We start from the raw sequence: 72,089 nt of genomic DNA, 5'->3' as shown, positions 1-72,089 counted from the left end.
CTAGAGCCCACTGTTTCTAAATTATATTGGACCCACCTATTGTCATGGTGTGTTCTGATGACCACATATCCTATTCGTAGTTTCTCAGTATTGGGATAATTGTCATTCATACATTAAAGTATTATTGTTTATCCACAGTTATAAGCTATTGCATTCCCGTTATCTGTATTTTATTTGCAAGGTTCGGGTTAAACAGGGTACAGCATTTTTCAATGTCTAAGCAGAGTTTATGGTGTGCAATATAAATAACTAGGTGTCTTAATGTAAACAAAGTCGAGTCAAACTGAGTTCTTGCCAATTAATTTACCATTACTAGAGTCTTTAGTGCATAGATATATTTGCTGCCATACAGAAACCCAACATACCAGATGGTTCATTCGAGGTGCATTAAGCCGGAGGAGCGCGGCTGAGTGAGAGGGCAGCTCCCTTTTATGCTGTAATCCAGTGAAGTCATTATATAAACTGGAACCCTAAGGTCTATTGGTACATAAAACATAGAACACTATGGGCTCGTACACAAGTATTACTCTCTACATTCTGTGTGTTTGTATTTCATGAGGTGGAGTGAACTTAGGAATCTCCATGATTATTTGAAGTTCCATTTGCCAGCCTAGCTCAATTCTGTAGAGGCAGTTTGTTCTATTCTGTCATTATCATTGTTTTGCTGCTACAAGAGTCAGTATTTCCTTAGAAGTACATCTGTGTATACAGAGTACTTTGGTCCAAGATAACAGAACCTATTATATCCAGCAAGAGCATTCTAGTTTTGATATTACACCTTTGTTACTGCAATCTATTACATAAGATATTCATTAATCGCAATGTTTAATTTATTAACTATTTGAAATGTTTAATGTATTTAAGTCTTCGCAATAGTTGACTGCTTAACTTACTGAATATATAAATTATTGCATTGTTTCCCAAATTAACTTTTCTGGCACAAAGTATATTCTACTATAAAACATTCTCAGCCACTAATAACTACATATTTAAATAAACCTGCTAAGTGGCTGTTGCATCAGATCTGTGATCATAGCTGTGATTTCTTGTGTTAGACCCAGGAAGATCCCTGCCCATCTCATCCTGACCTCTACCCCCAGATGTCAAGGTGACGACTCATATATCGGTGCTGGAAGAAATGTTACACCTTGTCTATATACACCTCTCTATCTACCTACCACCAAGATGAGGGTGTTACACATACATTGATAACAGTGCAGGAACATAACATGATGGAAAGGTGTGACTATGCTGATTCTTAGGGGGGTATTCAATTGTTAGCGAGTTTGTAAGTTCGAGCGCGTTAAGTCTTTTTTTTTTTTTTTTTTCGAGCGCGGAAACTTCTCCCGTAATTCAAATCTTTTTTATTTTTTTTACCGAAACGGTCTTATCGCGCTCCAAACGTTTGTCAATGTTAAAGTATAGGCTGGATGCGAAACCTCAGCGGAAAAAGCTATTCAATTGTTTTTTAACGCTGTGGGTGAAACAGGCAAATCTGCTGTTTCATCTCGCACCTCCTTAGTCTGCTCAAAAGAAAAAAAAATAATTTTAAGTTAAGAAAAATAGAAATTAAACTGAAAAGATAGGTGTAAAAGTTCATTAAAATAACATGAAAACTGAACAGTACTATTTTTTAAAAAAAACAACAGAATAAATTTTTCAAAGTCCCCACTTTGAAAAAATCCATTAGAGGTGCAGTCCTATATTTAAACTTTATTATTTTTTTTTTATCTTTTTTTTTTTTGGGGGGGGGGGGGAGGGGGGTGGTTGTGCCTCAGTCAGCTCTCATAATTGTGAAAAGTAGCATGTTATTTATTTATTTTTTAAAACCAAAAGCGTTTGCTTAGTCTTAACCCTAGTGCTGGCAGGCTATTGCTGTGTTAAAATCTTTGAAAATTTTTGCGTAGGGTTCCCCCTATTTTAATTGAACCAGCGCTAGGCAAACCAGCCGGGGTGATAGGCACTATAGCAGGGGTGGGGGGGGGGGGGGGAGGGGGAACGCAGTTTGGGTCCCACGGCCATAATGACTAAACACCCACAGACTGTTCAGCGCTGGCCTGGATTCCCTAAGGAGTGTGGTCCGCTGAAAAATGTAAGCGGGCCACCCCCCTAGGGACACCCAGCCCAGTGCCGATAGCACTAGGGCTCTTCCTACTACCCCTGGGCTGTGGGTAATAGGGTAATAAATGGGGATTTTGTATGAAAAAAACCCCAAAAAAAACACAATTTTGATTTGTGGAACTACATGTCCCAGCCAGCCATGTTGGCCTAAATAGTGTGGGCATGCTGCTACTTGTCTAACTACAGGCACCAGCGTACCCATCGCACCCAGGGCATGTTGGCACTTGTAGAACCACAAGTGCCAACATGCTCTTACACCCACGGCTGGCTGTGATCTGTAGTTCCACAAAGCAAAATGTTAAATAAAAGCACAACACCCTCATTCCAATTACTCACCATGGACGAAATCTTCAGTTTTCTGATGCTTTACTTACACACACTCATTTACGCAAAGTCCCACAAATATTTGTACCTTCCAAATGTCCATGCTTGGCCAGTGTTCAAGAAATGGAAAAAAAATTTCCTGCTTGCAAAATCTTTAAATCTGCTGTCCAGGGAGGGGCCTTGTTGCTTGCAGTGCTGGGGCCCTTCTTGATTGCAGTGTAGGGGCCCAATCTCCTTTGCAGTGCTGGGGCCCTACTTGATTGCAGTGTGGGGGCCCATTCTCTTGTGCAGTGCTGGGGCCCTTCTTGATTGCAGTGTAGGGGCCCAATCTCATTTGCAGTGCTGGGGCCCTTCTTGATTGCATTAATTTCCATTAATTTTTTATACTAAAATGCCTGCCTTAACCACTCCTCATTTCAAACTCGCTAGGACCAATAGTAGAGCGCGAGGGGGTGGATGCAATGTTAACAATTGAATTGAGGGAGGTTTTTTTAAAAAAGAGCGCTCGAACAGGAAAAAATGAGCGCGGGATTTTCTTTTTTTTTCGAGCGCGGGATGTTCACCTGTCTCGCTAACAATTGAATATGCCCCTTAGAGCTTACAATATGAAAGGAAGCAATGGGTGGAATAATAGAAGAATAGACAAATAATGGTATAGATCACCGATGGGCAACCTGATACACCTCAAGGTCCTCTAACCTTCAGAAGAGCCGCACATTAATCTTAATCTCAATAATAAATTACAACAATCCATTTACTTAGGAAACAACCACATACCCTAAAATGACTTTCAGCCCCCCTAAATTCCCTAAAACATCAGTCAGCCTCAGCTGGGGCCATTGGTGAAGCTCCGAGGGAATAAAGCAGAGAATAAGAGCAGTTGGGCATAAAGCAGAGAAAATGACCAACAAGTAATAAATCAGGAAGTAGCTGGGGTCGCATGGGAAGGCTCAGTGGTCCGCCTGTTGCCCATCTCTGGTACAGATTGTCAATCACATGAGCTGTGAGTAGACCCACCACACCGCTGATTTCTGACCAAGTACTTAGATCCCAGAAGTCCTGCAAGTGTAGATATCTGGGGGAAAAAGAAGTAATAATAAGGTACTAGACGAATGATGGATTAGCAGTGAACCGACTGCTGGACAAGAAGACAGAATAGATCGGGAATATGATGAGAGTCCCTATCCATGTGAAATTTCAGGGACCTGTTTAAACTTTGAATATATTATATATATATAATGGTATGGAAAAATCTTTAATTGGGAAATGGGAGGTGATAATAAGGGAGATGTGGGTACGGTTGTAAAAGTGCAGTATTATTGTAATATTAGAGGTATATATACCATTACTGTAACCGCTGTGTTTACTGATTTTGTTGGTTATTTTTCTCACAATAGAACCAATGCCAGTGAAATCACTAATGTACAATCCACCTTCCATGGTCTCTGTTCCTCTGTCCTGGAGTAGACCTGCTGAGTATCAGAGTACTTACACCTACAGAGTCCAGACTAATGTCACATCATCAGCTACAATGATAAATAATACAATAGTGATAAATGAATCCGCTACAATAATGGATCTGACACCGGGAGAGACATATACATACATGGTATATACAAGAGCTGCTGATAATATCACTGAATCAGACCCTGTATCAGTAACTACCTGCACAGGTAAGTACCATACTTAGCATGAAGAGAAAGGCAGGAAAGCAGCAGAACATTGATAGAACATTAACAAAACAAACAGTTCTCCTTCTCTTATGATGTTATGTTTTGCTCCTTCTGATGAGAGTACCTGGTCAGACATACAAAGTGCTGCGCCTCATTCTGTGCCCAAGTGTAAAAGTGAATCAGGATAAGACATTTTATATAATGTGTGTCCATGGAGCCATTTTGGATTGTGCAAAACAACCTGATTTTCCCACTTCTTGTGAAATGGTGACGATCAGGCACACACATTACTTTCAGTCTGGAACTTTTGTACCATCTAGGCTCAATTTTTAGGGGAAAGCACATTTATATATATATATCTATAAGGATGTACTACAATATGATTTTTTTTTTATAAAAATCAATGTATTGTACCTCTGCATTTTTAGGGGTCATAAATGACAGTATTATGCAACTATTGTATGAATTGGGCCATATATGTATTATAGTCATAACTTAAATAAAAGGATAAGGATAAAGTGAAACTAAAAGAACTTTCTGCCATTTTATGGTAAGTGCTGCTTAATTCTAATGTCTTCAGTCAAGTGATAGTGATTTATAGTAATGCTTCAATCCCGCAGAATGTTTATGTCATGAAATAAAACTGTAAGTTGTGATCTAATTACTGGAAGAGGGTACATGACATATTGGGCCTGATTCATTAAAGAAAGTAAAGCAAAAAAAATGACTAACTTTTCAGCTTGGCAAAACCATGTTGCATTGGAGGGGGGAGGTAAATTTAAAATGTGGGGACAGATTTATAAGTGGGGTAGGGCATGTTCTAGATCAACTTCAAATGTCCATGTAACAATAAAGCTATCAAATATTTGTGTCCTACATGAAAAAACAGCCAGGGCTAGATTTATTAAGCTGCGGGTTTGAAAAAGTGGGGATGTTGCCTATAGCAACCAATCAGATTCTAGGTTTCATTTATTTAGTACATTCTACAAAATGATAGCTAGAATCTGATTGGTTGCTATAGGCAACATCCCCACTTTTTCAAACCCGCAGCTTAGTAAATCTAGCCCCCAGTCTTTTTCTTATGTGCAAAATAATAAACTAATTTGCACCCCTCGAATTGTAACATGGTTTTTTCCAAGAGAAAAATTACCCATTTTTTTGCCTTACTTTCCTTAATGAATCAGACCCATTGTAGACATAGGCTACTGAAGAATAAAATGGTGGTGAATGCAGAGGTGCTACATATATAAATACTAAACACAATGCTATGGAATTCCTGTGTGAATATCTAATATTCTGATTGTATTCCCTGTTAGTTCCCGGGCTAGTTGGCTCCATCACACTGAACAATTATAAGTTTACTGATTTTCTTGGAGTCACATGGACGAAACCAGCAGGAAAAGTGGATTATTATACAGTCAGTCTAACAGGAGACATAAATATCACAAAACAAACTAATTCTACACAAGTGAATATCACAGGATTACTACCTGGCAGAGAATATACAGTCACTGTACAGACACTTAGTGGTAACTGCAGCCAGACATCCGCTCCAGTGACAGAGGCAACATGTGAGTATGATCAGGGTCATATGACTGCAGAGGGGGGAGAACGTTGTTAAAATTTATTTATTTATTTATGTATTGTAGTTTAAAGCAGCAATCCCATGAAGAAATTAGCTTTTTCAACATAAAACTGGCCAGATATAAGAAGACTTGTTTTTTTCAGTCTGCTTTTAATGGTTTAGCATTCTGCACATTATCATATGATTACCATGGCAACCACTGTCACATGACACATGAGGCTGTTAGCAGATACATTTCTAGACAGCAGTTGAGAATGAGTTATATAGAGTGCTATTTTTCCTCTTCATGGTGCTTTTCTATTCATAGTAATTCCTTCAGATTGAGTTTCCCATTTCTAGACTTTTCCTGAGAGGCAAACAATGTTCAAGGATGACTGCAGCTCACAATACAAACAGGGAACAACACAAACTCTCAGGCTAAACTTCACTTGTTCCTGGAGGAATGGACACTAGAAGGCAAGGGCAATGGGTGGCAAGTGATATGTGCAAGGTTAACAACTTGACTTCTTCTATATCTGACCTAATACTTCTCTATTAGATGGTAAAATGATGCCAACATTTCTAAGTGTCTGATGGAAAGAAAATGCAACATGATTTTTATTCGAATATTTTTACTATTGTTTCAAAAAAGTCTTACTTGATTTCAAATGACCTTTAGTGATTAGATTTGATATCTGAGCTGGGCAAAGTCAGAAAGCACTTCTGCATTTGTACAGGAAATCATGTGACATCACTGTAGTAATTTCACAACTCCATTTTTTTTCCAATTAAATACACTTATTAGGATGTTATGAATGTCTACTATACATAAAATACATTTTCACAAATGCTCCCGATTTGCATACATACATAGCTGTCATCACTAGTAATTGGCACTTACACCAGACCTGTAGTTGAAGCAAGAGATACGGCTGCAAAAGAAGTACCTGGGAGATGCCCAGAGCTTGAATCAGATGCTGCTATGTTTGCTCACGATTGGCACACCCTTAGTGTACATTGAGTGCGGGCAAGCCCCCCTTTCCCCACCCTGTTCCCTCCCTGAAATCATAGGCTGTAGTAAGTGTCTTTTGTGTTCAAAGATAAATTTACATTGATTTGGATAAATATTTGTGCTATTATGCTTTACATTCCTCTCACCAAGTTTACAGCATTTTCTTGAAAGCAGTTGTGATTCTTTTGTCTGTTTTCTCTACTTATTTTTTTATCATTGTGTTTAACAGATCCGTCTCCACCAGGCTCTCTGATCTTTAATACATTTGGAACAAACAGCATCAAATTATCATGGGGAGAGCCAGACAAAATGACCAATGTGATAAAGTCATATAATATAACTTATGGGAATTCATCTTCAAGCACTTGGACTGTATCAAGTAACACAACAAATATCACCCTTCAGAGCCTGACATCTGGGACTGACTACACCATTACTGTGGTAACAGTCGGAGTCCGGGGGTATCTGAGTTTACCCGTGAGTGGATCTGTCTACACAAGTAAGCATTTTTATCAGCTGTAATAGATCTTTTTCTTATGCTTATGTCTTGAGTGCAAACATGACATAAGTATTTTTACTTTCAGATTTAAGCTCTTTAAGAATATCACCCGGTACTTATAAAGTGCTAACATGTATCTCAGCTCTGTTCGATTAGAAAATTGGAGAAATAGTACATTTACTTTCCGGTAGCGATGGGACATCCAAGCTGAAATGGCGTGTAGACATTTAGTGACAAGGGGGCATATTTAAGAAAGCACGGTAGTGCACTTACCGTGGAAATCAGATCCCGATGTGTCCTCGGTAAATTTATTAAAGGTGCATCGCAGCAGATATCATGGATATCTGCTGCTTTGCACTCCTCTTCGTTTTTGCGAGCAGTCACCATTCAACAGTATGGTGACTGCTCTGGCCGCAATCTAACAAGTCCTGAAAAAACATTTTTTTCAGAAACTTGTCTTGATAATGTACGCCAGTATAATTATAATTGAAAGTTGTCATTGTATTGCTGCTACAGAAGTCAGTATTTCCTTAGAAGTACATCTGTGTATACAAAGTACTTTGGTCAAAGATAACAGAACCTATTCTATATAGCGAGAGCATTCTAGTTTTGATATTACACCTTTGTTACTGTACTCTATTGCATAAGATATTCATTAATTGCAGTGTTTAATTTATTTACTATTTGAAATGTTTAATGTATTTAAGTATTTGCAATAGTTGACTGCTTATCTTATTGAATATATCATTTAAATTTCTATTGCATTATTTACCAAAATAACTTTTCTGGCACAAAGTATATTCTACTATAAAACATTCTCAGCCACTAATAACCAGATATTTAAATAAACCTGCTAAGTGGCTGTTGCATCAGATCTGTGGTCGTGCTGTGATTTCTTGTGTTAGACCCAGGAAGATCCCTGCCCATCTCATCCTGACCTCTACCCCCAGATGTCAAGGTGACGACTCATATATCGGTGCTGGAAGAAATGTTACACCTTGTCTACATACACCTCTCTATCTACCTACCACCAAGATGGGGGTGTTACACATACATTGATAACAGTGCAGGAACATAACATGATGGAGAGGTGTGACGGTGCTGATTCTTAGAGCTTACAATATGAAAGGAAGCAATGGGTGGGATAATAGAAGAATAGACATATGATGGTATAGATCACTGATGGGCAACCTGATACACCTCAAGGTCCTCTAACCTTCAAAAGGGCCGCACATTAATCTAAATCTCAGTAATAAGTTACAACAATCCATTTAGTTAGGAAGACACCACATACCCTAAAATTCCTCCTAATTTCCCTAAAACATCAGTCAGCCTCAGCTGGGGCCATTGGTGATGCTCTGTGTGGAATAAAGCAGAGACTGAGAGCTGTTGGGCATAAAGCAGAGAAAAGGACCAACGAGTAATAAAGCAGGAAGTAGCTGGGGCCGCAGGGAAGGCTGGGAGGTCCGCCTGTGCCCATCACTGGTACAGATTGCTAATCACATGAGTTGTGAGTAGACCCACCACACCGCTGATTTATGACCAAGTATTTGATCCAAGTGTAGATATCTGAGAAAGAGAAGTAATGGTGAGGTACTGGACGAATGATGGATTCGTAGTGAATTAGCTGCAGGACAAGAAGACAGAATAGATACAAAATATGGTAAGCGTCCCTGTCCAGGTGGAACTTTAGGGACCTCCTAAAACTTTGAATCATAGGGGTCAATCTACTACAACAAGGTAGATAGTTCCAGAATATATATATATATACGCACATATATATATACACACATACGGTATGGAAAAATCTTCGTTTGGGAAATGTGGGAGGTGATAATAAGGGGGACGTGGGTACTGTTGTAACAGTGCTGCATTATTGTAATATTAGAGGTATATGTACCCTTACTGTAACCTTTGTGTTTACTGATTTTGTTTATTATTTTTCTCATAATAGAACCAATGCCAGTGAAATTACTAATGAACAATCCACCTTCAATGGTCTCTGTTACTCTGTCCTGGAGTAGACCTGATGAGTATCAGAGTACTTACACCTACAGAGTCCAGACTAATGTCACATCACCAGCTACAATGATAAATAATACATTAGTGATAAATGAATCAGCTACAATAATGAGTCTGACAGCGGGAGAGACATATACATTCCTGGTATATACAAGAGCTGCTGATAATATCACTGAGTCAGACCCTGTATCAGTAACTACCTGCACAGGTAAGTACCATACTGAGCATGAAGAAAAAGGCAGGAAAGCAGCAGAACATTGATAGAACATTAACAAAACAAACAGTTCTCCTTCTCTTGTGACGTCTGATGAGAGTAGCTGGTCAGACATGCAGGGTGATGCGCCTCATTCTGTGCCCAAGTGTACAAGTGAATCAGGATAAGACATTTTATATAATGTGTGTCCATGGAGCCATTTTGGATTGTGCAAAACAACCTAATTTTCCCACTTCTTGTGAAATGGTGACGATCAGGCACAGACATTACTTTCAGTGGGAAACTTTTGTACCATCTAGGCTCAATTTTTAGGGGAAAGCACATTTATATGTATATCTATAAGGATGTACTACAATATGTGGCTGGTAAATTGCTGATTTTTTTACAAGTGAGAATGTATTGTACCTCTGCATTTTTAGGGGTCATGAATGACAGTATAATGCAACTATTGTATGAATTGGGCCATATATGTATTATAGTCATAACTTAATCTTTAGATTCCTATTAAATTCAAAGTGTCATATATTAGAGGATAAGGATAAAGTACAACTAAAAGAACTTTCTGCCATTTTATGGTAAGTGCTGGATCATCTTAAATCTAATATCTTCAGCCAAGTGATAGTGATTTATATTCAGGGGTATTTGCCCCCCTGGCCGGTCCCATACTGGGCTACTTTGGGCTGGGTCACTGGGCCACCTCCATTTTTTTCCCTTTAAAATTTTCCTAGTAGGCTGCTGAGTCGAGTATTGCCCTCCGGACTAAATTGTGCCAGCCCTCCACTGTTTATAATAATTCTACAATACCACAGAATATTTATGTAATGAAATAAATCTGTAACTAGTGATCTGATTGCTGGAAGAGGGTAAATGACATATTGTAGACATAGGTTACTGCTGAATAAAATGGTGGTGAATGCAGAGGTGCTACATATATAAATACTAAACACATTGCTATGGAATTCCTGTGTGAATATCTAATATTCTGATTGTATTCCCTGTTAGTTCCCGGACTAGCTGGCTCCATCACACTGAACAATTATAAGTTGTCTGATTTACTTGGAGTCACATGGACGGCACCAGCAGGAAAAGTGGGTTATTATACAGTCAGTCTAACAGGAGATATAACTAACACAACACAAACTAGTTCTACACAAGTGAATATCACAGGATTACTACCTGGCAGAGAATATACAGTCACTGTACAGACACTTAGTGGTAACTGCAGCCAGACATCCGCTCCAGTGACAGAGGCAACATGTGAGTATGATCAGGGTCATGTGACTGCAGGGGGTGGAGCATTAATATAACCTTGACAATTGCTCAGTACTCCTGCTGTAAGTGTTCAACTCTTCTATGATGTAAATAGTCTCTTCCCCACTCTGGTGGGGGGTAATTTGTAATGTTTACCTGGATTTCTGAGAGGGGCAGATATCAAATTTTGACTCCTTCATTAACTGTCCCATTTATTTCTTTATAAATATACAACTGTGTGGGGTAAATATAAAGTCTTCCTCTTGAACCATTTTATTATGTGCAATACCTTCTCTTTCCCATCCTTGTACCACACACCATGAGGTCTTCCTTGTTCTGACCACGGCTCCTCATCCATTCACCTGCTCTCACATCATTCTCCACTTACTGTCCCCTCCTCTACTCTGTAACACTTCTCCTTCCTGTATCACCTCTCCTCCAGGCCCAGGGATCTGTGCATCAGCCCAACCTTTTGTAGATATAGGATCAGGTTGTCTGGCCTGTCTAATCCAAAAGAAAAACTAGTTAGAGAGGTGACCCAGCTACCTCTCTCTGGTGTTACTCGAGATAGGTTATCATTACACAGACATGACTGTTCTAGATACCACAGTGTTATATTTATACAGTCTACACTGCCCACTGTGACATCCTATTAGTACAATATTCATAACTTTATGTGTTCTTTCAGCATAACAGACACTAGGTATTGCTATAATTTCTGTGTTACATTTATGGGCCGTTTCGGGATTTATTGTGGTCTTGCAACAATTATTTAATATTTTAAAGCAACAATCCCATGAGGAAATTAGCTTATTTAACATAAATCTCTTTGGCCGGATATAAGAAGAATGTTGCCATTTACCATTTTTCCTTTTTGTTTTTTCAGTCTGCCTTTAATGAAGAGTGTTTGAATGTTTAGAATTCTGCACAGTGTTATGTGATTACCATGGCAACCACTGTCACATGACACATAAGGTTGTTGGCAGATACATTTCTAGATGGCAGTTGAGAAAGATTTATATAGAGTGTTACTTTTCCTCTTCATGGTGCTTTTCTATTCATAGTAGTTCCTTCAAATTAAGTTTTCTAGACTTTTGCTGAATGCCCAACAATATTAGAATTACTGCAGCTCACATTACACACAGGGAGCAACAAAGCTCACAGTATCAGGCCAAACTTCCCTGGTACCTGGAGGAAAAAATGGACACTGGAAGGCAGGAACAATAGGTGGCAAGTGATGCGTGCAAGGTCAACAATTTGACCTCATCTATATTTGTCCTTATACTTCTCTATTGAAAGGTAAAATCATGACAATATTTCAAAGAGTGTATAAAAAAACGCCCACAAATTATTTTTATTAGTATATTTTTAATATTCTACAAAAGTATGTTTTAAAAGAGTAGTCTTGATACCAGAGCATGGCAGAGTGAGAAATTGCATCTGCATTTGAATGGGAATTCCTGTGACGTAACTGTAGTGACTTCACAAGTCCATAGCACTTTACAATTGGGAACATGCACAGTAATAAAATGAGACTAGATAATATAGACCGACTGACAGAGAGGTAAGAGGACCCTTTTCTCAAGCTTACAATCTATGGGACCATGAGAGTTTGATACATGAGGTAAAGTGCTACATATTGCATATTGGTCAAGCTAGATAGCAAAGGTAAAAAGTGCTTAGTGGGCTATATGATCCAGTCATACAACACTGCTGGTCAAAGGGTTGTCTTGTGTTAACTGTGTAAAAGGTTGTAATAGGGTAACCTAGGGAGGGTAAGAGGGTGGTTGAGAAATTTTATAAACTTGCCTGAAATGATGGGTTTTCAGAGAACATTTGAAGGTTTGGACACTAGAAGAGAGTCTTATTGTGCGAGGGAGGATATTCCACAAAGTGGGTGCAGCCCGAGAAAAGTCCTGTAACCGGGGATGGTAGCAGGTAGTGAGAGTGGTTAAGAGATGCAGATCTTGTGCAAAACGGAGGTGTCTAGTTGGGAAATATTTTGAGACAAGTGAGGAGATGTATGTTGGTGCAATTTTGTTGATGGTTTTGTATGTTAGAAGTATTTTATGTTGGATTCGGTGAAAAACAGGCAACCAATGTAGAGACTGATAGAGTTGATCAGCAGAGGAAGAACGATTTGCGAGGAAAATCAATCCAGCCCCTGTGTGCAAAATAGGTCGTAGGAGTGAGAGTCTGAATCAGGAAGACCAGTAAGGAGGGGATTCCAGTAGTCACTTTAGATGTACGTAACATGCTTTAGATATAGAGTGGATGTGGGAGACAATGGATAGTTATGAGCCAAGGGTCACACGTAGGCAACGAGCTTGTGGTGTGGGATTTATTGTTATGGTGTCAACAGAAATAGAAATGTCAGGTATGTAACTTCTGTTGGTGGGTGGGAATATTAACTATTTTTGAAATATTGAGTTTGAGTTGGCGAGAGGACATCCAAGATGAAATGGCAGAAAAACAGTCAGTAGCGTTGGTCAACACAGATGGTAAGAGTTCAGGAGAGGATAGATAAATTTGGGTATCATCCGCATAGAGATGATACTGAAATCCAAATGACCTTATTAGTTTTCCAAGAGAATTGGTGTAGATAGAGAAAAGTAGAGGACCAAGGACTAAGCCCTGTGGTACTCCAACTGGTAAAGGAAGCGGAACAGAGGTGGATCCAGAAAAACTAACACTGATAGAGCCATTAGATAGGTAGGATGAGAACCAGGATAGGACAGTGTCTTGAAGACCTAAGGACTGTAGCTTTTGTATGAGAAGAGAGTCGTCAACAGTGTCAAATGCAGCAGGGAAATGCAGAAGAATTAGAAGGGAGTAATGGCCTTTAGATTTAGCAGTAATCAAATCGTTGGTCAACACAGTCTCTGTGGAGTGTTTAGAACAAAAACGTGACTGAAGAGAATCCAATAGGTTGTTTGCGGAAAGAAAGCATGTGAGGCAAGCGTGGGTAGTTTTCTCAAGAAACTTGGAGGTGCATGGCAGCTGAAGTATGGGATGGTAATTTGAGAGAGTGTATTGGTAAGACTTAAGGGGGGAGAAGATTCAATTGCTGGCGAACATCGCCGCGGTGTCCAGCTGCGCACATTGCCAGACATTATGGTAGGAATCTCTGTTCATTTTTCTAGTCACCTCTGGGGTGCAAGAAAAAATGAGCGGAGATTCCTGCCATAACATCAGCGCGATGTGTCTCCATGGACATTCTGGAGACATATTGCGCAGAATTGAATCTCCCAGAACTGCATATTTTGCGCAGAAAGACAGGCTTGTGTCCAACGCTACATGAGCCCCTATATTTGTAAAATATACAAATAACAAAATCTTTTTTTTTTTTTTAATTTAAATTAGACAACCACCAGGAAACAGAACATACAGACATAGTGACATGGATTTGGATAAATGTTTGAGCTTTTATGTTTTGCACCAAAGTTTACAGCATTTCTTGAAAGCAGTTATGATGCTTTTGTCTGCTCCCTCTACTTATTTTTGTATCATTGTGTTCAACAGATCCTTCACCACCAGGCTCTCTGATCTTTAATACAATCGGGACAAACAGCATCACATTATCTTGGGGAGAGCCAGTCAATATGACCGGTGTGATAAAGTCATATAATATAACTTATGGGAATTCATCTTGGACTGTATCAAGTAACGCAACAAATGTCACCCTTCAGAGTCTGACATCTGGGACTAATTACAGCATTAATGTGGTCACAGTCGGAGTCCGGGGGTATCAGAGTTTACCTGTGAGCGGATCAGTCTACACAAGTAAATATTTACCATTTTTGTCAGCTGTAATAGATCATTTTCTTATTCTTATGCTGGAGTTCAAATATGAGTATTTGTATTTTTGGATATGTAATTTCATAAGTTTATCACTAATGAGACAGACGTAGTTAAGAAGATACAGTTTATTTATGCTAAAAAACACACACGTGATGGAAAATAGAGGAGCCCTGTGTCAGCAGTCGGGGCGGCCGCGGGCACCGCCGCAACTCTTACCTTCCTCTTGCAGGCGTCCCGGCCATCGCTATGGCGACCGGGACGTCACTTCCAGAAACCACCCGACCGTTGCCAAGGCAACGGTCGGACGCCAGCAGTAGTAGCGCTACGTCCCGGCAGCTGGGGACAGCCGGGCGCATGCGCAGGAACACTCACAAGCCTGTGGGCTAATTAGTTGTGGCTATCAGAACCTGCTCATGTGATATCAGAGCTAAGCTCTGATTGGCTGTTACTGGTATTTAAGGCAGTGAGGTCTGCAGCCTCACTGCTTGTTATTGGGCCTGTGACCCTTCTCTTCTGACCTTGACCTTTTGCCTGGAATTCGGATTTTGCTTCTCTGCCTGTGAGTTTGACCCTTCGCTTGCCCTTGGATATTGCATCTGTGCCTGTGACCTTTTGACCTAGGATTCTTCTTATACTACTGTCCACCAATCACTCCACTTCTGGGAACTCATTAAGTCAGTATACGTTACCCGACCCTCGGTCGGCCCGCAGCCCAGTCTGTCCCCACCACTAGGGGCTCCAGCGAACACCTGGCCTTCAGAGTAGTTCCCGAGTTTCACTGTGCTGACTTGGGAGTTCCTAACACCCTGAGGCTGGAGAGTGGAGCACAGCAAATACAATAGTGAATAGTGTGTAATCCAAGATTTGTTCAGAGCAACAATATCACAGGAGTAGTAGAATAATCATAGGTAAGAATTTTTATCAGCTGTAATAGATAATTTTCTTATGGTAAGAGTGCAAATATGACATAAGTATTATTATTTTTGGATTTAAGTAATTTAAAAATATTTTCACCCAGTATTTATAAAGTGCTAACATGTATCTCAGCTCTGTTCAATTAGAAAATTATCTTACCTATGACATATTCTGTTTCTGGAATTACATTCACTGAATAGTGTACTGTGGTAAAATTGATGTATTATTGTAATTTTTTTTATATACACTTACTTTAACCTCTGTGTTTAGTGACCTTATTTGTTATTTTTGTCATAATTGAACCAATGCCAGTGATATCACTAATGAACAATACATCTACTATGGTCTCTGTTCCTCTGTCCTGGAGTAGACCTGATGAGTATCAGAGTTCTTACACCTACAGAATCCAGACTAATGTCACATCATCAGCTACAATGATAAATGATACAATAGTGATAAATGAATCAGCTACAATAATGAGTCTGACAGCGGGAGAGACATATACATTCATGGTATATACAAGAGCTGCTGATAATGTCACTGAATCAGACCTTGTATCACTAACTACCTGCACAGGTAAGTACAATTGTTGTGAGAAGTAGGTGATCAGGCCCAGCCATTACTTTCACTGGGACGCCTTTTACACAATTTAGGCTTGCTTTTTGCTGAAAATCCATTTATATCTGAAAGGATGTACTTTATAAGCAGTATTGGACAGCAGACAAATAGGGTAATTTTTATAAGAGAATGTGATGTCCACAAGTTCTAGTCGGAGGTTGATCTGCAGTCCACCCTTGCTTTGTCTTTAGTGAGGCTGACCCCGGTACAGAGAGAGAAAGACCAGATCTCAACTAAACTGGACTCTTAAAAAGAATGTTTTTTTTCTCCGATATCCAACATAAATTTACCTCTCTCTGCCCCATCTTCTTTGAATTTTTCCTGGTCCGTCATTTTCTTATGTCCCTCCCCACAGCAGATACCCTACGAGTTCTCACTTTTTTGAACGGCTATGCCTGTACTCCCCACTCTCCAAGGGCATGATCTCTTCCATCTACAAATGGTTATTTGATATTTCCTTTGACTCCCAGGGCCATCAAAATCGGGACTGGGAGAGGGATCTGGGCCCTCCTCCAGACGCGTACTGTTGGGAGGAGGTCAAGGAGGGGATTGCCACTAGCTCCATCGCAATGCAAATCAAAGAAACAGCTTACATATTATTTACAGATGGTATTACACCCCTGTTAGACTCTACAAAAAGTTCCCCACTTCTATTCCGAGCTGCTGGCGGAACTGTGGCCAGAGTCGTACACTCTTCCATATGTGGTGGACGTATAGTCCTCTTCTGGGACATGATCCTGTCGGTCTTTAATTCCATTTCAGAAGGGCCGTTATCCAAGGACCCTTGGACCTTCCTCGGACCTTGGACATGCCTGAAGAGAGTTCCCCCTCTAATAAATTGATATCTCACATCCTCATGGCTGATAAATCGTTTTTATCTAATCACTGGACAAATCCGTCTCGGGATCCTCCAGTCGGGACGTTCTACATTTCATTCCTAGGGAACGAAATGTGCTATGTCTATTTATTGACTTGTGCTGATTTATATATGCTTTGTATTATTATTATTATTATTATTATTTATTTATAAGGCGCCACAAGGTTTCCGCAGCGCCGAACACAGTACAAACAATGGACAGTACAGGGAATAACAGTACAGAACAATAAACGAGTAATACCGAGACTTCAGATGCTCCAGGTAAATCAAGAATATTGAGGTTGGAGCAGAAGAGAAGGTAGAGAGACAGGAGGGAGAAGGGCCCTGCTCATTAGAGCTTACATCCTAAAGGGAGGGCAACAGACAATCGGCACAGAGGGAGTCAGAGGAGGGGAGCAAGCGCACCCTTTTCAAAGGAGGATCCAGAAGATGAGAGCGAGCATGGAAAGAGGGTTAAGTGGAGGACTGGTAAGCCTTGAGGAAGAGATGAGTTTGAGTGCCCGTTTGAAGGAGCACAAGTTAGGGGATAGACGGATGGAGCTAGGGAGGTCATTCCAGTGCAAGGGGGCAGCTCGGGAGAAGTCTTGAATTCTGGAGTGGGATGAGGTTATTAGAGTGGAGGAGAGGCGACGGTCATTGGCCGAGCGCAGGGAACGGGCGGGAGTGTGGATGGAGAGGAGAATGGAGATATAAGGGGCAGTAGACTGGGAGAGGGCCTTGTAGGTGAGGGTAAGAAGTTTGAAAAGAATTCGATAGGGGAAGGGGAGCCAGTGAAGGGCAAGGCAGAGAGGGGAGGCAGAAGAGGAGCGGCGAGAAAGGAAGATAAGCCTTGCCGCCGCATTGAGTATAGAACGAAGGGGGGCTAAGCGAGAGCGGGGGAGGCCGGTGAGGAGAAGATTGCAATAGTCCAGCCGGGAAATGATGAGCGCGTGGATAATAGTTTTGGTTGCTTCATTAGATAGGAAGGGCCGGATGCGGGCAATGTTACGAAGTTGAAAGCGACAGGATTGCGCAAGAGATTGAATGAGTTCTGTTTTTTAAATGTTAATTTTGAGAAAGCGAGAGGACATCCAAGAGGAGATGGCAGAGAGGCAGTCAGATACACGAGAGAGGAGGGGGGGAAAGATCAGGAGAAGAGATGTAAAGTTGAATATCATCGGCGTATAGGTGATACTGAAGGCCGAATGAGATGATGAGAGCACCAAGAGAGGAAGTATAGAGTGAGAAGAGTAGAGGGCCAAGAACAGAGCCCTGAGAGACTCCTACAGGGAGGGCAGAGGGGGGGGAGGATGAACTGGACATAGATACAGAGAAAGAGCGGTTGGCGAGATAGGAGGTGAACCATGTAAGGACAGAGCCAGAGAGACCGAGAGAGTGAAGTGTCTGCAAGAGGAGGGGGTGGTCCACGGTGTCAAAAGCTGCGGATAGGTCCAGGAGGATGAGCAGGGAGAAGTGACCCCTGGATTTAGCAGAGAGGAGATCATTTGTACCTGTGAAGATACCGGGTTTATCTGGCCCAATGTTACCCACTTCACACTGGCTGGCCACCCACGGGTGCCTTCCTATGCCAGGGAAGTCTACCCAGTACCTTCTAGGATTCGTATGGTCACTCAGGCAAAATGCAGTTATAAAAATACAACAGTATATTTATTGTCATACAAACAACACTAGAATATTATGTACATGTATTATGGTAAATAAATGCCAGGCAGATTTACCACATTATCTGTCCCTTACCCCAATAACTTAAGGAGATATAGTCACCTGCTGTCCAGACTTCACAACCCATGGATCCCTCTCAGCTGCATATATAGACTCTAGTTAGAAAACGACAATTCAAAACTAGATGCACCTTCATAAATGAAATTCCAGGATGAACACCCTTCCCCCCTTGGAGTGGTTCCTTAAATCTCGGGTCTAATTTCCACAATGTTTTCCCCTCCCTGGGCAAACCCCTGGGTCTATTCTTCTTAACCATTGGTCAGTGTTGGAATAGGGGGGTTGGAGAGGGGAGTGAAGATGAGCTGTCCTTCCAGAGAACCTCCCCTGTTAAATAGCCTGTCTGTACTAGTCTGGTGTGAACAATGGACACTAATTAGTTTTCCTACTCCAGCACATGGCAACCTGATCCCTACCCATAATCCCCCTGGCTTCACTTTAAAGACAATGAATAACCTTACAGCAAGTCATCAATATACAATACACAATATACTTATTTACACTGAACTACAAGTTGTAGTCTGGTGAGCTGGGGAACAAAAGCATGGGCTATAAAAAGTACTATAATCCACATTATGTGAGAAATGAGACACTGAATGCTCACAGGGTTATCACACTCATCTTGTCACAGTACCAACCAACCAATATCTGTTATGCAGTTGTCATTTTCATTCACTGCGTACCTAACTCCACCCCCTACCCTCTATGTCTTCCCCCTATGTATACAGAAAAGTTGAAAGGGAACAACTTGAATGTTTGTATGCTAATGCTCAATGTTTTTCTCTTCCTGTGTCCCCTTTCAGTTAGTGGCTAGTTTATCTACCTGCTCAATTTAATAAACATCTAAAATTAATCTTATCCTATTGTTATCTTTAATAACAGGTTTAATTCTAAGCAAATGCAAAATATTTACTAATATTTATACATATTCATCTGTTAGTCTTATAAAATAATGGCCTTTTCCTGGAGTCTTTATACAGCACAAATTTAGAAGTTTAAGTGTAAGCATTTGTTTGTTACTGTATGTCTGTAATGGATCCCTATCTGGACCTTGGTATCTCTCAGTTAGTCACTTTTGAAAGAGTGATTGTTATTGTTTTGGTATTTAAACTAGATGTGCTCATACCTCAGTACCCTTTTATGCACCACTTGGCCAGAACCAAGTTTTGTTAACTAAAATCATACTTGCCAACTTTTCACTCTTCATCTCTGGGAGATCCTGGAGGGGAGGTGAAATGTGAGGATGGAAGGGGATGGGGCACTGCAAATTGTGCTATCTTGGCCCCGCCCCTGTGATGCAATTAGATGAAATAGTAATTTTGCAGTCGGGAGAAGGGCCAAAATGATGCGATTCACAGAGAATCGCGTCATGGAGGCTCCCATCGTGCCTAATTCACTAGGAAGCGGGTTGGATGCAGGAGAATGGCCTGCTCTCCCGGCAGTCCGGTAGACCTACTCAGAATTCGGCAGTCTTCCAGACATTCCGGGAGAAGTGGCAAGTATGGCTAAAGTTCGACCAATAATATTAAATGATAAAACCATCCAAACACACAAAGTGCCACATGTAATAATACACAGTCCCAATGTCCTTTCACTTTCATAATTAATTAAAATCATATTGGAAGCTAAACTGAGCAGTATTTTAACAGAGAAAGAGAATAGGGTAAAACAGACAAAGAGGTGAGAAGGCCCTGCTCACAAGCTTACAATCTATTGGACCAAAAAATATTAAATAAAAGAACCATCCAAACACACAAAGTGCCACATGTAATAAACATAGTCCTGGTGTCCTTTCACTCTCATGATTAATTGAAGTCATATTGGAAGCTAAACTGAGCAGTATTTTAACAGAGAAAGAGAATAGTTTAAATTAAAGAAGTGGGTGGTGAAGAAGTGGAAGTAGTTAGACCTTTACGTGATATTTAGTATCCACAAAGCTGCAAATGTAGGTGCAGGTTGATTTTATGGGGGGTGGGTGTGTACCTTCAAATGCACATATCAGACAACTGAACAAATTTGCATAAGAAATTAAGCTGGACCCTCAATTTTTGTGTTTTGTAAAAGTCATGTACAAGTTAATTCAGTGTCCATGTGGCATTCTTTCCATTTAATTTTGAGACATTATAGGGCAGTGATGGCTAACCTGTGACACTCCAGGTATTGTAAAACTACAAGCCCCATCATGCTTTTCAAGTAGATAACTAGCTGATAGCTGACAAAGCATGCTGGGGCTTGTAGTTTCACAACACCTGGAGTGTCACAGGTTAGCCATCACTGTTATAGGGGGAAGCATTACTGGGGTGCAGTTGAAAAAGGGGGAACAAGGAAACTGTCACGTTTGTAGACTGAACTTACAAGCATCGAAAGTACACTCTTCTAAGTGTGTTTCTTAAAGTTTATATAGTGTCATTAGAGTTAAAGAGGAGGGGAACATTCTACCTGGAAACACTGCTACAATAGAACAAACACTAAGTCTCCTGTTAGTTCCAGTTATCTCCATCTCCTGAACCTGCATTGTGCGCTGGGTAACACACATCATCTTCTCTCTCAGCACCCATCCATACGCACATTATTCATCCCTCCTCCTACTTCCTCCACCTCCCCTCTCTCCAACATCTCGGCTCAACCCTTTTCTCCTCTGTGGGAACTGGAGATGAGGAGGTCAACTTTCCGGGTCTGTACAATTGGTATTGTTTGTGTTATAAATAGAGATGAGCAGTTTCAACTGAGAGAAATCCGACAGATCAGAGATCTGGGGTTTCAAGTAGATACAAAACACGACTCGATTCTTCGCGCCAAAATCTGTTTTGAAAACAAGGCAAAACATAATTTCCAAGAAAATATGAAACCAAAATGCTTGTTAAACAGGAAGTCCGTCATTGCACTTCCAGTTAATGCTTTCCGAGCTGAAAAGCATAGCGCTGGACTGTACATTTGATAGTGGAAGGTGCGTTATTGCAACTTCTTTGTGCATGTCTTAGGTACTCTTGGGGAATACACACCTGTCAGGCAGGTGTCCCAGTGCCTCACCTAGGAATTGCTGTGTTTGGTTGTTATAGATAAAACCTGTTTGTGTACTTCCGGTTTTGGCACTTCCGGTTTTATTTGTATCTTTTAGTAAACTGCCATGTATTTGCTGCTACTCTGTGACTCATTTTAGCCAGACAGCTCTGTGCAGACTTGGGCCAAAATTAGTGAAACTTTTGTCAGTTATGAAGAGATCATTAGAAAATAGACTGTAAATGAATGGTAATGCTATAAATAGTAATATAGGAAAAGCAGCTCAAAATCGTATAATTTTACCTATTTTTCACAATTTTTAATTAAATCTAGATCCAAAACCAAAACTTTCAGAATTTTTGGGCAAACCTGTAACAAAACAAACACGAATACGTTTTAGAACCAAAACACGGGGGTCAGCGCACATCTCTAGTTATAAATACATTATGAGTATGGTCTATTTAACAATTCAGAGACACTGTCAGCCCTGATCCATCTGGCGAGCGAGGCCACAGCCATTAGGCAACAATGGTTGCAGAAGGCGGGAACTTTACCCGATTGTGGTGTCCAATGGAGTGTCTCTGAAAAATCAATGTTAGGGTTATTTGGGCAAGCGGATTTTCGGTAAGAAATTGGAGATGGTAGTATCTGATAGCTGACCGCATTACCTAATATAGGTGGGAGCTAGCAGCATTAAGAGCCAGGTTCTGCCAGGTATTGATGTTAAGCTGAAGGGAAACCGGGCTGGTGAAGGCTCTACTGATATACTTTACAGCCGGGTCTCACTTGCGGTTCTGGCTATGCTAGGTATTAGGCTGCATGGCTGCACCTAGGCGTGAAAACCCTGAAATCAGGGCCTCTAACGGTTGAAGAGGTTGAGATACAGCGATATCAGGGGGATACCCAAACATTATACAATGGAGAAAGTGGAGGTACTGGACAATGTGGATCTGCAACCTTCTCACTCAACAGCAAAGCCACGCCAACTCAGAATCCTATTGCATACAAAATATATATTCAAATATAAGGATACACTGTAACTACAACTTTAAATTTATTTTTTGTACTGTCATTTTATGGAAAGTGCAACATAATTTTTTAATCAAGCGACTTTAAGTAATGTTACCCACAGAATGTTTGTCATGAAACAAATCTGTAACTAGGTACCTATATTAGACATACAGTGGATTACTGTTAAAATGGTGGTAAGTGCACAGATGTTACATATATAAATACTAAACACAATGATGTGGAATTTTTATATATATCAGTACCTAATTTTACGATTGTATTTTCTTTTAGTTCCCGGACTACCTGGCTCCATCACACTGAACAATTATAAGTTGTCTGATTTTCTTGGAGTCACATGGACGGCACCAGCAGGAATAGTGGATTATTATACAGTCTTTATAAAAGGAGACATAAATATCACAACACAAACGAATTCTACACAAGTGAATATCACAGGATTACTACCTGGCAGAGAATATACAGTCACTGTACAGACACTTAGCAGTAACTGCAGCCAGACATCCGCTCCAGTGACAGAGGCAACATGTGAGTATGATCGGAGTCATGTGACTTTATTGTCATGTGATCATATGTAGATTCTGCAGTTCTTCCTCATATAATGGGGAAAATTCAATTCTGCGTAAAGTGCTGCAGGACGTCACCATGATGTCTGGCAAACTAACGGTCACTGAGGTAGGGGAACCTCTTCTCACTTTTGCTTGCACCTCTATGAGGTTCAAGCAAATCTAAGCAGAAATTTTCACGGGACGTTCCAACTGGATTTAGCTGCACTTTGCGCATAATTGAAATGTCTCTTTACAACACATGATTCTCATCATGCTGCTTTTTCATTGTTTCACTTTTGCATTATTTTAACATAAAGGGCTCATTTAGAAGTGGATGCAATTGCTCCCCGGACGTACATAGGAAAAGATGCATGCAAGAAAAAGCGCATTTACTTGCATATGTTCATTCGTACACATCTCATGATGCATTCATAAAACAGTAGCATTAGCGCAAGACCTTCATCAGGGGTCAAGTTTGTTTGCTTACATTCCATGGTAACATAGATATAGTATACAGACGTGGCTTGACAGTGTTAGTAATAACTGCTATGTGTGTGTGTTTTTTTGTGCGCATACGCAGAACAAAAATCTAAATGAGACATATACTGTATGAGTGCTCAGTTTTCCTCATATTTCTATGTTTTACATAGACCCAACCCCACCAGGAAACCTAGCCTTTACTACAGTTGGAACAAACAGCATCACATTATCTTGGGGAGAGCCAGTCAATATGACCGGTGTGATAAAGTCATATAATATAACTTATAGGAATTCATCCTCAAGCACTTGGACTGTATTAAGTGACACAGCAAATGTCACCCTTCAGAGCCTGACATCGGGGACTAATTACACCATTTCTGTGGTCACAGTCGGAGTCCAGGGGTATCAGAGTTTACCTGTGAGCGCATCTGTGTATACTAGTAAGTGTTTCTCATTTATATTAGCTACAACAGATCTGATTATTAAGATGCTCCCTATTTTTGCATTGAAATTCCCAGAGTAGTTATTGTTGTAAAAAGTGCTGCAGTATTGTAATATTAAATGTATATACACCATTACTGTAACTTCTGTGTTTACTGATCTTGTTTGTTATCTTTCAAATTTTAGAGCCAACACCAGTGATATCTCTGAGGACCAGTAATGTGGGGTCATATTTTGTTTCCCTAATGTGGAATAAACCGGATGAGTATCAGAGTTCCTACACCTACAGAGTCCAGACTAATATCACATCATCAGCTACAATGATAAATGATACAATAGTGACAAATGAATCAACTACAATAATGAGTCTGACACCGGAAGAGACATATACATTCCTGGTATATACAAGAGCTGCTGATGGTGTCACTGAATCAGACCCTGTATCACTAACTACCTGCACATGTGAGTATATAAAGTGTTTGGAAATTAAAAGCTTTTTGACAGTAATGTATATTTGCATATACTTTCACAAAAAAAATGTGATACCCAGGGGTGTAGATTAAGGTCACTATGCTCCATTAGGGTAACCTAACCACCATCCCTAATAACATACCCCATTGTAATATACAGGCTAATTGACTGTGATGTTGTGGAAAGGGACACCAGGTCAGGGAGCCAATCAGAGCTCCCCGCCCAGCCATCCAGACACGGATGACTCAGGGGCGCGCTGACGTTATTAGGCGTTGACCCGCCGACGTCTGTTTAAGACGCCCGCGGCGGCACCCGGGAAGTGAGTCGACGGCGGAGGTCGGAGGAGAAGGACCTCACGGATGCGCAGCAAGCAAAGACAGAAGACCAGCCGTGTCAGGGATGCAAGCTTCTCTGTCCACGGAAGACCCGGCAGTGCACAGGAGAGGAATAGTCCCGGCGCCCATCCCTAGAAGCCCAGAAGAGGGCCTACGCGAACGTGGCCAAGAGCATCCCTGGAACAGGTAAAATCCCTGTGGGTACCACCTCTCCCGGGTCCGCATCAGCACTCTATCCCTCTCTCTTGATGGCACCTTCTCCTGGGCACAAGGCCCAAGCTCCACTTCAGGCACTAGGCCTGTGCCGCTGCTAGGGGGGCCATTGTAGTCATTAACCTAGTTAGGTACGGGGCCCAGCCTCAAAAGCAGGTTGCAAGGCCCTTAGCCAGTTAGCTTGGGTTTTAGGCCCACGGAGTAGGTAAGGGAGTTCTGCCCCAAAAGCATGGCACAAGGCCCTTAGGTAGGCCCAGGCTCTAGGCCCAGTCAAGTAGGGAGCACAGCTCCACATCAGGGCACAAGGCCTTTAGTTAGGGTTTGGGGCATTAGGCCCACGCTCAGATACGGGGCTCGGCCCCCAGCCAGGTAGGCCCCTAGCTAGGGCAGGGCCTAGACATCTTCCCCTTTTAGGACACACGGTAGGTGCCAGGTCAGAGTAGGACGCATTGTGCATTGTATTGTTGGTATTGATCACTGTATTGTGGGACACATATTGCATTGTCGATGTTGGGTACGGATGGGTGCTGAGAGAGAAGATGATGTGTGTTACCCAGCGCACAATGCAGGTTCAGGAGATGGAGATAACTGGAACTAACAGGAGACTTAGTGTTTGTTCTATTGTAGCAGTGTTTCCAGGTAGAATGTTCCCCTCCTGTTTAACTCTAATGACACTATATAAACTTTAAGAAACACACTTGGAAGAGTGTACTTTCGATGCTTGTAAGTTCAGTCTACAAACGTGACAGTTTCCTTGTTCCCCCTTTTTCAACTGCACCCCAGTAATGCTTCCCCCTATAACAGTGATGGCTAACCTGTGACACTCCAGGTGTTGTGAAACTACAAGCCCCAGCATGCTTTGTCAGCTATCAGCTAGTTATCTACTTGAAAAGCATGATGGGGCTTGTAGTTTTACAACACCTGGAGTGTCACAGGTTAGCCATCACTGCCCTATAATGTCTCAAAATTAAATGGAAAGAATGCCACATGGACACTGAATTAACCTGTACATGACTTTTACAAAACACAAAAATTGAGGGTCCAGCTTAATTTCTTATGCAAATTTGTTCAGTTGTCTGATATGTGCATTTGAAGGTACACACCCACCCCCCATAAAATCAACCTGCACCTACATTTGCAGCTTTGTGGATACTAAATATCACGTGTAATAAACAGTGCCACATGTAATAAACATAGTCCTGGTGTCCTTTCACTCTCATGATTAATTGAAGTCATATTGGAAGCTAAACTGAGCAGTATTTTAACAAAAAATCAGAATAGATTAAATTAAAGAAGTGGGTGGTGATGAAGTGGAAGTAGTTAGACTTTTGTGTGATATTTAGTATCCACAAAACTGCAAATGTATGTGCAATGTGCAGATTGTTTTTACGTGGGTGGGTGTGCACCTTAAAATGCACATGTCTGATGATTGGACGAACTAGCTCAAGAAATTAAGTTGAGCGGATCCTCATTTTTTTGCGGTTTGTAAAAGTTGTCCACAGGTTAATTAGTCAGAGTCCATGTGGCTTTCTTACCCTTTCATTTTGAGACATTTTAGGGGAAGCTTTGCCGGGGTGCAGTTCTCTTGTTGTATAAATTATTAAAGTACACACTAATATTATAGGGTTAAATAAGGAGCAACAATGAAACATTGATTATATGACAGATAACATACAAGTATGAAAAGTACACTCTTCTAAGTGTGTTTCTTACAAGTATGTATTAAAATTTATATAGTTTCATTAGAGTTATACAGGAGGTGAATATTCTATTTGGAAACACTGCTACAATAGGACAAACTCTAACAGTCTCCTGTTAGTTCTAGTTACTTCCATTTCCTGAACCTGCTTCTTCTCTCCAAGTGCCTGTCCTTAAACACATTATTCATCTTTCCTTCTAGTTTCTCCACCTCCCCTTTCTCCAACATCTCAGCTCAACCCTTTCCACCTCTCTGGGGCCCCAAGATGAAGTGGTCCATTTTCAGTGTCAGAACCAATTGATGTTGTTTATGTTATATATACATTATGAGTATGGTCTATCTAACAATTTCAGAGACACTCTCAGCACTGATCCATCAGGTGAGCGAGGCCATGGCCATTAGACATACAGATGGTTACAGAAGGCAGGAACTTTACCTGATTGTGGTGTCCAGTGGAGTGGCTCTGCAAATGGACTTTGGGTAAGATGGTGGAGATGGTAGAATCTGATAGCCACCCGTGCCACCTGCCAGAGAATCCAATAGAGATGGAAGCTAGCAGCGTTGATCACCAGGTGCTGCCAGGTATCGATGTTATGCTAAAGAGCAGTCAGGCTGGTGAAGGCTCTACTGGTACACTTTACAGCCGGGTCTCACTTTCGGTGCTGGCAATGCTAGGTATTAGGCTGCATGACCGCACCAGACATGAAAACCCTGAAACTTGTTATTTCACAGAAATCAGGGCCTCTAACAGTTGAAGGGATTGAGATACAGTGATATCAATGTGATTAACGCGGATACCCAACATTATACAATGGAGAAAGTAGAGGTACAGAACGATGTGGATCTGCAACCTTCTCATGTAACAGCAAAGCCACGCCTGCTCAGAATCTTATTAAGTAAAGTGCGAGGAAACGGGGTGCTACTGGACTGAGAACTTTGTATTCATCACCCGTTTCTCACTGTTTAATTTACTTTTTAATCCTGGGCCCAGTCTAAGTATATACACCAGAGCATCGGTGTATTATTGTTTCATGTTATTAGGTACATTTTGCCCATACTATTACCTGCAATATTGTATGTAGTATAAATATAAAGATTGCCATACTGTGTGAAAATAACAGGACAGCAGCAGTCATTTTGCTATTGTTAGCTAATGTAATTACCCTTTGTCTCAAATGTCCATTCTTATGAGGAACAGGTTAGATTTGGTTTGCAATCAGAACAATGTCTGAGTTAACTAGCTGGCAGCCCATGTAAATTAGCTAGGTCAACACGTACTCTAAGAGGGAATGAGGTTAGAACTTCTTAATGATCTGCAATGTGCCTCCACAGTAATATATTCTTTGAAATAGCATTGGGAAATGTATCAATATGTATCAACATAAATGTTATTGTATCAAAATGTACCACAGATTCAGATGGCGTAACACTGCTGATACAGTGTGTCAAAAGTCTTATTGTTTCATGTAAGCGTGAAGGGTCATTCCCTGATGTAATATTGTAACTCCATGTTTAGTGTATTCAGCCAAAATAGCTAATTGAGTTAAGCCATTCTATTGTATAATCAAGGTAACAAGGACAGTATGTCTAGCTGCTAAAGTGTCCCTGCTGTAAGGGGGAGGTTTGAGACATTTGACCCTACTTCCTGTGTATACAGGAAAGAATATAGGTAGAGGAGAATGTCAAGGGAGCTATTCTAGCTTGGAGGATCCTGATGTACATCAGCGAAAAGGACTCTGGGCCAGGTATCGTGGTGCCGCTGGAGGAAACCCTACCAGGACAGGGTCAGCGTGAGCCAGTAACCCAGGCTGGGCGACACCATAACTGTCTAGCTAATCAGTAGTGGTAATATTGCGGGAGAATAAGACTCTGAAAGAGACAGAGATTATTACTTTGGAGTGCTGACCGCAAGAGACTGCTGGAGGATACATGCTACCATTTACCCTGTATCTTGTGAACGTCTTGTGGTGTTGTGCTGTCGTAATAAAGTCTTATTTTGGATATATTCTGGTCTACCCGAGAGAGTTGAATCCCACAGAGGGTAACTACCATCCTAGCTAAGGGTGTTATCCTCACATACACAATAGCATATAATATCGTATATTAAAATATAACGATACAAGTAGAACTTTGTGTCATTTTATGGAAAGTGCAACATAATTTCTTCACTTATCCAAGCAATTGTTAGTAATGCTACAAACTCCTAGAATGTTTGTCATGAAATAAATCTGTAACTAGCGACATATACTGGACATAGGTTACTCTTAAATAAAATGGTGGTAAGTGCAGAGGTGTTACATATGTACATACTAAACACAATGTTGTGGTATTTCTGTGTAAATATCTAATATACTGATTGTATTTTCTTTTAGTTACCGGACTAGCTGCCTCCATCACAGTGAATAATTATAATTTGTCTGATATTCTTGGATTCACATGGACGGCACCAGCAGGAAAAGTGGATTATTATACAGTCAGTCTAACAGGAGACATAAATACCATAGCACAAACTAGTTCTACACAAGTGAATATCACAGGATTACTACCAGGCAGAGAATATACAGTCACTGTACAGACACTTAGTGGTACCTGCAGCCAGACATCCGCTCCAGTGAGAGAGGCAACATGTGAGTATGATCAGGGTCATGTGACGTTATAGTCATGTGATCATTTGTAGATTCTGCAGTTATATCTCTTTATAACACATGGATTCCACCTCTCCGGTTTTTCTTGAGTCTGGACAAGGGGCATAACCACTTCACATTTGGGGTGTGGCCATGTAACAATGAATGTGTGACCACACCCCTGGGGGGGGTGCCTAATGCCTCTCTGTAAACACCCTTCATTGCCGTGCACACCAGTGATAGAGCAGCAGTGAACTGACGATGCTTCCCTCCTTCCCAACCAGGCAGGAAAGATCACTCAAATCAGGACAATCCTGCCTAAATCAAGATTGTTGGGAGGCATTGGATTCTCATTTAGCTCCTTTTATTTAGTTCACTTTTGAATTATTTGCATATATGCTGTAAAAGTGCTCAGTTGTGTGTATTTCTATGTTTTTACACAGATCCATCCCAACCAGGCAACATAACCTTTAATACAGTTGGAACAAACAACATCACAGTATCTTGGGGAGAGCCAGTCAATATGACCAGTGTGACAAAGTCATATAATATAATTTATGGGAATTCATCTTCAAGCACTTGGACTGTATCCAGTAACACAACAAATGTCACCCTTCAGAGCCTGACATCGGGGACTAATTACACCATTACTGTGGTCACAGTCGGAGTCCGGGGGTATCAGAGTTTACCTGTGAGTGGATCTGTCTACACAAGTAGGTTTCCATCCTCTGAGAGCTGTAATAGATGATTATATTATGATTGTATTTCCTCATCTGTAAATACAGTAAGATGTGTTGCAGCCACACGACAAAGTACAAATACTCTACATTCACTTGTTAGTATTTTTTTATTATTAACTGCACTGTTACAATAAATTGCTGTACAATAAATGCTCTCCTACACTATATACCTGTGTTTCTACCATTTTAGAGCCAATTTCAGTGAAGTTACTGTATACCAGTAATGTGACTTCATATTCTGTGTCCCTGAGTTGGAGTAATCCTGATGAGTATCAGAGTACTTACACCTACAGAGTCCAGACAGTAATCTCATCGTCTGCAGTGGTGATAAATAATACAACAGTGACAAATGTATCAGCTACAATAATGGATCTGACAGCGGGAGAGACATATACATTCATGGTATATACAAGAGCTGCTGATTATGTCACTGAATCAGACCCTGTATCAGTAACTACCTGCACAGGTGAGTACAGACAGACTGGAACATGTAAACATTTCAGTGACACCTGTGTATTTATAGGTACAGTGGTTGAAGTGAGCCAATATACAATGGTATGCCATAACAACCCTTCTCCTACTGCTTTGATAGTTTTCAATCAAATTCTATTCACTTACATAAATTTCCAATTTGACCACTGTATAACTATATATTGATACTGATCTATGTGTTAAAATAGTGATTTATTAGATCATTGTCTAGAACATTCACAGTAATACTATATCTGGATTGGGTGTCTGACTGAATAAGCAAGACAGTATGTGATGTAAACGTTCTGTGTCTGAAGATATGTGATTTTTATTCTCTATTAGTTCCTGGACAAGCTGCTTCCATCTCACTGAATAATTACAAGTCGATTAATTTTCTTGGAGTCACATGGACGGCACCAGCAGGAAAAGTGGGTTATTATACAGTCAATCTAACTGGAGACATAAATAACACAACACAAACTAATTCTACACAAGTGAATATCACAGGATTACTACCTGGCAGAAATTACACAGTCACTGTACAGACACTTAGTGGTACCTGCAGCCAGACATCCGCTCCAGTGACAGAGGCAACATGTGAGTATGATCGGGGTCATGTGATGATCAGCCATTTTTTTGCTGAGTTAATTCACAGATTTTCTTTTCCAAATAATATGTATTTCACTCCACCATCTGCTTTTCAAAATTCTTTACTCATCACGTCAAGGGAATTAATATTATTTATTTATTTAAAATGTGGATTATCATAGTTTAATGTTTTAATTTTGTGTTTAACAGATCCTTCACCGCCAAGGTCTCTCATCTTTAATACATTTGAGACAAACCGCATTACTCTATCCTGGGGAGAGCCAGTCAATATGACCGATGTGATAAAGTCATATAATATAACTTATGGGAATTCATCTTCAAGCACTTGGACTGTATCAAGTAACACAACAAGTGTCACCATTCAGAGCCTGACATCGGGGACTAATTACACCATTACTGTGGTAACAGTCGGAGTCCGGGGGTATCAGAGTTTACCTGTGAGCAGATCTGTCTACACAAGTAGGTTTTATTGTCCCTCATGTATCATTTAGCTAAAATTTTGCCCTAGAGATATTTATTTAGTGATTTAAAATTAAGCACGGTTGCTCGGTGGTTAGCACTTCTGCCTCACAGCCCTGGAGTCATGAGTTCAATTCCCAACCATGGCCTTATCTGTGTGGCGTTTGTATGTTCTCCCTGTGCGCCTGTTTCCTCCGACACTCCAAAAACATAGTAGTAGATTAATTGGCTGCTATCAAAATTAACCCTAGTCTCTCTGTCTGTCTGTCTCTCTGTCTGTCTGTCTGTCTGTCTGTTTGTCTGTGTATGTATGTTAGGGAATTTAGACTGTAAGCTCCAATGGGGCAGACACTGATGTGAATGAGTTCTCTGTACAGCGCTGCGGAATTAGTGACGCTATATAAATAAATGGTGATGAAGAACCAATGTAATTAATGGCTTGGGATTATTTTTTCAATAAGTTAGAATTCACAAAAGTATCAGAGTGTTTTCCTGAGTGTTTACCTGAGGCATCAGCATTGTAGTCATTATTTTCATTGATCTCTATAAACATGAAATAAACATGCTCTCAGTACACATTGAAACTTCTTTTACACATTGGCTGCACTTGAGCATACTGTTGGGTGTGACCATGTGAATTGCTAAAGGGGCCCCAACACTCAAATTGGTTCTGGTATTCTAAAGGACCGACCCTTTTGTTGGAGATCAAATTATGTTAAATTCCATATACTTGACTGCAGCAAAATGGCTTCTGTAAAGGGAAGATAAGTGTCAAAAAATAATTTTCATCTATTAAAACAGCATATAACTCTGTAGACCAATTAAATGGAGTAAGTGGCTCAATTTAGAGGTAGACCATCTACACGGTGGTCTAGACGGTTCAGTTTTGCAACTTGGCAAAGCCATTGTCACTGCAATAGGGTTTCTGGGATCCGTCTCTCTACCCTTGGGACTAGCTGTGGCTGGAGTGTAGAAGAAACTGGGAGGCCGGATGAATGTCTTGCTCATTGAGTTTGATCTGATCCCGTATACTGGATGGTTAGGAGGAGGAATCCTGGACTGGACTCCGTACTGGAATAAATGACTGGAATCTGGACCTGATGGACTGGAACCTGGACATGGGAACAGGGGGGACCTGAACCCATGACCAGAGACTCAGTACCTCCAAGAACTCAGAGACTTAGACAAATATAGTACCACAACTGGGACTGGGAAGATTTAGAACTCAGGCAGAGACTACACAGGGGGTTGCAACCTCCTGAATAGAATAAGCCTGGAGCTGGCCTGGGACAACTCAAAAATCAGAACACTGTGCCGAATTGGGGAGGGGGGGCAGAGATGCCAGCCGTTAGACACGTGGTATAGTTGGTGGCTAGTCCCTTCTCCGGGACCACCCACTTTCCCCTAGTAGCTGAGATCCCTCCCTCTTCCTTTGTGTGACCACAGAAGTCACATGGAACACGCACCACATGACAGGTGCCATCCCATGTGTGCCAAGAAGCGCGGTAGGAAGGTAAGTGTGTGTGTGTGTAGGGGGGCCTCTAAATGTAATGTAATGTTTGTGTAAGGGAGCCTCTGAATGTAATGTTTGTGTAGGGGGGCCTCTAAATGTAATGTGTGTGTGTAGGGGGGGCTCTAAATATAATGTAATGTGTGTGTGTAGGGGGGCCTCTAAATGTAATGTAATGTGTGTTTGTAGGGGGGCCTCTAAATGTAATGTGTGTGTGTGTGTGATGGCAGGAGGCATATGGCTATGTAATGTGTGTGTGTGTGTGTGATGGCAGGGAGGCATATGGTTAATTTAATGCTGGGGTGGTTTGGGGCTATTCATTGAATGTAGGTATGAGTTTGTAAAGGAGGGCTATTTATTAAATGTGAATATGAATTATTTAATGCTTGGATGGTTTTGGGAAATGGGTATATTTATTAAACGTAAATGCTGGGGCTTGAAGGGACGTAAATAGGTTTATTTATTAAATGTGAATACTATTATTTTAATGTTGGGGCTGGAGGAAAGCCTTAATTATTAAATGCAGGTGCTATTGATTTAATGCTGGGGTTGGTTGGAGTTTTCTAAATTTCATTTACCCATTTTTTTTCCAAATAGAGCATCCAACATTCAAGGATCCAGACAAGCAGCAACTGATCTAAAGAAACCAGCAGCCTCAGGTGGTGAAAGTGACAAGAACAGGTATGAGAGAGCAGGACAGTTTGCCAACTGTCCTGAATGTGTTGGGGCAATCCCGAATTTCGGTGACTGCCTTGCTTACTCAGGATTTGATCTGACAACATTGACAGTTGGGAGGTATGTCCCGGTTCACACTGTACTGCTCGTGAAGGCAGAGCTGCATGCAACTAACCGTAGTGCACACAGCTTTGCTTATGTATTTGTCTAAAATGTACAATATGATAACCCCCCTGTTTTTAGTGCCCAAGGTATCCCAAAGAGCCTTATTCCAGCTCTGGTGATACTTTAGTGGTTCTTGCATTGATTCCATTGCCTGCCTTCTACCTTGCACTGGTCCTATTCTAAGATCACTTTGTTGAGCATATGGCCAGCCCCCATTGCACTGACAATATCATTAATCATTAAACCCTTGGAATAGCTCTCTCTTTCACTTATACAATTGTCTGCCAACCCTCCCTCCACTGTTATTAATTCAAACCACCAACAATCACTGGGCACTTTTAGGGCTAATACACAGTTGTTACATAAGAAGATGTAGATGCTTGAAGCATTTCACATTTGTGGTGATCGCACTGGATAGCCATTTATTAGAAGGATTATTTTTAATGCATTTTTTGAAAACACAAAGTACACATTTTATGTATTAAAAGAGAGAGATTTGACAGGTAGATTGCAGCTCATGATGTCAGGGAAAGATGCAAAAGTGAGGTGAGGTGCTCATATGCTGCTCTGGCAGACTGATCAGATACGATTGTGCCAACATGTTTTATAATAGTTAAACTTATTAAACAAAGTAAAATATGTTTCTATGAAGGGAATATTGGAAGGATGTGTTAGTAGTGAACTAAACAAGTTTGAGCACAGAGGCATAAATCATTCTCAGATCATGCAAAAGGATTCATGTATTTGTATAACACAGGACTGGCAGCCTTTTTCCTGCATTGCCTTGGTAATGACCCAATGTTTATTAAGTCATCTAGGTTTTCCTAAATGTTACTACAACCATATTCCAGTAGTTCTAAATCCCGCCTACTTTTGTTTTGGCCCCACCTACAGTTAATTTGGTCCCGCCCACATGAGGCCACTTCAAGTATTTTTTTAAGGGCCACTTTAAGTTCTCAATCTGCCCCTGCTCTTTAGACTCATAAAATATCAACAACTCTGTAATATAACCTCTCTGTCAATCTCTGACTCACTTCTCCTCTTCACCAACACTTCCTTCTATCCCTCCACTACTACCCTACCCAAAACCACATCTTATAGGTAGATGTTAATTGAGGGAATGTGAAAGCTATCCGTGTCCCTTGGCTTTATATGTGTAAACAACTATCTATTCATCAACCAGTTTGTAAGTTTTACATTTGTAATGTATGATGTCTATTCGTTGAGTAGTTTTATTGTTTTTTTGTACTTGTCTATCTGTTGTATTTATCAATACATTTTTAAAAATATATATAATGAGAACCCATTACCACCACCTCAATGGTGGTGGAGGAAAATTATATATTTTAGTGTTGGGAAAAGGGCTGTACATCCTTCAGAAATGAGGGAACCTCCCCCCTTCCCCCCAAGTGTATCTCTCTTCATTATTTAATTTATATAATCTTGTTTTACAACACAAAATCTCAATTTTGTTTGTGGGTACAAAGCCGGCCCTGTCATTGTCTTAACTGCACTCATCAAGGAATATTACCGATCCACCCATCTCCTGTTACCAGACTAAGGAAAGTATTGCCGCAGGTCCAGCTATCTTGGAACTCAAATCCAAATGTTTAATTGCAAAACAACATGGTTATGTGCAAAAATAGACACATGTCATCACAGAAGAGTATGTGCATTGTGGCTTTGCAATTTTGTAATTAAGTGATGATGAGTTAAAGGGGCGTTGTTGTCATTTCTCTTGTAGTTCAGTTGCCATTTAAAATATAAAGCACACAATGTACTTTCAAATTTAAAATGCCTTCTTCTCAACCTGATAATGTTTGAATCATTCCACAGGTCTTCCAGATCAGCTTAACAATGCGCAGGTCAATCTGTCCCCGTCAGGTGATACCATGGATGTTACATTTGCGGCTTTTGATAAATCAAATGGACCTATAGTGGCGTATGCTGTCATAATGACAACAGAGATGAATGGTAAAAGCATCCTCTTAATTTTATAATTGCAATTATCACTTTGTAGCCTTTGAATGGGCAAAGTTAGGGTTGTGGCAGAGAATATAAAGGTTTAATATTGGGTCAGCCAATGAAATGGCTTCCTCCACTTTTTGTATAAACTAATGACACATTGCTCACATGTATGCAACTCTCCTCAGTGAGAAGTTCTATGAAACTCATATTTTTCATGAAGAACAGTAAAACCCATGTGCACACAGCAATTTCTTTGTTTTCACCCCATTGTGCTTAGACAGGATAACATAGGAGAGATGGACACTCATATAGATATCACTGACCTCTTTACAGAGGCGGATGATGAAGCAGGGATGGGTAAGTAGTACTACTTTTAATGTTCTACTTTCCCCATCCCTGCTCCAACAACTGTTTCTCTGCCATGTGCACTGTCACTCCGTCTCCATACAGTGATCAGTGACCTGCTTGTCAGATAATCCAGAAATGGTAGATGGATATAAATAGCCACAGAACCCGTTTCTCCATCTCAGGCCTTCTCCTCCTGACTGGCAACAATATCTCCGACCCCTGTGATCCTGCACAGCCAGGACACTTATAACTTAGCCTCACTTCTATTGTGTAAGTTTATCTGCTCTAGCAGCCTTAATTTGGATACTTAGGAGTAAATGTATGAACTTCCGATTTTTTCAACTTGACGCTATTCGGCGAGTTTGAAGTGAAAATTTAAAGCCGCAATGGCTTTAAAGGCAAAACAATGCCTTTAAAGCCATTGCTGATTTAAATTTTCACTGCAAACTTGCCGAATAGCGGCGAGTCGAAAAAAATGGAAGTACATACATTTACCCTTTAGTCCGTATATCACTTGAGCCAGCTCAGCTGACCAGTGTCTATAGGCTCTTAAAACCCAGCCACGACCCAGCGCAATTGCTCGCGGCAAGACACAGCTAAAAAACTTGCCACAGGATTCCCTGGGGCAGCTTCCCCTTCTAAGTTTTTCAAGACAGAGAGGACCAACAGGACCTACAAACTGACTATCCTCCACACCACCGAACCCTGATGCATCACATCAAGTATAATCTCACCCTGTTAATATCTTCTTGGTATCAGCAAGGTCTGAAGTATTTAAAAATAAAATTAAAACATGTAATCTTAGTACCAGGGCTCATAGCATCAGCTGGTTACCGCTAACGTGGGTCAACAAACAAAGTGGGTTCCCCCTGCAAAAGTCACAACCAGCACCCGGCTATAACAGACTGGGCTGGTCACACTGAAGAATAGAAACTGACAGCCTAAAACATGTGTTATTAATAAATATGAATGTTGCTTTTTCCATATAAAATATTATGAAATACAAACACCCCCCACCCCATATCCGTCATTTGCCGCTTTATAAATCCAATGGAATTCTTCTTTACTGCCGTGAGCAACTAGAAATCACAAATAAGAAATCTGAATAAACGCCCACTGCTTGACATAATATAGCTGCAAGTCTAATGAATAAAGTACTATCAGCTGGAGGGTTCAGTATGCACAAAGCCAATCAGAAGCCGCTAGATAGTGCAGCTGTAGTCATCATTCTTGTCATATAAAACTGCAATTATGTGTTTGATTTAATTCATAGTATTAGCTTGGTGTGGCTCAGATGAACTCTGTGTCCAGCCGTGGGTTAAAACCTGAAAGGGGGCTACTAAATTAATGTATCTCTTTGTGTCTGGAACCCTCTAACCATAAATACCTCATGGGTAAAACAGAAGAGTTTAGATACAATCAAAGTTACAGATGAGTGCCCAATACCAATTTATAGCACAGTTCATAAAAGCTAAAGCCCATGAAGTCTCTCTAAGTTTACATCAATTATCATCCGTAATATGCAACAAATAAACACTTTACATTCTTGGTGATTCTATGATCTCTCAGGGCCTCTCAAAGGGGTAATAGAACAACTGGGATTTTGAATAAAGCGAAATAAAGACACAGAAATATGTAATATTTTCTCAAATGTCACACTTACAGGAGACATGTCTGGTATGTAAATAAAGGGAAATTTATGGCTTGTTATGTGGAGGTAATATCATCTTTGTTGGACATTCTGGTAAGAAGTTAGGCCAGAGTAAATAATCCCTGACTTGAAAGGTGTTTGAAAAGAGGTCGTAACAAACTAATTTGCATTTTCACAGACTATCTAGATCTGGCATCACAGTGGAAGGGGAGCCGTGGGGACCTGCAACATGTTTAAAATGTCCTGTAAATCTAACAGATTTGTTCACTTTTGAGAGTGAATTTCCCCAAAAATGTTCCATTATTCATGCCCTCCCAGCAGACAAAAAACAGATCATTCATGAGTTTACTATTTCTGTTGTTTATTCCTTTTTGTTTTACAAGAAAATATTGTATTATATCTTTGTATGCAATTGTTAATTGTTTTTATCTGAAGCATTGTGGATTTATTTTCCATATTAAGTTACACTTAATAAATTCATGTCTCTGTGTTCTTCGAATTCACGTGTCAGACTTAGCTTGGTTTTAGCACTACATAGTTGCACCAGAGAACGTCATTTGGTTCATGATAACTCTGATGAAAGTAAATTGTGGAAGATTAGTTTGAAAGAAAAACCGAAGGCTTCCTGAGTAAGATTGTCAGCTCTTCACACAAAAATCCTTTGTGGTGGCATAATTGGTAAGGCAAAGTTAGTTTGTGGGATAGGCAGGGAAATGTTTTAAACATTTTTAAACAGACCAGGTGGTTGATTATGATGAATCCTTTGTCATAAACAACCACGCAAGCTTAGATGAGTGCTGAATCGTAACAATCATTACTTATCTTTACACCAGCCCTCGGTAGCTGCAAAAGACACAGTTCTAAAGTACAATATCTGGGGATGCTCCAGGTATCATTAGGTCATATCTGCAGTAGGCAGGTTCTAGTTACATGTGTACATCTCTACTGCACTCAACTTATATTTCTGTACCACTTCTCCAGCCATAAAGGGCTGCAAGTCTAAGACTCGCTCAAATAGATACATACACATGCATGGTACAGAAATGTGTATATTTACACCACAGAAATGGATGCACATCAAACTCTAAATGTTGCCCTCTATTAACAGATATATATTGGGACATTTTCCATTTAAGATTATAATATAATTACATTATTGAATGTTTTTACAGGCAACAAACCACTTGGAGGGATTTTATCTAAAACCTATAATGATTTTAAGAATAAGACAACCAACACTTATGTCACTTGTATCATTGAGCCCAAGCTGACACTCAGGTCTGTTCGATCACAAGAATTAAATGTACAAGTGGGTGATGGAAGTAAAACACATTCCTATGTCAACGGACCCCTGGACCCACAGTTACAGTACAGGTAATCTCCCCCAGTAAGGGGATTCCACTTTCTTGCCCAGTGTGGGATCAGGTACCGGTGGATGCAGCACATAAATACTATATACGCCAAGCTTAAGCACCATGTGGCTCACCAGCTGTTGTTAAACTACAACTCCCACCATGCTCTGCCATCTCTGATCTAAACCCACTCATATCGGGACTGGCTGGTACAGGGTATTCGAAAAGTCACTGTGCACTTTTCATAAAGCAGTGAAAACAGTGGAGAATTGAAGCAGTGGAGAAGTTGCCCATGGCAACCAATCAGCATTGAGGTAACATTTCTAATTTCCATATTATAAAATTATACGGAGCAGCTAATTGGTTGCCATCGGCAGCTTCTCCACTGCTTCACTTCTCCACTGTTTTCATTGCTTTATGAAAAGACCCCATATTTTGTTTCAGATTTTGATCCCATTATGGTTTTAACAACTGAAGAACATGTATGGCTAATCGAACACATATTCCGAAAAGGGGATAGATACACAGATGTGGTGCGACAGCGATTTGCTGAAGAATTCCCAGACACACCTGGTCCACATCGCAATGCAGTTCCTAACATTATCGATAAGTTTCACCTAACAAGATCTGTAGTTGATGCCAAACGCTGTGGAAGGCCAGCAAAGCTATCGGAGGAGAAACTGTTGGATATTTCTGGCAGTACGCTGCAGAGTCCATCAAAATCATTATGAAAGTTAGCTCAGCAGCATGATATTGGTTTTGGAACTGCTCATAAGGCCGTGAGAAAGAAGTTAAGGCTCTTCCCATACAAAATAATGGCTGTACAAGAGCTGAAAGCAACTGACCGTGAGAAAAGAATACACTATTGCAGATGGTTTAACCAATTTATCACAGTGAATACAGATAATGTGTTGGATGTGACCTTTTTCGCAGACGAAGTGTGGTTCCATCTCTCGGGTTATGATGATTCACAAAATTCAAGATTGTGGTCATCCAATAAGCCTCATGTTTTGCACGAAACACGATCTCAAGGTTGGTGTGTGGGCTGCGATTTCCAGACGTCGAATTTGTGGGCCCTATTTTCTTTCTGAACACAATAAACAGTGAGCGCTATTGTTGGAACATTCTTTACCCCTTCATCGGTCAGATGACAAGTGATGAAATCAATTACTCATGGTTTCTACAGGATGGGGCTACTGCCCACACATCTTACAGATCTATGCAGTTATTAAAGAATTTTTTGGAGATCGCATTATTTCGAAAGATAGTTGGCCACCACGCTCACCAGATCTAAATCCACCAGACTTTTATCTATGGGGAGCAGAAAAATAGGCGCACCTAACGTAACAAACCTGAAAGGCAGCTTATAGCAAAAAAGAGGGTAACACCAAACCCTACACAATATAGACAAATACACATATAAATTTGCAGACAAGCGACAAACCAGAGATTACATCACAACATCATATTACAAAGGCTATGAACTATAAAATAAAATGAAGAATAGTAAATTCAAAGTCCTATGCTCTTTTAAAAAAGAGCACAACTCCTCTGGATAAGTCCCAATGAATTCGTTCTCCCTCGTAGATCAGACATAAAAAACAGAAAAAGAAAAACAGAACAAAAGTGTAGCCTGTAGATCAATGGGACCATAAAAGGAAATCCCCAAAGTAATCCGTGTATTCAAAAAAGCAATTGGACCACCACGTGTAGACAAGGGTTAAAACCTAACCCCCAATGGATATACACTCACCAGATGGTCCCAGTAAGCAAGCCTATAAAGCAGCCATTAATTCATCATTTGTAGATACAATCTTCTAGGACTGGAATTCCACTCAGTAATCGATGGATCCATAGAAAAAAATGATAAAGCTCCATTGTGTAACAACGTACAAAACAGTTTTATTCACAACATAAAAAGCACAGCGTCAAACAAGCCTTGAAATGTGGAATAGATGTGCCCTTACCGTCCTATGGATGTAACAAAGCGTGTCTGCGGTGGAGATAAAAAGCGAACAGTTCCCGGGTAAACTTCACTCTTACTCCCGACCAAGCTCACACATAGGACACCGGCACAGAAAACAAATCCACACTACAGACGTGCAGCGTCCAACGTCACAATTCTCCCAGCAGCCAACGCATTTCGGCTCACCCAGAGCCTTTGTCAAGGCAACTGATAGAGGTGTTTAGAAACAAAATAAAAAGGATCCAAGCCTGCCTTGATGCTAACGGTGGTCATTTCCAACATTGCTTCTAATTGTCATTCGTATTTTCATTATGTATTATACATTGTATATTGAAACGTGTGTTAATAAATATACATAAGTGCACAGTGACTTTCTGAACACCCTGAAAATAAAATAAAATAAATGCTAATGTGTCAGTGACAGAACAACTGACCTTTGGTCCTGTACGGTGTGTACTGTCGGTTTATTAAAATGTTCCTTTATTAACACTCAAATGTATGAATTTCAGGGTAAGCATAGCAGGATTTACTGCTATTAATTATGACCCATACGTGGATACCATCAATGAAGGACAGTCTACTGCAACATTTACCAGCTACACAGACAATGTTCCCACAACAACCAACACTCCTAATACAAGTACAGTACTTGGCAACACAAGTAATGTTTCCATGACAACAGGAACCTTAGGAGAACAAGCTTCTACACAAACTTCTAATACCGGTATAGTACAAGTATTACATTAAATTCATCACTGTATGAATATAAATTTGTTCCTGCCATTCGTGACATGACAGTTGGAAACAATAGATAATGCTACAAATTATTGGTTTTAGATTGATTACTGCATATACTTAACTGACTGAGTCCATCAAATTAGGCAATATAATTTGTGTGTGTGTGTGGGTTTAAGTTTTTTGTACTATATATAATATCAGCTTATTGTAGGTATCATTTTTTTGTACTATATCATTCTTTAAATCACTTAAAAACATTGACATTTTGTATCAATTTTCCAGATTACTGCTGAAAGTATTCAGTAATATAACTAATCATCAAAATCTAAAAGGTTCACATTTTTCTCTATTTTCCTACTTGGATATATATACCAGATTCTAACGTTAACATTTTGTCCTTAACCCATCTTGTTTTTTGCTATATCATGTTTCATTAGATACATACTGTCTATTATGTTGATTATTGATTTATTATTGATTGATACCAATATATGTTTTCAGGTACTATTGTAGGAGCTGTAATTGGAAGTCTTGTGGGTGTCTCTGCTGTCAGTATTTTGGGATTCTTGTTTTGGAGAAAGAAAAGGTAACACTGGACCCATTTCTTTGTGTATTATATCTGTCAAATTGGAATCTAAACTAACTATATTGATATATTAATCACCTCTTCTAACTATTCTTCATAAAAATAAAACCATGCTCGCAGATATTACTAAGTATGTTACGATCTTAGCTATGACAGTACATTAATACTGATCACAACATAAACAGTACAGTAATATAGATATTGAGATATCAGACGATACATTAAAGTGTAACAGCACTAATAAGATACAATACTGATATTGTAGCAACAAGAAACTCAAACATACTGCACTTGTAGTGTAATCAGATTGAAATATAGACAGAATATAGATCTCTATTTCTCCTAAGTGAGGGTAACAATTTAATTCCCTGATAATACACAAGAGAAGTATTGAATAGATCCAAAAGGACAGAACCTATATGTGATATTAAGACTACCGTAACTGGAATCATATTAACTTGAGAGTACCATTTATCAATAATTGTATATATAGGTAGGTAGACTTACACACTCGTACGAATTTTAAAACACAAACACTCACACTTTTTAAATTATTCACTGTTTTCTTTATTAATATAGATCAGTATATAATTTTTTGAATGGACAATTATTATTATTTATTTATTTATAAGGTGCCTCATATTCTATAGCGCCGGATACAGTAACAAATAGATGAGGTAACAAACATAAGAAGCACAGATGAGTGTGAGTAATGCTATACGAACTCATACAGAATGTAGCATAAGACATGACGGGACATACGAGGGAAACGGACTATAGATAGACATAAGACAATAGGTAGAGAGGATGTCAGCTCTCTAGAATGTAAGCTCTCAATTAATAAAGGTTACATTGCATATATGAGTGCATGTTTTGGGCATTTTGTGGCAAGTGGGAGTCTGCGGGCATGTGGGAGAATTTTGGGGCAAGTGGGAGGTCTGAATGGCCTTTTCAAGGTTGGAGGGGAGCGCATTGTATTTACAGTGTCTGCTTCGCAAAAATTCTTACTGTTTTGTTTTTTTACAGACAACGTAAACAGTATGAAGAAACTTCCACAAGTGGGTATGTATGTATACCTGTCGTTTGTGGGTGCAATAATAACTCAGCAGGGGACATTTCTTTTTTTTTTAACTTTTAAAAATTATAATGTACATTTTGAAATTATAGATGTGCACATATAAGATTTTGTGGAATTGTACGTGTATAATTGATGTATGATAAACAATAACTAAAAAATACATAAAATAATATTTAATATACAAAAACATAGTAAATGTACATCAATATTCAATAAACAGAAATCAATCCTTAGCGATATATATAAAAGTGTCAGTGTGTCATTTTATCAGTGGACTTTGTTGAAAAAAACAACTACAGGTAATTGAAGAAAAGTTGATTTTGTCCATAGCAACCAATCAGATGTTCTCTTTCATTTTCTAAACTGTAATAGAAAAATGACAGAATCTGATTGGAAGTTATGAGTAGCATTCACCTATTCCACACAGTCACCTGTAGAACTGTTTTCAAAATATCCCCCTAACTTATTTAATGTACTCTCAAGTATATCACCAATTCAATATTGTCCTTATTACTATTCTTACTATATTTTTCTAATATACTGATACTTTGTATCAACAGAGGATTATCTACAAAATAATAATTTCATGCATGGCCCATCAAAAATGCTCAGTTATGCATTTTAAGGTGTTTCAATTGGGTCAGAGCACCTTTTTGTTGTCTTCATCTCCCACATGGCCGAGTGTCCCCAGTTTAGAAGTGGGCGGGGATAGAATAACCTGTAGCCAATTAGATTATCAGAATGCTACAGTGCACCACAGCAGCAGTATTTCAGGAGATGAGTGAGATGATCATGTGCCTTGTATGTTATGATGTAAGTGAAGACAGAGCTGTGTGTGTCAGGGGCAGTGTCATGATGTGAGAAGGGCAATAGAGGCAAATGGAAATACACAGACTGAGTGTTATAGAGCATCACTTGGTCCCATAGAAAAATGTGGGGGTCGCCCGTCAATTCTGGTTCACTTTACTCTTGTAAACATGCGCAATGATGCCCCATTTGTGGACAGCAGAGTGGGTGCCACAGAAAGGTTTCCCAGCATTGCCGGCCCTCCCTGACCTATGGGACCCATAGTGGCAGAATATCTACCACTGCCCTACACTCTGTGCTTCACACACTAAAATGCATTTAAAATTGTGCACTCACCTCAATACGTAGAAGTCTAAAATATGACAAGGAGGTTGTTTTTAAACCAATCTAAATAACCATAATATAATAAATAAAGCACAAAAGCGAAATGCGTCAGCCTAAACGCCTTGGAGCGCGTTTCCTTGCTTTGTCAGTGCCTTATTACAGCAATGGCACCTTTAACAAATTAGGCTTAGGGCACGCTGTGCATATACGGTATAGGCAGCATATTTTTTCCTGGGGAATTGTTACGATTTTGATGCCTTATTCAGTATTAGCACAGGCTTACCTAGGGCGCGGAGTCTAACGGCCTTCCGGTCTTCACCAAGAACCACCGCAAGGTAGTGTGGACTTAGCTGCCGAAGAACCGCAGGTCGCGGCCCCCAGATTAGCCTACTGACGTAAGGGAGAAAGTTCTAAGTGATGGCAGGCAAACAAGAAAATAGACAATGCGGTGCAAGTACAGGCACTAACCGTTAATTCCAGGCGTTGTAGGTCTGGAACAGTAACCGGTAGATGCACGGAGGCAATGGGTGCGTGGCAGGGTCCAGAGAATAGTTGGTAACACAGCCGAGTCGGTACACAGAAGGTATCAGGGATGCGGTGCCAGAGGAAGATCCAGAGAATAGTTGGTAACACAGCCGAGTCGGTACACAGAAGGTATCAGGTATGCGGTGCCAGAGGGAGATCCAGAGAATAGTTGGTAACACAGCCGAGTCGGTACACAGAAGGTATTCCAGTTGCGTAGTGCCAGGGATAAGCCAAAGAATAGTCAGGTCACAGCCAGGTAGGTACACAGGAGTAGGAGGAATAGAGGGGTTAACAGGGAGCAGGTTCACAGGAGTCAGGACACAGGAACTGTAGCCAGGAACAGGAAACACATTGCTCTGACACAGGCAGCGTGTCAGAGCAGGGGAGATATAGGAGTTTGAATTCCCCGCCCAGGAGTCACATGATCGGCAGCAGAGAGAACCCGGAAGTGCGGCAGCGCTCACAGAAGAAGCGCTGAAGATATCGGACACCGCAGCGGAACGGGAACAAGGTAAGTTCCTAACAGTACCCCCCCCTTCAGGGGTGGCCTCCGGACAACCTATAAGGCTTTAGAGGGAACTTGGTATGGAATTTCTTCAACAAACTCGGAGCATGAAGGTCTTGTGCAGGAATCCAAGAACGCTCTTCAGGACCGTAACCTTTCCAGTCAACCAGGAACTGCAAGGAACCTCTGGAAATCCGAGAATCTAGAATCTCCTTCACCTCAAATTCCTGATCTGGTGCAGAAATAGCAGCAGGAGGTCTTCTTGAAGAGAAGAATTTGTTAACAACAAGTGGTTTGAGAAGGGAAATATGGAAGACATTGGGAATCCTCAAGGTAGGGGGTAATTTTAATCTAAAGGCCACCGGATTAATGACCTCAATGATCTCGAAGGGACCGATAAATCGGGGAGCGAATTTCCTAGAAGGAACTAACAAGCGAAGATTCTTTGTAGACAACCACACTTTGTCACCAGGAGTAAGTAGTGGAGACGGTCTTCTTCTTTTGTCAAATGCTTCTTTACTGATGGCAGAGGTGTGAAGTAATTTGCGTTTGATAAGATCCCACCTAGACGAGAAGTCCGATAGAAGGGAATCCACTGCAGGAACCCCAGAAGCGGTTAACTCTTTGAAGGGTGGAACTTTAGGATGAAATCCCTGAAGAGCAAAAAAGGGAGAAGTGGAGGTAGCGTCGTGTTAATTATTATTGTGGGCGAATTCTGCCCAAGGTAATAAATCAACCCAATCATCATGTTTAGCTGAAATGAAACATCTGAGGAATTTCTCCAATTCTTGATTCGTCCTTTCAGTGAGACCATTACTTTGCGGATGATATGCAGAAGAGAAATTTAACTTAATTCCACAAAGACGAGAAAAGGCCCTCCAAAATCTTGCCACGAACTGAGTTCCTCGATCAGACACGATAATATCTGGACAGCCATGTAGGCGGAAAATTTCTTTAATGAAGAGTTGAGCCAGAATAGGAGCAGAAGGAAGACCTTTTAATGCCACAAAATGAGCGGCTCAGGAAAGGCGATCAGTGACCACCCACACTACTGAGAACCCTCTGGAGGAGGGTAAATCTGTGATAAAATCCATGGAGAGATGACTCCAAGGTCGATCCGGAATTGACAGAGGCTGCAGCAGACCGTATGGAGCTTGACGAGGAACTTTATTTTGAGCACAAGTGGAACACGCCGTCACAAACTGTCGAACGTCCGAACGGATAGCCGGCCACCAATAACTACGGGAGATGAATTCCAAGGTCTTCTTTATACCGGCATGACCAGAAAAACGGGAGGCATGAGCCCATTTAAGGAGTTTAGTTTGGAGATGTGGAGGAACCAAAGTCTTCCCTTGAGGAATGATCAACCGAGTAGGAGTAGTAGCCAAAATACATTCTGGATCTAGAATAGACCTAACACTCTCTTCTTCGGTATCCATAGAATCAAAGGAATGAGAGAGAGCATCAGCCTTCTTGTTCTTGGACCCTGGTCTGAAGGTAATGATCATATTGAATCGTGAAAAAAATAAAGACCATCTGGCCTGACGGGGATTGAGGCAGGATGCAGTTTGTAAATAAAGCAGGTTCTTGTGATCCGTAAAAATAGTAACAGGAAATCTGGCTCCCTCCAAATGATGTCTCCAAGCCTCCAAGGCCAATTTGATAGCAAGTAGTTCTCTGTCTCCAATGTCGTAGTTTTTTTCGGTGGGTGAGAATTTACGAGAAAAGAATCCACAGGGAGAAAACTTTCCAGTAGAATTCTTCTGAGACAAAATAGCTCCCACTCCAGTGGAGGATGCGTCAACTTCGAGAAAAAAGGGGAAGGAAGAATCTGGCTGTTGAAGAATAGGTGCCGATATGAAGGCTTCTTTAAGATACTTGAAGGCCTCTACCGCCTCTGGTGGCCAGGTCTTAGCGTTGGCAGACTTCTTGGTCAGGGAAGTGATGGGTGCAATAACAGACGAAAACCCTTTGATAAAGTGGCGGTAATAATTAGAGAACCCAATAAAACACTGGATGGCCTTAAGACCAACCGGTTGGGGCCAATCAGAAATTGCCTTTAATTTCTCAGGGTCCATACGTAATCCGGAGCCAGAAACCACGTGACCAAGAAAAGGAAGATGCGTTTTTTCAAAGACACACTTTGCCACATTACAGTACAGATGATGTGACCGAAGGCGTTGAAGAATCAAGGAGACATGATGGCGATGAGTAATAATATCAGGTGAAAAAATAAGAATATCGTCTAGGTAGATGACAACAAATTGATACAGGAAATCCTGAAAAACTTCGTTAATGAAATTTTGAAAAACCGCAGGAGCGTTACAAAGTCCAAATGGCATGGCAAGATACTCAAAATGCCCATCGTGCGTATTGAACGCCGTCTTCCATTCATCCCCTTGTTTAATACGGATAAGGTTGTAGGCCCCTTTCAAATACAGTTTAGAAATAATTGAAGCTCCCTTGATCCTATCAAAGAGTTCAGAGATCAATGGTAAGGGGTACCTATTCTTTTTCGTTATGGCGTTGAGGCCACGGTAATCTATGCAAGGACGCAATCCGCCGTCCTTCTTTTTTACGAAAAAGAAACCTGCTCCTGCTGGTGACGAGGATTTCCGGATAAAACCCCTGTTTAAATTCTCCTTAATATATAGGGACATGGCCTCTGATTCGGGTAGAGATAATGGAAATACCCGTCCTCTAGGTGGTATGTTATCCGGCAACAATTCAATGGAGCAATCCCAAGGTCTATGAGGGGGTAACTTGGAAGCCTCCTTTTCACAAAAGACGTCAGAAAACGAATGATATTGAGGAGGAATACCGGAGGGTGTTGGAAGACAGCCCATAGCGGGTCTATGAATCCTGGGAAGACACCGGGAATGACACTCTGAACCCCATGCAAGAACTTCCGGTTTCTGCCAATCTAAAGTGGGGGAGTGAAGTCTGAGCCAAGGTAAGCCTAAGATCAACGGGTTGATAGCCTTTGGAATCACTAAGAAGGAGATTTCCTCAGTGTGTAGGGCTCCAATGCGTAGAGACATGTTGACAGTTCTGTTCTTAATGGATCCTCCAATGATACGACTGCCATCTATAGCTGTAATGGCAATAGGTGGATCTAAGGGTTGCCTAGGCAATGATAAGCGCTCTACAATGTCAGCTCGTAAAAAGTTCCCCGCTGCACCGGAGTCAATAAGTGCTGGAAGAGACAATTGTTTATCAGTATATTGCAGAAGAACTTGGATAGAAAAACTAGAATCCATAGGAGAGAGAATATTCATACCTAACTTAGTCTCTCCGTCATCAGTTAGGTCCGATCGTTTCCCGGGCGCTTCCCACATTGACTCAGGACATGACTGGGTTCCCCGCAATAAAGGCATAAACGATTCTTGAACCGCCTCTCTCTTTCCTCCTGGGATAAACGTGCTCTTCCCAACTGCATAGGCTCTTCCTCCGGTGTAATAGGACTTTGGAAGCGAGGAGCTAAACGGAAAGTAGATCGACGGGAACTCTCTCTCTCCTGAGTGCGTTCACGGAAACGTATATCAATCTGGTTACAGAGAGAGATCAAAGCATCCAGGGTAGTGGGTAACTCTCGGGCTGCTAGCTCGTCCTTAATACGATCGGACAAGCCTTGCCAAAATGTGGCCACTAAAGCTTCATTGTTCCAATGAAGTTCGGCCACCATAGTGCGAAATTGCAGGGCATACTGGCCCAGAGTAAGGGTACCCTGGCGCAGACGGAGGAGTCCAGAAGCTGCACTGGAGACTCGTCCGGGTTCATCAAAGATGCGTCTGAAGGTTTCCAGGAAAGTGGCACAATTATGGAGAATGGGGTCATCATGTTCCCAGAGAGGAGAAGCCCAGGCAAGCGCTTGACCAGACAATAAGGAAATAATATAAGCGACTTTAGTTTTCTGTGTAGGAAAGTTTCCGGGCAAAAGTTCGAATTGAATAGCACACTGGTTCAAGAAGCCTCGGCATTCCTTGGGATCCCCATTGAACTTGGGTGGGTTCGGTATGCGGAGTTGAGAGGTTGTGGGAGCAGATACAGCTGAACTGCTTGGAGCGGGGGCAGGTTGTGGGACCGGAGCAGGTGGAGGATTAGGAGCTGCCACCTGAGCTGCTTGGAGCGTATCCAACCTGTTAGACAGAGTCTGCAGAATCTGTAATAACTGTTCTTGATTTTTCCCCTGTGCCTCAACCTGAGCCGCTAAGTTATCCAGTAGTACTCTCGCAGTGGGATTCCCTGTCGCTTCCATCAGTTAGATAAGGGGGGTCAGAGCAAACTGTTATGATTTTGATGCCTTATTCAGTATTAGCACAGGCTTACCTAGGGCGCGGAGTCTAACGGCCTTCCGGTCTTCACCAAGAACCACCGCAAGGTAGTGTGGACTTAGCTGCCGAAGAACCGCAGGTCGCGGCCCCCAGATTAGCCTACTGACGTAAGGGAGAAAGTTCTAAGGGATGGCAGGCAAACAAGAAAATAGACAATGTGGTGCAAGTACAGGCACTAACCGTTAATTCCAGGCGTTGTAGGTCTGGAACAGTAACCGGTAGATGCACGGAGGCAATGGGTGCGTGGCAGGGTCCAGAGAATAGTTGGTAACACAGCCGAGTCGGTACACAGAAGGTATCAGGGATGCGGTGCCAGAGGAAGATCCAGAGAGTAGTTGGTAACACAGCCGAGTCGGTACACAGAAGGTATCAGGTATGCGGTGCCAGAGGGAGATCCAGAGAATAGTTGGTAACACAGCCGAGTCGGTACACAGAAGGTAGTCCAGTTGCGTAGTGCCAGGGATAAGCCAAAGAATAGTCAGGTCACAGCCAGGTAGGTACACAGGAGTAGGAGGAATAGAGGGGTTAACAGGGAGCAGGTTCACAGGAGTCAGGACACAGGAACTGTAGCCAGGAACAGGAAACACATTGCTCTGACACAGGCAGCGTGTCAGAGCAGGGGAGATATAGGAGTTTGAATTCCCCGCCCAGGAGTCACATGATCGGCAGCAGAGAGAACCCGGAAGTGCGGCAGCGCTCACAGAAGAAGCGCTGAAGATATCGGACACCGCTGTCAGCTCCCGCTGACAGCGCAGCGGAACGGGAACAAGGTAAGTTCCTAACAGGAATATTAATGGATGAGAACTGATGGTTCTGTGAGAGAATGGAGAAATAGAAACAGGCTGTGTGAATGAATATAAGGTAGTGCTATAACTACATTTACTGTATCCTAGAAGAGGCAAATAGGAGATGTTATGGATTAAATAACTAAAAACTAGTAACTTATATCAGCACAATGAACTGAAATATATACAGTTTATCACCCCTGTGTGGGCATTGAGAGTAATAACATTCAGTAATAGAAGCTGATATAGGAAATGATTGATTATAATCATATGACAATGATAGCCTGAGATAACACACCTCTGGGATACTGAATAATCTATTCCCCCATTAAAAGTTATATTTGCCGTCTTTCAAACATATTAAGATGGTGATTTGAATTCAAGTTGTGAAAATTATGTAAATGCAGTGTGCTCAACCACAAAGATAATATCCAACTTATATAGCATAAGAGAATCATACAATTAAAGAATGGTGATAGTTGGGTATTGATACTAAGTAATAAGGCACTAGACTTTGGTTTTAATAGATTAATTTATACAGCACACAGCACTTTCACAATATACCTTCACATGTAAGATTTATATTTCGCTACTATCAGTACGTGAGATGAGAATATTTTAATGTATTGTAGTGCCGAAATCAGAATCCTTTCTTCATCTTTGTATGTTCTGTAACTATATTTTAAACCAGCCACTTACATTATACCCTGTTAAACAAGGTTATAATTAAAGGTTTCTTTTAAAACTTTCAGGAGACCTGCTGCTGTGAAGAGTGAAAACTTTGAGGAAATGTTTAACAAACTGAAAGCAAATAACAACAAAAACTTAATTGAGGAGTATGAGGTATGTGTTTCACCCAAGAGTAACTGACTCGAGGGATACAGCTCAGGATAAACTTTATTTCTCTTTACATTTTATTAAGATTTTATAAACATTGTATTATAACAAATTCCTGTAACGTTGTTTATATTATTAGTCTCTAAACAAACATGAATTGGTCTAATCTTTAGTGAATATAGATTCTTTATTTAGGAAGCCATATCCTGTGACAGTAATAACATATTATTTTCTGATTTAGAGTCTGCGGGATGTAGGTACTTTACAGCCCAGTTCTGTAGCCCTACGTCCAGCCAATACAGCAAAGAACCAAAAAGATGGCGTCTTTCCATGTAAGTGACTAATACATAAAATATACACCTATTTATTCAGACACAAGGGAGAGCTGCAGAAAGTTAACTTCTGTCACCTTATCATAATGTTGGGACTTTTGTATTGGCAATTATTTCATTAAATGAAATGTAAAGGTATCACACACATGTCTTTCTATGAAGCAGCTATTAGTGACATTAATTACGTGAAAGTGTCAGGAGCCAGTCAGAATTGTGTCGTAAACGTATTTTTGAGGGGGGGGGGGGGAAGTACATTTTCGTTGCACACCAGACTCCTTGAGCCTGGTTCATCTTTGGACGTAAGTCCTGTTGCATGCCATATGTTGCGTGAAATTGTTCTGCGCATGCTCAGAAATGGACTTTACACCAGTGAACGCAAGTGCATGTAATTCAAGTCCAAATGCTAAAGACACTGCTGACAGCCTGCGATTTGATGGGTGGAACGGGGGAGGGAAGGGTCGGACAAATGTAGACAATGTACAGTAAGGGCTTGCCAATGTCGAGTGCACGCACTTTTGTCTGATTCAAGCTCTGGGCATCTCTGATGGGACAAATGCCATTTTTGAAGTCAGGAAGTATTTTTTTTTCCTCTGAGGCTAAATTAGCAGATGTAACCTTGTTTGTTTTGCCTCCCGGGGATCAACACAGCTAAAGTTTCTGAAAGGCTGAACTTGGTGAACCCTGTGTCTGTTTCCAACCTTACCTATTATGTAACAATGTAACTTTTTAAATTAGTGTTGCTTTGATAAAATTGCAAATTTTACTTTCAATTTTGTCACCCATTACATTTTTCATAATATAAAATGTATATTTGTGTGCATATAATACAGAAAGCAAAATGTACTATTATATTGTTGTTGTTGTTATTATTATTACACTATTGTTAGATGTTATATAATTATATTATGTAACATTATTATTAATGAATTACTGTTATGCTATATGTTTATTTATCTGCTATGAAATATCTAATTTTAACTTATATTGTAGACGATAAATCTCGTGTCAAACTGTCAACCTTTAAAAATTCTACTGTTGGGTATATTAATGCCAGCTATATTCCAGTAAGTAATATACATAATTCTAGTTATTTAGGATGGGTGTTGAAGCTGGTGATGACGATTGAGGATGGACTATAATGATCGGGACTGATGTGAAATACAAATATTCTCCGTACAGCGCTGCAGAACTGGTGGCGCTATATTAATAAATGATGATAGATACCAATAGTGTGATATATCAGCATGGTTGATCAATATGCTGTAGGAGTATGGGTAATAATGAATGATATATGACGTCTGAGGATGGATTATAATGAATTAGGATGGATGCAAATAATAATAAATAATAGCATGATTGATAAATACACGCAAGTCTGAATAATTAGCGATATATGATATCTGAGTTTGGATAACGATGATGAGTAAGGATGGATAATACTGAATGACGGTAACTTTAAATAACAGTATGGATGATGAATATACTGTAGGAGTAAGGATAATAGTGAATATATGAATGAGAATGTATGATAAGGATGGATTGTAATTAGGGGTTCTTGGGTTGACACAAATTCCCCACACCGATGGCCAAAATCTGATTGCTGGTTAGGGTCTACACCAGCATATAGGGACCTTCCCCACACTTCGGTCTTTAGTAAGATCCCCTCCTACCGCCATTGTTCAACCTGGTGTATTTCTCCATTATAGGAGCAGTACAACCACTTCCTGGTTCATCCTCACCACTAACCACACGTCCATGGAAGGATATCAGGGCTTCCCTAAACAGCCTGATGAAACACTAAGCGGATGCTCTGCTCTTATCGTGGAGAAGCAAAAGTGCCAGGAAACAGTGTTGAATGTCCTTCAATAATGAGGGAATACACTGATCAATAGAGTTATCTACCAATCACCAAACTTAGTAATACAAAGGTGTCAATTGAATTGGAGACAGGGACAGTAATTAGAATAAATGTTTTAATAATAATTATAAACATATTGGAGAGCAGGATGGGCAGATGGAAATCCATCTACTCTATGATCCTGTCACCTGGCAGCCTCCCCTGTCTACACTGACCACCTGTCCCCTCCCCTGTGATCCTGTCCCCTGGCACCCTCCTCCCTTTCCTGGTGCCCTGTCCCACAGCATCCTGTCCCCTTACATCCCCCCCCCCTCTCTACACTGACCACCTGTCCCCTCCCCTGTAATCCTGTCCCTTGGCACCCTCCTCTCTTTCCTGGTGCCCTGTCCCACAGCATCCTGTCCCCTTACATCCCCCCCCCCCTCTCTACACTGACCACCTGTCCCCTCCCCTGTAATCCTGTCCCTTGGCACCCTCCTCTCTTTCCTGGTGCCCTGTCCCACAGCATCCTGTCCCCTTACATCCCCCCCCCCCTCTCTACACTGACCACCTGTCCCCTCCCCTGTAATCCTGTCCCTTGGCACCCTCCTCTCTTTCCTGGTGCCCTGTCCCACAGCATCCTGTCCCCTTACATCCCCCCCCCCTCTCTACACTGACCACCTGTCCCCTCCCCTGTAATCCTGTCCCTTGGCACCCTCCTCTCTTTCCTGGTGCCCTGTCCCACAGCATCCTGTCCCCTTACATCCCCCCCCCTCTCTACACTGACCACCTGTCCCCTCCCCTGTAATCCTGTCCCTTGGCACCCTCCTCTCTTTCCTGGTGCCCTGTCCCACAGCATCCTGTCCCCTTACATCCCCCCCCCCCTCTCTACACTGACCACCTGTCCCCTCCCCTGTAATCCTGTCCCTTGGCACCCTCCTCTCTTTCCTGGTGCCCTGTCCCACAGCATCCTGTCCCCTTACATCCCCCCCCCCCTCTCTACACTGATCCCCTGTCCCCTCCACTGTGATCTTGTCACCTGATAGCCTCCCCTCCTCCTTGTTTACAATACAGGATAAACACCAAAATCAATAGTGTTTTTTTGTTTTTATGGTGTATTTATTCATTAACACTGCAAAACAGATATTTTGCAGGTGAAAAATTCAAAAACAAAACTGGAATAATAAACAACAAATTACTGGAAACTGGAAACCGTAATCACAGATGAATGAGGGTGGACGCTGATAACGATAAATAACAGCACATATGAAGAACATTATGTAGGAGTATGAATTATAATTAAAAGTATATAATGGAAGATGAATGATGATTGGGGATGGATTGTGATGAATGAAGACAAGGATGGTAATAATAAAAGTGTAACCGTATATAGTTAAAAAAGTTAAAACACAATTCAAGACTTTGCATATATTCCCATGATTGGAGATAGTTTTTAACATAATATAATTTTACTACATTTAATGTTTTGTTTTAATGTTTCAGGGATATAGAACTGAGAAGGAATTTATTGCTGCTCAGAATCCTTTGCTGGAAACAGTGAGCGTTTTCTGGTGCATGATTTGGGAGAACCAGATAAACACTATTGTGATGCTGTCCAAATGTCTAGAAAATGACAAGGTACATTAGTGCGTTCTGATATTTTATATCTGTGCTGGCAAGTTAAAATCGTGTTTTATATGATTTTATCTGTGAATTGAGTACTGACTGTCATACAATATGTATGTAAACAGGATTAGGTTATTTAGAAGGAGAAGAATGGGAGAGAAAAAAATGTCCTATTGAAATGACGGACTGCTAATGAGGCTGTGATTGGCTGAACGATGTAATTACTCCTGATTGGGAGTTAAATAATTTTGCATCTCGTGGGGTCCCTCTTTTCAATATGTTTTTTTCCCCTCTCCCATATAGATTGCCTTACACACATGAATTAAGTCGGAACAATATAGGATGAAGATGTCAGGAAAGTATTTAATATGGGAGCAGATTTTTTTTTTAAATGTTGGCCAAAAAAATCTATTTATGGGGGCATTATTATTTATTTTTCTAGGATCCAGGGCCAAATTATTGAATTATATAGGATTTGGTGCGATATTATTGAATTATATAGGATTGGGGCCATATTATTTAGTTATATAGCATTGGGTGCCGTATTCTTTGTTTAACTATGATCTGTTGCTATTGATGTCTTTCCCTCAGACCTCACCTTACTCACTGTTGGTCGTAAAACATCATGAAGTTGAGCAGTCTGTGCCATAGTAGCTCCTATCAAACATGCCTCAAATTCACCCTTCTGTCACAATCCTCTAGCCACGGTAGACCATATATTGAGCAACTCGGTGACCCTGCATTTGTATACATGAACATATGTAGAATTGGATGTTTAATTGACTTAACTCACAGGCCACACCTGGAAACAACTGCTTTTGTTCCTATATTTGCCTGTAACATTTTGACCCTGATAGAGAGAGTATAGGGAGATAATCTACTTTTAAGGGTAGTGGCACTCTAAAACGTTATGCAAAGCTTTAACAAAAACATTGATGTAGTAGTTACAGTAGTAGCATACTAGCACTTTCTACACCCAGCACATTGCAGGAAGTATAAACATTGGATTCCTGTTGATATGGCACTGATATGCTCCATGAATACTGGAACTGTTTACAGAGCTAATCCATAGTAGTATGATGGGATCCTGTTGCTAATGTATGCTGGGTGCACAAAGTGCCAGTATGACACTACCTTAAGTTTTACATATTATGTGTTAAAGTTCTGCATAACAGTTTAGATTAAATTATTCTGTTAGCTGACAAGAATAAATCATGTTACTTCTAAACAAATTGTATAATTTTAGGTACAGAGTGAGGAATATTGGCCCTCAAGTGAAGACAAGACATTTGGTGACATAAAAGTAACTTTAATATCAGAAAACACCCTCCATGATTGGACTGTCAGAGACTTTAAAGTGACAAATGTGAGTATAAGACATATTCATTTATTAGTAGCAGCTAATAGTGAACTTTTATCACAAGCCAGTATGGGATTACATAATGTATTGACAAATATGGTCATTTAAATGGGATTTCTACTTGTTATCAATATCTTACTGTCACCTCTCTTCCTCTTAAGCAGCTGTTCAACAGAGTTACCTCTACTGCACTGGGGTCACCAGCATTTGGGAGCTGTAACACTTCCCAAATAACATTGTCTGTGGATGGGTGCCCAGGTTCCTGTACACCTGACCATGCTGTTCAGATGCCCTAAAGGGCAGGGTAGGGGCTAAGGAGACCCAACTTGTGTTTAAATGAAATATCATAATATTAAGGCAATGGAAGATTTTTTTAAAGAGTTTATTTTGCATTTATAACAACAACAAAAGTGAAAAGTGACAAAAAAATACAATTCATAAGTAAAATAAACACTCATGAGCCAACTGCGCATCATACGGCGCTTGGCACGGGGTGGGGGACCTGTTTGTTCCATACTTAAGACACAAATAACTAGCAGTGCAACTTGCTCAATAGACGTCCACGTATGGTGGTCCTCAAAGACCTCTAAAATTTGGTCGAAGGTTGAGCCCCTTTCTTCCCTTCTATGGCTCCCACGGCTTGTAGCCCTAGGTCACTATCAGAACACCCACTAGTTTTATTTTCATCATGAATTTTGGACCATGCCAGTAGAACCTTCTTATTGGTCCGACTTTGTCCCCTATTCTCCCAATGTTTGACAAATATCAATATAAACCAGGACAATCCTCCCAGTCCTTCGGCCCATGGTTTGTGGGTGGCATTAAATACCCGAACGATCTTGTTAGATGCCAAATGTTTCTAGCTTTTCCAGAAATAGGAAAACAAATGAAAGGCTTAGTTTCAACATTATAGCCAACTAGTCAAACCAGAGAACTCACTAAAAGAATCACTAAGATAGTTTGGGAAACCAACTTGGGGAAGTTATAGATGAACAGGATTTGTCAGAAATCAGAGAACATAGAGCCATCTCTTTTGTAAAAGTGGCCAACATTTGTGCAACGTATTTGTTACACCATTCCACACATGTTGGTATTTTCTTCTCAAAATATTTCTTTCTTTTGATATGTATATAATGTTTATTATTATGTTAATAATTTGTTATGTGTTTTTGCTGACCAATGAATAAAGTTGTTTTTTTTAAAAGAAGACACATGCACTCCCAACACACCATTACATTAGTATCTCATACCTGACACTTGTAGCTTCATTGTAAGATACATACAACATTAATTTTAGCATATAGATGCTTCAAGAGGAAATATGTGGTGATCATCATCATCAATTCCGCAAGATGCAACATTTTAGTTTTTGAAGCTAACATATTTCAAGCTTCATGTAACTCATATTGTTGAGCTTAATTTGAGTCTGCAAGCCCTGATGTACTGCACTGGTCTATTAATATCTCTGATCTCGCTAAGCACAAAGGTCTGCAACTGCAAGATATTCTAAATATACATTTTGGAATGGCCATCCATAGCAAGGAATGCCACTGTAAATGTACCCTCGTTACCCTTTATCTTATTATAATAATCACACTCTGCAAAAGAAACAAAACCTTATTTTCTGCACTGCTACACAAAAAATGAGGCGCACTGGTACATCTATTCCATACTCTGCTAGGAAAACCTTGGCTCTGCCCAAATGAACCTTTTCATGTGCAAATTGCTGCTCTTCTGCAAATGCATCTTGCCTCACAAACCTATGCACTCCGTTAGAAATCTAGGTGCATTAATCGCTGCATACAGTTTTTTTTGTACTTGCAGTGCATGGCAGCCTTTTTCTGCTTTGCAAATTACCTCATATGTTGACCAGTCAGGACTGGCAGTTGTTATTGTCTACAAAACTTCTGAAAAACAATGAGCCCCCTAAGTCTCTTGTTGTGTTTCAAAAAACAAGAGGGGGTTAGGAAACCCCAGCAGATGTAGCATGGGTAGTAGCAGCTGACAGCTGGGGAGTCTTGGCAGAACTATCCAGCTATAACAGTGCTGGTAAGTGTGTCCAGGACCCACACATGTGAGGAGGCAAGAGAGCTGCCACACGCCGCAGGGCCAGTACCATTTTGGGCCAGCAGGAACAGACTAGACCCTCCATCAGAGACACTTGCCTACTATTCGCCTTTTGAACACTGGATCCTTACAATGATCACTCCCCTTTGTTCCAGGAAGACTGAGGGAAGCATCTGGAAGTATGTAGGGTTATCCTCCCCAAGTGGAATCAGGATCAGCAATCGGCTCAACATGCAAACAGTGACTTCCAAGGAAAAATGCCCACCATCAATAATTAACTTAGCAACAATGGATTCAAATGAATTGCAGTGTTTTCCTAATCTGGGGGTCTCTGCTTGATTTGTTTGTTCTATGGAGCAGCCTTTAATGGTGGCCAGACACAAGGCCTGATTATTCAATAGACTGACTAGGGTGCAGCCTAGGACTTTTGGGGAACCACACCATTTTTAGGGCTGCAAAGATGTGACAGTGAGAGGTATAACCTTAAATTAATTTTAAATATGAGAGAATAGTTGTTCTCCAAGGTAAAAATAAAAGATAAAATAACAATGTAGTAAAATTTTAATCTTTGCATATTCCCATGGTAAAAGCTGAAGACAATGAGTCATCCTTGGTTGGGCACTTGAGGATAAGTGAGTATTAGAGACAAGGATGGCGACAGGCGCATACGTGACAGCCCCCTTCACATCTTCACCCTCAGTAGTGGCGATTCATGCTTCTGTTCTGCTATAAATGTTTATGATAATGACCCTTTTAAAAAGCCAAATAGAGCTGAGTTTTAAATAAATGAAAGAATAAATGGCAGAATAAATATTGGTGTGGTGAATGAAGCAAGATTAGTAAATTCAGTTCAGTATTTACCTACCATGTAGTGGCCTGGTGTGGAAGGCGAGGGGGAGATATGAGTGTATTTAGTCTAGGGCGGCCTGAATTGTTAAAATACTAGATAGAAATACGTTAACAATCACGCCAGATGGTTCATCTTCGTCCCCAGAACTGAGGTTTGCCAATGCCTGTACACACATGTACATCGCAGAATCAGCCATTGTATTTTCCTGCATTCTCAATAAAATTCTCATAAATTCCAACAGAATTTTGAGCAAATGGGCTGTTCACTTCGATGATAGCTTCATATCTGGCATCTGAAAGTCTTACTATGGAGTTGTTTAAACCTGACTACATGTCCTCGTAATTCACCTAAGTTTAAAGCAAGTAATTTTTCTCGGTAGAGTCAGTAGTAGCTTATTAGGTGTACTGCATGTTTATAATTCATGTAGCATATCTAAAATCTTTTCTTTGTGCATTCAGTAAATATTGCACTATATGTAATGCTTACACCTAATGCGACTTGTTTCCCTGACTCAGGTTAAGAACAGCGAAACTCGCCAAGTACGACAATTCCATTTTATGTCATGGACTGAGAACGGTGACCTCAATGAACGAGATATCCTTTTACAGTTTATAAATCTGGTCCTAAAGCATAGAAAAGAATATTCTCCTAATTGCCCTACTCTGGTGCACTGCAGGTATAACTTACATTGAGAATCTTCATTGTCTGTTCCAATAATAAAATAGGACTTTATATCTGCACTCAAGACTAAGGGGGAAATGTATCTAACTGTGATTTATTTATTTTTAACCGCCCCACATTACCCGCAATTTTAATTTCCACACTGCCGAATGTACTATCTAGCGGTTACCGACAATGTGTAGTGAGTTTAAAATTCCTAACCCACCGGCATTTTAGTCAAAATTGACAGAAAAATTGGACGAAATACAGCCATTTTTTTAAGATCTGCTTCTGACAGGATAGAAAGCTCAAACAACATGCTTTTTGATCTATCTTGCCATTCATAACATAAGAGGAGGCACCATTAGCTTATGAATAATTGGGCAAGTATGGTATAGATATACAGGGGAAAACATTATTTATAATTAAGTTATAGAAGCAAAATTAATTTATACTTAAATTAGGTTACAATATTATTTTATAATTAAATTAAAGGAGCAACATTATTTTATAATTAAATTAAGAAACAATATTATTTGACTGCTATTGGGAACTCAAAGTATGATGGAATAATAATTATTTCATAATGGGGGCACAATTTATACTGCACACTTTTGGTACTAAACTTGTACCAATGTGCAAGCTGACACTTGTAGTGCCACAGGTGTGCTGTATTAATTGCAGAGAGCAAAGCAGATTGACACAAACCACCTGGGCTTCCTCCTGTGATCACTCTAATAGGATCTGGGTGACTAACAGAATGAGTTAAGTAGGGGTAGGAGAGGAAGGATATTTCCTCTTGTTTGCCTTCCCCTACTCCACTCACATAGTCATTTAAAAATACAGTGACTGCTGGAGAAATTGTATGTGATCCCACTACTCTACTTCCTGCAATCAGTTATTTCATAAAACGTTGACCAATGATATTGGGGAGGGAGAGGATGCAGATTGTGGGCCAGGAGGAGAGATGAATATCTTTTCTCTGATGCCCCTAGGATTGTGCTGCCTAGCATGAGGTTCTCATCTTAATGCATGGGAAAACAGCTCTAGATGAAGATAATGATGGCAGAGTGTCAGGCAGCTGGCTAGTGCTAAAAATATCACGTTCTAACATGGTCTTTGTAGGACCAACTAGACACAAAAGTAGCTCCCAAAAATATGCTTTGCCCCTTTCACCTTGTCCTTGCAACTAATTGAGCCATATAATAGATTTTATTTGTCCCAGGCTGTACAGGAAATGAACAGCCCTGGCCCCATCATCTTTAAGGGTTAGTCTCTGGGCATATTAATCAGGTGACCTGAAAAACCAGTGTGTCTGGTGACTTGCCAGGTATTGCATGTAATCATCGATAATACATATGTAACTAAACGCTAAAATGATATATATGTATTTTATATGTAAGATAAGCCACTGTAGGCCAATTTCACACACCACTTTGAATTAAAGATTTACTACAAAACAGTTACTGCAGTACATTAAATTATTTTAAATATTTCACATTATTGTAGTTGAGAATATATATTAATAATAGTTTGTATCAATGCAGTTAAGATTTAAGATATATTAGGAACAAAATACTATGTGTATGTCTATATTGCCATGCGTGACTGCTGTAATACTGTATATATTACATTTATTTAGGGCTGGGGCTGGGAGATCTGGAATATTCATCGCACTTGATCGCATTATTAACCAGTTAGAAGACACTAATAGTGTGGATCTGTATGAAACAGTCCATAATTTGCACTTGCATCGCTCCTCAATGGTGCAAACAGAGGTAATTTTAAAATTTTCTATTGTGATTTATCAGACAAACAAATCATTAAAATACATTTTCAGCGGTTATATATCTGCAGATGTTTTCTATATTATAATATACCAAACAGCACAAGGAAAAGGGATTGAAATCTTTGATAGAGAAATTGGTGATGAACAGCTAGATGGGAGCTGACAGATTCCGGAAAGCTGGGAAGTACTGGTCACTTAGCATAACAATAAAATTATTCAATAATTAAAGTAATGTGAAATTCAGCTAGATTACTCTTATGTCAATTGATCTGCAGTGAGAAATGGAATTATATTTTAAAACTTTATTTGAGAGGCATCTATCTAGCATGTTTCACCGGTTTATAGTTATTTTATACAGATGTCATTCCTACAATCTGAGCTTTTGCTACTGAAACTAGCATAAAGATCCCCTCAGAGTAGGTGGTGCTGTGATGTGTTTACTGGGATCAAAGACAAGTATATTAGACCATATGTTTTATACTGGTGCCCATATATAAGAAAGTGTGATATGTAAAAAGGTCAATGGGAAAAATGTCTTCTGTAGCACACAGTCAGTAAGCACTAAGGGACAGGTTGTAAACTGAGCTCCTGTGACTTGTATGGTAATAGCAGACATTTATTTCTGAGTTACTTCTAGTATGAAATTCTGCAGGTAATAAATGTATATATTTCCTCACTAACTCTATATTTCACTCTAGGCTCAGTATATGTTCCTGCACCAATGCACTCTAGATATCATCAGGGGAGAAAATGAAGCAAGGAATCAGCATAATTACCAGACAGTCAGAGAAGAAGTGCTTTATGAAGAAATACCCAACGCATTTCACTCCAAGTCACCAAAACAGAAAGATGAAGGTGTCTATAGTCTGAGTCTAAATTAGAGATATCTTTAACTAATGTATATTATTGAGAAAGTAAAAAGAGTGGAAGGGACAGGTGGACAAGTGGCGTAGACATGGGGCAGAGGATGACAGGGACTCATACACCTTTAGATAAAACCCTATTCATCACATAAATAAATCATAAGTCAGCATTATTCTGTGTAATGTACTAAAGTCTCATTTTATTCGCCATAAAAGTATTAAATAATACTTTTGACCTGGCATATTATTTTCATAACAGAAAGTTTAAATATAATAAGTTTCTGTTGGTTAGCCATTAGATTAAGCAATTGAATATACAGGCAAGAAATAAAATAATTGCTGTATAAGAAAGCATGTCCATCATTTATATACATGACAAGGTGTGTACTGTATTTATATGTTCTTTTATACTGTATGTATTACATAATGTATGCAACCTGACCTGATCAGATGTGACTACAACTTCTGATCTGCAACTAATTGTCAAGTACCAGCATAACGGCTTCATGAGAGCTCCCTGTATCCTATTATGTTATGATCGACCCTGACACCCGAGATCGGGCAACAAGTGGAGCAATCTGATCCTTGTAAAGAACTCATCCCAATAAAGGGTTACAGCGTTGTATTTACCTTAAGCATATCAAACTAGTGTGTTACATATTACAAGCCACCACCACTAATAACGTGTATATATTACTTTTATATGTCAATTGGACAGTTGAAAAAGCCTAATCTCTTTTATCCCAGATGTTCCACTAAGATTGACTCATTGTCTCCATGATCACGCTGTTTGTATAGTTCACCTCTTCTATGTGCTCAAAAATCTTATGTTTTCTTGCTCTGAAGTTGAAATATCGTCATCCACTGTTCAAAAGCAAAGTCACTATCAGATGGCTGTGCCCAGTGTGGATAAGGTTATTGGTTTTGTATACAAGAAAGAGATAATTTGAGGCACACTTGATGATGTTAAATTGGACAAAGAACGTGCCTGGTAGTTTTACAGTAACACAGGTGTTGATATTATACCAAGAAAGTTTTGAGCAGTTTCTGCAAGATGAAGGTCAGTCCTGAGAAAAGATAGATACGGAGCACTGACACCTTGTGGGGTGTCTCCATTTTGTGCACTAGCAATCACACTTTCTAACAAACGAATTCATTAGAAGATGACACCTACTTGTGTAAGAAATTTTATGTATAAATTTTACAGTTTCATTAACTGATCATAATCAGGTGCATATCACTGGACACATGTAATGTGTTATTATTTTGTACTCACTGGTTGTATGTAAATGTTGATGGTTATAAAAAGAGGCTACGTGCACACACTGATTGAACGTCACCTTGGATAGTTAGTGAATGCTCTGCCAGGACGAATCTCGTCATAGATCCCTCGCCCGATTTATCAGCTGGACTGATTGCTGATTGGGGTTCCCCTGGATACAGAGGTAACATAGATGTCGGTGACCGAAGTTGAGAAACCAGAATATGTTAATTACTAAATTCAGCAGTGTTGGCTCATATTATATGGATATTTGTTTTACTTACATAGACTTACTCTTTAATTATATTTTATATTATATCTATATCTGTATTGCTTACATAGACTTACTCTTTAAATATATTTTATATTATATTATACATATATCTTGCAAATTAAATAAATATTCTCTCAATCACTTGATTGCTGTTAATGTTTTCTTACATTTTCGGATATTTTACTGCATTGCTATTAAATACATTATCACATCTTGATATGTTTTGTTGTTCTTGTGAACAATAAATTACTTAATTGTTAAAGTACAACAGTCTTCTCAAGAACTTGGGAGTTTTTACCACTCGTATTGCCACAACAGGCTAACAGGTAAAGATGAGCAAAGCAATTCAGCAAAGTCCATATCTTCATTACCATCATTTGTGAATTTGGGTCAAAGAAAAGAAACAATTGGAATGATTTTCTGTGTGTTTGGAGATGCACCATGTGAGACCAAATGAGATAGTGATACTGGTATGTAGCACTAGTCGGGTGCCTATCACTCTCCTATCCTCAACAGTTACTTTCACTCTAACCTGTTTTTGTAGCTGCACTTGTTTGGGTGCATGCACAATGATCGACATCACTAAATGAGTGAAGAGTGCTGTAGTTCCATACTTACTTTGGAACAAATTTACATTAAAGTCACTGCAACATAATGTATGTCGCCACAACATCTAGGTGGCCCTCGTAAGAAGTGTCAGTTGAGTGATGCGCACCCAGAGAAATCAAAACATAAGTGGCTTCAGGAGGCACATTACATTTGCCAGAAAGGTTTATACTCTGTTCATGACCATCACCAGAAGAAGAATCTCAGTTCTTCTCTGCTCCTGTACTTACCTGCAGGTCATGGTGGTGGCATATATACTAGCTGGGTCCATTGTTCCAGAGAAAGTAGCAGATACATAAAAACTTCCAGAGCGATTGGTGCAGTCAAGGTGAGACTTGGCAGTAATTCGCTGATGCATGTGAGGACTCCAGTTCTGTAGGTAATTGAGGGGTTGCTTGTTAGTTCTGGATATCTGGACAGCAAAATGATTTCTCTGAGCAGAATCCTGAAAATACTGCATTGAAAGCTGGTACCTGCAGGCCTTAGAATCTTCACATGTAAAACTCACTAGTAGCCATGTTCCTAAATTGGACTTGATATAAAGTGACTGTGTATAACTGGTGGTCATGCAAATTCTAATAGATTATGAATTGAATCAATTATAGAATATGGCTATTATCATTGCTCAATAAATAATGGACTGCATTTAAACTGTCTTTATGCTTGATACCCTAATATAAAGATTTGATGTCCCATTTGATGATTAAGGTTCATATATATTTTCTAGTTTCCTTAGAACATCCATGGTATTCATATTTTACTTCATTAAGAGTTTGATGGTTTTTGGTCCAAAATAGTTTTTTTTTATAATTCTGTTAATTGTAAAGAAATTTAAACATTTCAATTTTATATAACAATTTTGGTCACCGGACCACATTGCTTCCTTTATAAGAAGGTTTGGTAACTATATTGTCTAGATTCTCAAGATCTGATGTAGCTAAATCTTTCCTGGCACGTTTATCCTTTCGCAATCCTGTGGGAAGGTCCAAAATTACCTGTTTGATATATACATTTACTGTTGCTGTGTCCATATCAAGAGTAGAGTGTGACTTATTTTTAAATGAGCATCGACTAGTTATCAATAAATTAACGGCTATTGTCAAGATAGTTTTCATCCAAAGGATATTTTAAATATTGTATAGGCAGTTTCCCCTTAAAATTCCACAATGTGTCTGATGAGGTTTTGATAGCAAAAAAATAGATAAAATTAAAGTTATTAGTGCAGGTAAAATTGTCAGTTTTAGACACATATACTGGGAGCAAAGGTGAAGCGGTAGTGAGTATATAAAATGAAAGGATCTTCAAGTTCTTTGAGTTCACACAATGTTTTATTATAGTTACATTTGTTCTTGTTTTTTTTGTTTTTTTTACTTGGTTTGCTGTTATACTGTTACCAGTTGTTATTTTAATTAATGATCATATAATAGTTACATGCGTTCTGAGGTGAATTATTTGTAAATATGCATGTAATCATAATGGGAAAAACAATAGGTACTCTAAAAATGAAGATCCAGGGGCATACAAGGAGCATTAAAAGTAAAATGTTTAATAAGCCGTTTCCAAAACATCTTATCCATATGGATAATGCTTACCCCTAAGGCGAACATGTTAAAATTAGAGACCGAAGGGATGATTTGCAAAAGAAAGTAGCACAACGAGAAATGTTTTGGATATTCAAACTCCAAAGTCTCTATCCACAGGGCTTATATGAAAATTATGATCTCATTTTATTTATTGATACTCCTATAATTAATGTCACTGAAATTTTACAATTTTAATTTTAGTATTTTTATGTTTTTAGTACATTTTTCAATAATGGATTTTATATTATTGTGCTGTACGAATTGTTTTTATATGCATTAGCAGTTTATTTCACTTGACGTTGACTTGTTTATATCTTCTTTTCATATCCATTCCTTTCTTTAAACATGCCTAATTCCCACATATGCATTTTAATTTAAATTTACTTAAATTAATTTTATTCATTGATTTTATGAATTTATTAATTACCGGTATACATTTATATTTTTTAATGTCTTTATGTAGGTCCCTCCCCAGTAAACTTGTACCAGTGTACTACAGATATGCATTTAGCATTTAAACATGAAGCAACGCATTATAAGATTTGATATTGTTTCAGAATTCTTTTTCTGATTTGTAACCACAATGAACTCATCTCATCATCATGACTCTAATATGGCATAAATAGCGTTACTGGTGTTGGGTCTACATGCTTTGAGGTAAAAATGATTTCGTAATATTCCTCAAAATTTCATATAGTATTTGTCTCTCGCATATAATCGCTCCGTCTGCATTTGAGGGTGCCTGCCTTTCCCATAGGGAAGTGAAAGAAGAGGTGAGAGGCACCCCAATGGTGAATTTCAGTAAGTGTTTCTATTTTCTATGTTACTCTGAGATGGCTAGGTTTTATCAGGAACAATCCACAGGACTTTCTGATAAACTTTCTATACATTTATCTCTTGTACATGTTTTACTGTTATTATGTATTAAAGGTTGTTTAACTGTTAGCTCCTTTTTGGTTCTGCATCCATACATCCTGATAGTGTTCCACTCACATCGAGGACAGAGTAGGCATTTGGCTGATGAAAACAGAAGGGGCAGCTAAACATATCCAGGACATATACAGTGGGCCTGATTCATGTTTGCGTAGCTTATCTTACGTGAAATAGATCTGCACATGCCCAGAAGTGGACAAATGACACTTACGGAATGGGTGAGACAAGTGGCGGACTAACGTAGTCATGCACAGTATGGGCGTTCCGGCACAGATGCAGCCGGTTCAAGCCCTGGGTTTGTCATATGTATGCTTGTTTTAACCTGTGTATTTTGGACCCACTACAGGTCAGGTGTAAATGCCAACTGATAGGGATGACCGACATGGCATAGTCCTTGATTTAAAAATTACACATATGCGTGCCAGTAGCTATAACAGAACAACTAGATGCAGCTAATAAAATGGTGTCTAATAATATATCTAAACGCATTGTATACACAGTAAACCTAGAAATCATCATTGTTTATGTAATTCATGTAAAAAATATATATAAAAATATTTATATTATATCTGATTAAAATTTATATAAATGATTCTACTGTTGAGTTGTTATCTTATGATCACATTTTATTTTACTTACGTTTGTGCGTATACTGCAGTCTGTTCTGTGTGTCTATGTAGGCTGTTCTGTCTTTCTACATGTATATCACTGTTTTTGACCCATAGCCTTTCTTCAGGACCGTACTCCTTCCAATGTACCAGATACTGTAATTGCCCCCTGGACCCTCGATAATCCCATATGCTCTTGATTTCATACTGTGTCTCACCATTAAAGGGGAAGATTTGGCCATATCCCTATTAATATTGGACCTAGTGACTTGTTTGAGCATGGAAATAGGAAGCATCTTGGTTATTTTCATACTCAATCTCCTACCTGAACCTAAAAGCTGAACGTCTGTGCCTATCGGAAAAACTTTTGTCGCCAAAAATGATCTTTTAGCCACATAATATTTCATTTCAGCCACTGTAAATTTTCAGGAATAATAGTCACAAGGACGCCAAAACCTTGTGTGACCAATAACTGGATTGGCTCCTTTTTTAGTCCTGGCTGTGAAAGCTGCCACAATGGGGAAAATTAACTGATAAAACAACTGTAATCTTTGGAAAACCCTATGAATCTCTTTATGGCTTTGAGATTAATCGTAAATGTCCAATAATGGCTTGTACTTTGGGTCCATAGAGAAAATCCTGTTGGAAATGATATTACCCAGAAATGTTTTTTTATCTACTTCAAATTCACAGTTCTCAGGTCGTCATGCTCAGGTTGTCATTCAGTGGATTCTCCTTTAATTTTCTTGATTCTCCTAATAAACTTTTTTATAGTTCCATTTTGAGCAGATAGAGGATGAAAAGATGACAATGTCATCCAAATATACCACCATGAATTTTCCCAAATATTCTCTAAAGACCTCATTCACAAAATCTTAAAATTCAGCTGAGGTGTTATTTATACCCTGAAAGGCCTCACTAAGTATTTATAATGTTCAGTATTAGTCCTAATTGCTGTTATCCAACCACTGCCTTCCTTGATCCTGATCAAATGAAAGGTCCCCTGAGGTCTAGTTTTATAAAATATAATTTTATTAAGCCTCCTGTTGTCAATACAAGGGCAAAATTCTCCATCTTTCTATGACACTTAAAGTAATCCAGCTCCTACTGGGGATGTGGATGTTCTAATGAACCACTTTTACAAATGATCTTTGATGTATGACTCCATGGCCTGAGATGAAGGGTTAGACAATGCAACATCTCCAATTTTCCTTTATAGTTTGAGTAAAATCTATCCCTACGTTTAACAGGGTAATGAATAATACTTTTCATTCAGTTTGATAGTGAAAAAGTCTCACCAAATCTTGACAAGTGAAGAGTGGAAAAAGCGTTGCCTGGTCTGACAAATTTTGATTTTGCTGCAACATGCAGGTGGTTGGTTCAGAATTATGTCAACGGAGCAGGTGGTAGGGTAATTGTGTGAGAATGGTTTTGTGGCACACATTAGATCCCTTAACACTAATTGAGCATTGTTTCAATGCCATAGCCTACTGAGTATAGATGCTGATCATGTGCATCCCAGTATGGCCACAGTCTAGAGCATTTGGATGTTGTACCATGGAAAATTAAAAATATTTTGAATGATACACTTACAAACCAAAAAAATGGGGAGCCCTTAGATGTAGAATGTGCCACATTATTACGATAAAACTCTGCCCATGACAGGAACTCAAACCAATTGTCTTGAAAATCAGTAACAAACAAATATTATTCATGGGCTTGATTGATTGTTCCATCTGTCCATTGGTTTGTGGGTAATAGGTTGTAACGACTACCACTGGGCACCAAATAAATATTTAGAATAAAGTAGAGAGGTCTTCACTCATAGCAGCCAACTTTTTTTGTAGAGAGCTATATTCTCACAGGCACTCGGATGCCCCCAGGACTTGAGCTCAGAGCAATAAAGATTTATCTTTAGTGTTCGGGAGCCAAGAAGTGTAGAGACTGCTAGTGACTGATGGACTTGAGTAGTAATACACCAGTCGGAGTACACAAGAATTTCCTGGACAATGGAAATGGTCTATTTCAGGCAGCAAATAGATACCAAGGTCAACCAGCCAAGACAGAGCTGCAAGAGCATGGTTGTCTAGCAAACAGCTGGGATGGAAGAACAGAGCAAGGCAGTTCATAACATAGGCAAACAGAACGACAGGTCAATACACAACTTGATAAAAAAAACGCTCCCAAAAATTAGACACAAACTAAAAGCACCTATCAGGGACTATGTTAACAGGAATACCATGAAGTTTGAACCAGTGGTTGAAGTGGGGTGGTATGGCATACCACCACTTCCCAAAATGCTGTAATTGTAAAGCTATCAAATGCCATTTACTTACATTTTCCATACCGCCACTTCTAAATTTCTACTTCGACAACTGGTCTGACCACATTCTCGAAGTACACAGAGGCTAGTACCTTAGCAGATGGTAAACCCCTCAGAGGTACAAAGTTACTCATTTTATTGGCCCTTAATTATGGTGACTTTTTCATAAAATTTTATTAGCACCTAGTTAATATTGAGATTTCTTTTTCAAATATTATTTTTTACATGCTGTTAATGCATGCTGTTTGCATTGCATTAAAATGTGAACTTAACTAAAAGTCAGTGGACAAGGACCCTTCAACGTTTAGTTTCTTAAAAACAGTTTAAATATAGATTTTTTTACAGCCTTAAAAAACACTTTTTGCATAGAATATGAGATATTTGGCCTGATTCATTAAGGGAAGTTAAGTGAAAAAACTGAGTAAGTAGTCTCCTGGACAAAACCTTGGGCCTGATTCATTAAGGATCTTAACTTGAGAAACTTCTTATTTCAGTCTCCTGGACAAAACCATGTTACATTGCAAGGGGTGCAAATGAGTATTCTGTTTAGAACATAAGTTAAATACTGACTGTTTTTTCATGTAGCACAGAAATACTTGATAGCTTATTTGTACACTGAAATTTAAAGTTGATATTTGAGTGATACCTGAAAAAACAGACTATTTAGCTTAGGTGCAAAATAGAAAACTAATTTGCACCACTTGCATTGTAAAATGGTTTTGTCCAGGAGACTAGTTACTTAATTTTTTTAGTTAACTTTTCTTAATGAATCAGACCCATTGTCATTAAATAAAATACATTTTAGGAATATTTTTAAAATTTCTCCACTTTTATAGAACTCCCCCATAGGGGAAAATTTAATTGGCCGCGATACTCTCGAAAGTAACGCGGCTGCGCACTATTACCGTTATGTACGATAATAGTGCGCAGGCCGCGTTACTTTCAAGAGTATTCCCCTCATAAAATGAGTTTTGTTGAACTGACACCTTTTCACATAGAATGCATCATTAGGAGCTAGCAAAACACAACTGAACTAATCTTCATATATATGACCAATACAATACATGCATTGAGGGACATATTACAGCATTATGCAAATCAAAAATGCAAATTGATTTCCATAGTATGAGATGTATGTTCCATTATGCCTGTTTATTAGCATTGCTTATGGCTTTGTTACTTTGCAATGAACTTTACAGCTGTAATCAACCTCCAGTTGTTATTCATTAGCCCT

The 72,089-nt window shown here is 39.9% G+C and overlaps 1 protein-coding gene and 2 long non-coding RNA genes across 3 annotated transcripts; all 3 read left to right on the top strand.

Moving 5' to 3' along the window:
* The first annotated feature begins 5,442 nt into the window (after nt 1-5,442).
* On the top strand, nt 5,443-9,381 carry LOC142103997 (uncharacterized). Its single transcript, XR_012679480.1, has 3 exons — nt 5,443-5,689; nt 6,924-7,193; nt 9,148-9,381. It is a non-coding gene; the product is annotated as an uncharacterized LOC142103997 (long non-coding RNA).
* A 14,602-nt stretch (nt 9,382-23,983) lies between these two features.
* Nucleotides 23,984-29,447, top strand: LOC142104000 (uncharacterized). Its single transcript, XR_012679483.1, has 3 exons — nt 23,984-24,107; nt 24,295-24,570; nt 29,199-29,447. It is a non-coding gene; the product is annotated as an uncharacterized LOC142104000 (long non-coding RNA).
* A 526-nt stretch (nt 29,448-29,973) lies between these two features.
* LOC142104168 (receptor-type tyrosine-protein phosphatase eta-like) lies at nt 29,974-64,945 on the top strand. The gene is made up of 16 exons (XM_075188684.1): nt 29,974-30,163; nt 31,460-31,729; nt 35,916-36,053; nt 39,219-39,420; nt 41,874-42,088; nt 42,604-42,688; nt 43,715-43,750; nt 51,799-51,889; nt 52,125-52,215; nt 53,206-53,279; nt 55,556-55,690; nt 56,925-57,044; nt 60,471-60,631; nt 62,258-62,393; nt 63,103-63,886; nt 63,935-64,945. Exons 1-15 carry the CDS (start codon nt 29,974-29,976, stop codon nt 63,283-63,285), a joined length of 2,127 nt encoding a protein of 708 aa, XP_075044785.1. The 3' UTR covers nt 63,286-63,886; nt 63,935-64,945.
* The last annotated feature ends 7,144 nt before the right edge of the window (nt 64,946-72,089 follow it).

This window comes from Mixophyes fleayi, chromosome 10, assembly GCF_038048845.1.
Source record: "Mixophyes fleayi isolate aMixFle1 chromosome 10, aMixFle1.hap1, whole genome shotgun sequence".
NCBI classification, from domain to species: Eukaryota; Metazoa; Chordata; class Amphibia; order Anura; family Limnodynastidae; genus Mixophyes; species Mixophyes fleayi.
The sequence above is the reverse complement of the archived record's forward strand: the minus strand, read 5'-3'. Positions and strand labels throughout refer to the sequence as shown.

Coding starts and splice junctions, on each gene's coding strand:
- LOC142104168 (XM_075188684.1), top strand. CDS start 29,974: ATGACCAGTGTGACAAAGTCATATAATATAATTTATGGGAATTCATCT. Junction 42,689..43,714: donor TTGTTTTGGAGAAAGAAAAG/GTAACACTGGAC, acceptor GTTTTTTTACAG/ACAACGTAAACAGTATGAAG. Junction 57,045..60,470: donor GAGACTTTAAAGTGACAAAT/GTGAGTATAAGA, acceptor TCCCTGACTCAG/GTTAAGAACAGCGAAACTCG.